Raw genomic sequence first — 71,849 nt, forward strand, 5'->3', positions numbered from 1 at the left:
AAAGAGTAGAAAAGATCATTCTACCCCATTCTGTCACCCAAGGCCAGGGCACTCTTGTGCTTCCATCAGGAGACGATGCCACTTCTCCAGGAGCTGAAGACAGTCTTTATGGAGAAACTGTATCTTTCATGGCATAGGTTTTTTATTTGCATCTCAGCATTAATGCCTCATGAATACCTGAGTTTAGAAAAAGAAAAAAGTCCTGCATTTTATCCCCACTGATTACAAACTAGAAAAACAGGAAAAAATAAAAATAAGAAGTGTCTTTTTTTTTCATGAGAAATATCTACTAGTTTACCAAAGTATTGCTGCATTGAAATCATCTCCCAGTATAGACAAGGCACCTACAGTGGTGAAAAATTCAGGCAGTTTTCATCCAGGGATGCCAGACCATGAACAGTTAAAGGAAAGAATTTGATGTGACATCAAAGAGAGGTGCCTATAGGAGATAGTTTGAACACCTTCCATGATATGTAAAGGAATTCAAAGGTAGCAATAAAAACCTTTCTGTACTTAGCACATTATAATTATCATCAAACATGAGAGTAGGAGAACTGCCTTCATAATTATTACTGCCCTGACCAGGAGCTGAGGATGAGACAGTACATGAACGCATACAAAAAATTGATCCTAGGGAGTTTGCAATGTACATAAGAATGAGTTATAGCAAAGGCAACAAAAGCATGGTACATATGGAAATAGGAATGGTGAAAGAAGGAGATGGAAGGAAGGAAGAGTCTTGCAACCTTGTGTGTTGCAAGATGACAGCTCTTCATAGGTGTAGTGACATGCTCCCAGGTAAGGTGTTAGAAAAACAGGGTCTAAGCTGGAAGCTTCAGGGTTACAGATTCAGTTGGGTTTAGAGGCCAGGAGAAATAAAGGTGTTTTCCTTTCCAAAACACAGAAAATGTTCAGGTTTTTTTACTTCTTTAGTGGAAATATTTTGGTCCACAAGAAGAATGTTTTCATTCTGAATTCTGTTATTGTGTGTCATAGGAATTTAGTTAGAGATAGTACGCGCTTTTCCATTCAGTGGATTTCCTGAAGCTTCCAAGATGCACCATAACCACTTTATGTGGTGCAGAAAGGTGTTGGCTCCAACCCCAATGTCTCTGGCAGTAGTGTTCAAGGAAGATATGGTCCTGTGGATAAACCTGGTTGACAGAAAGAATGAGGATATGAGGGAATCTTATCTATAGTTTCCATGAGGCATTATGACAGGTTGGCTGAATCAAAACATTTCAGATGTTGCACCTCAGTTTCCTAGAGCAGAAAACATAGCTTTTCTTTAGAAAATACTTATTTCTTTTTGGTTGAAAAAGTGGTTCTGTATCAAATATGTTTGACAATTTTCTATGGCAACAAGAAACGCTGGCTCACCACCTGCTGCTCATGGAGGGTTTTATCATTTAGAAAGGCAGGAAAATGATGGTTGAAACTGGTTTGAAAAGGTCATTCCAGACGCTGGTGGTAACATGGGAGAAGATGTCAGCATGCCTACAGAAGCAGATCAGTGAGTGGAGGAGGTAGGATAGACCTCAGACTCACCACGACAGCAATCTGGGGCAGGAAAAACCCTGTGCAGACAGACAGCCTGAGAAGAAGGGGCTGGTTACAGCGAGGTGGGTAGAAGATAGGTTGGTATATGGTGAGAGGTGGGTGTGGGACTGGGGGTGGTTAGTACATTCCTGCCTACTGCAGAAGGGTGAAGGTTTAAGCTAGAGATTCACCTGTGTTTAGGTCTAGCACATTGTACAGGAGTACTCTTCAGTTCTCTTGAAGCTTTGACTCTTTCCTTGGCTTCGTTAGCATCATTGCTGGGCATGAGGATTCATGCTTACACACCTCACCAGAACAGCTAAGACAAGAGCGTCCTTGTTCCTTGCTCCTTGTAAGAAAGAAAGACACTTCCAGAAAATGTGCCTGGGACAGAGTTAGCGAATTACCTCCTGTTAGGTCATATTTGAGGCATAAGACCTTTCTGCCTGTTGCTTCTTCATGGAGAGGAGGCCTTATTGCCCCAGAACCAGAGCAGACCCACTCAGACTCTGCAATAATGCAAGTGTGCCTTTTCCTCAAACTCCCAGTTTATGGGCAGTATGGAGCCACTGTTTATTTTCAGGGTGGAAAGTGAGGTCTCCAGAGATCCGGGTGAACTTAGTGAACCCAAATGTTCATGTTATGTAGCACAAACCAAGTCCCAGTCCAAACTAAAGCAATGATGCCTGGTCATGTTCCCTCAGTGACATTTCTTTTCCTTGCTGGACCATCTTTGGTGTTAAGCAAAGGACTGGGACCTGCTGCCTGCTCTTTCCATCCAGGCAGGATACACAGCTCCACCTGATAGCTGGTGTAAGCCACTGGATGTGCTCCTGAGAGCAAGCGTGGCCCATTCTTTATTGTGTGTCTGGAGTTACTGGCTATGCCAATAAAATAACAGGGCTGAGCACTGTGCTGCAGTCAGCAAGAACATTTAAGCATCGGCACAGTCCCAGGTCTGGTTGTGGCCCGTTTGAGCAGCGCTCTGGCAGGCACACTTTGAGTGGTAGCGTATGATAGGGACAGTTCCCTGTAGGCAGGATGGACAAGGATCTTTCAAGGAAGGGAGATGTACCCAAGGGATGGATGTACTTTTGTTCTTGGGACCAGAGAAGGTACCTTGGTCCACTCAATGTGGGACATGTGTGTCCATGCACTGCTGATGCCAACAGTGTTGGCTTCATTTCACAAGATCAGACTGCCTCGTTTGGGTTTAGTGGGACCTTGGTGACCGTCAGAGGACAGAAAGGAGATACGCCCTTCCCCTTAGGAAGGGATGTAGCCAAAAAGGGGTAATGAACCTAATGAATTGTCCTTGCGTGCTGCATATAGCAAGTTTGGGACCTCAGCAGAGAAGGTGAGAAGAAATGGCTGTCCTGGTCACCAGCATGGACCTGCTCCTCACTGCCATGTCTGGGCCAAGTGTTGTGGACTAAATCACAGCCCTAAAAAGTTGTCTCTGAGGGCATAGACTCCTCTGGACTCCTCTGTTTCTTACCTTGCTAAGTATGAGGCATTTGAAAGTTCCAGTAACAGTACAGCAGACAACTTATTATCCAAACAAATAGCTCTAAGTCAAACACAGATTCCTTTTCTGTCATCACGCCTGGATATTTCATTGCAGAGCAGCCACCCGCCCAGGCCAGGAAGTGCAGTTCCTCCCTCACGTGTCATGACACCACATGTTTTCTGGAAAAACAAATAAACCAGTCCATCCCAATAAGCAGCAGGGCTGTAGCACCACTGTAAACGCATGCATTTGCTGAGACCGTGGATTTAATGCAGCTCATCTCAGGGACGCAGGGATCAAGGGTGAAAGAGGATGTATTCTCAAAGCAGACTGGCTGGAGGGCTTTGGCTGACTTGTCATTTTCTGAAGTTATTCTGGTTTTTTGTGGGAGAAGAACCCCTCTAACAAATGTACTCGTAACTTTGGACTGGCTTTAAGGTTTTTCTTGGGTTTGGTAGGTGTATACTTCGTCCTTGTCTGCCCTCTTTGATGCAGTAACTCAACACTATGGACCCAGTTCCGTCCTTGGGACCAAACACGCAGCAGCAGTAGACTCACTGTGAGCTAAAAGTCTTACTCTGAGAGGCCAAATTTAACCTGTAGCCTAAATAAACTGCCTAGGTATGTCCCCTTAATTTTATTTTTTAATTTAAAAAAAAAAAAAAGAGAGAGACAAATGCTAGTGGCAGCAGGATTATCTGCAAACACACACATGTAGGGCTGGAGTAACTTTCCTGAAACATGCAGGTTTCTTGCAGCTTTGCCTTGGCACGAGTGAAGTCCTAATTCAGCTTGGTCTTTTAATGACCCCGTGATTTTGTAAATAGCAGATAACAATCTACAGGGATACTCAGGGTTGCCACAGCCAGCAACAGGACGGCTGTCACATTAACGAAGAGGCCAAGCTTTGGGGTCATGTAGCACCATAAATCCCCATGAGCCTTGCTCCAGACTTCTGCGACTGCATTGGGAGCAGAAACTTAACTTCTATTTTGTTTCAAAACTAAACTTGCATATGATTAATTTTTCACTTGGATCCAAGCCTTTTCTTCTGAGAAGGTTTTTGATGTGGTCATTTGATTTTGCTGTGGAGTTTCTATGTGCTGGTGAACCTGCTCCTCTTCTGATGTAAATCAGCAGTACAAGTCAGGAATAGCTGCAGTGGGGGAAGAATCAGTCTGAGTGAAAGAGGAGGCATTTTGGGTCTGATGTGCTGAGAACAGAAAGAGCAGCTGAGGCTTATAGAGATTTGTTCTGGCTTGTGAATGGGATTTAGACAAGGTCGCACCCTACTTATCCACGGAAACCAGGGAGACAAATGCTGATGTGGGAGTCACTGTTATTTGTCTTGAAGGACTATGCACGTGTTGAGAGCTGAATTTACCCAGATTTTCCCCTCCCACCCTTGCAGTAACACTTGCTATTTATGTTTTGATTTATAACTTTGGTGAAATAGAAAAGAACGTGCATCCTCCAGCTTCAGTTTTCAGCTCTCCTGTCCCCTCCTCCCCCTCGTACAAGGGCAGGCTGTTTGTAAGGACAACTACAGATATTGGTATTAAAACATTGGAGCAAATTAGATAAAGAAGTGTCTTGAAAACAGCTCTGCTTCTCCCTGTCCTCCCCTCGTCAAAGCAAGGTGGGTCTTTGTAATATATTTTCTAGTGAAATTGGAAAGGATGGTGCTTTTACCAAATGTCATCTTTAGAAAATATGGTTATACAGCTTATGTCAGTTTTTCCAGTTCCTAGTTATTAGCGTTGCCCTTATGCCTTATTTATAGATTGGTTTCAAACACCATAGAAAGTTAAATAGTTTTCAGTGAGTTTTGGTTCAGAGTCTGTTGCACTTAGCAAAGCTGCAGACCATCTTTGTGCCCTCAGCTTATTCATGTCTCTCTGCACTACATGTGTTAGTTCATTTGGGTTTCGGTGCAGACAAACACCCATAAGCTGATCTCTGAATCTGCTTAACTGCTGGCTGGTGAAACACCACGGCTGGGAGCCAGCCCCTCTCATCTCAGAAACCTAAATGTCGGACAGACAGCTCCACCTGAACGAGCTGCCTGGTCTCTGTTTGTTGGCTGGAGGGAGAAAGAGGCATTTGAGGTCACCAGGCATTTGACCCGTTTTAGTCAGCTGCATGGGGATAACGGAAATCGAAAACCCAGCAGGTCCCTTTCTGTCATTTATGAAGAGAGCCTGGGGTGAATAGTCCATATGCAGATGTATACAGAGTAGGTAGTAGAGTGAATTTCTAAAGTTAGGTGTCAGGAATCCCAGCCGTATATTGGTTTGTTTGGGCAAAGAGGGGAGGGAAGGGGACCTCCAGTGTGTCACGATCAATAGAAAGACCCATATCAATGTGGAAGGGATGGACATAAGCTGGTTCCTGGGGACTGGGGGCCCTTTTGGGCAGAGGATCCCAGTAGTGGAAGCATCACCAGCTACAGCCCCATCTGCTCACGGAGCTCTCCTGCTAATCCCACAGAGGAAGACCGTGGTGGTGGATGAGGAGTGAGCAGAGGGCAGTGGCATGGCAGACAAGCAGGATTTGGTGTTAATTGAATGAGCTTTGGACCACGGAACTGATGTGAGCACCTGAATTCAATCCTTTCAGGGAACGCCATACGTGCTTGCTGAAGTCCTAGCAGTCGCCAATATGCCTCTTCGTGGTACAGCTCCTACTTGCACAGCCCCCCGGAAAAATCAGGTTCTGCAGTTCTGTGTTAGGCAACAGCTGTGCCATCACTTCAGAAAAAGGAGAGTGATGCTGAGGTGAACCCTGTGTGGTTTCTGGGGATTGTGAGCCATGGTAATACCGAGATCGCTAGTGTAGGATGGACTGAACATTAGTTTGCTTTGTGTGAGGCTCTGTGCTACCTCCTGAGCTCAGGGACAGCCTGAGCCAGGGCTACTTAGTAGGAAAACCAGCATGAGTTTTGGGGAGAAAGGAGGCAGATATTGTCTGCGTGATCATGACTTAGCTCTTCACACAGTGTGAAGATGAACCCATGAAGGTTCTCTTAAGCAGCCAGGAGGTGATATGAAAAAAAAAAAACAACCACCCCAAAACCAAACCAACCAAACAAAAAGACCCCAACCAACCAACCACCCCCCCCCCCCCCCAAACAAAACAAAACAAAAAACTGATTCTCTGGGCTAAAATGAATTTTGACTGTGTTTTGCATTACATTCTTCCACCCACTGTGTGTCCTGTAACCACCCAGTCAGGGAGATAACTAAGGGCAGAAGCACAGAAAGAAACTGGTGGACAAATGACCTCTCAGAGACTTAGCTAAATGGTAAGTGGGGTGGAAAAGTATGAAGAGACAGAGATGGACGGTCTCTCAGGAGCCCACCTGAGGCTCTGATGCTGAGAACAGGACACTAAACTATAAGTGGGAAGAGGGCTTTCAGCCTAGCTGGAGCCAGAGCTTCCTTATTTAAATAGAAGTATAGTTTTAAATTGAGCTTTGGTCTGACTGAGGAAGAGGGAACGATATGTCAGATTTTATTTAAGGAAGTGGCTGGAGTGTGAAGGCATTGGGAGTGGGAAAACATAGAGGTTGGTGTTGCGATGGTGTTGACAAGAGAGAGCACAGGTATGCCATCTGCAGAAGGGAGCCCTGAGATTGATGGAAATAAAAAAACCCCTCCTGACGGTCATTTTGGTGAAGCTGTGGAAGCAAAGACTGATGGCGCAGAGAATGAAGGCAGAAGTTGCAGGTCAGCCAGCTTCTGCCGTGCAAAAAAAGTATTTCTGCTTTTAAGGTGTTTAAGAATAAACATGAAACTGCAAGGGTGTGGAGAAGGCTGAATTATCTGAAATCTTCGTGGTGGTGTTCCTTGTAAAGTGTGAGCTGGGCCAGGTGCTCAGGGGGGTGGAGATTCCTGCAGACTTACTGGGAGGACTGCAGGGCAAAGGGAAGGCAGCTGAGGGCTGGGGACCAGAGCTGGGTTCATGCTGTTGGCATGCCTAAAATGAAGTTATCTGGCAGTCAGGCATCTTTTTGCAGTTCCTATCTGCTAAGCCTGATAGGAAATGTCCAGTGCTGCAGAGGAGTGGGGAGAAAACACTAATTCTGCTTAAATAATATTGCAAGCTCTGGAGAAACACAGGACAACCCTAGATCAAAATGAGTTTCCTAAAATACATCTCCAAAGTCCTTTGTGTCACACAGAAGTAAGGTGTGGATGTCCAATGTAGACTCCAGTTACAATCTGAGGCTCCTCTGTGACAAATTTGGACACATTTTGGGGGAGTACGTGGTAACACCAAGCACACATGAAGCTTTGCTCCTGACAGATGGCTAGATAGATACATCAAGGATGATGTAGATAGTCTGCCAGGAGGCAGAGAGATGAGCAAAATGCTCTTTTCCAGCCCAACATTTCCGTGGTTCAGCGTCCAAATACCTTTAGCAGATTTCTGGATTAAATAAAGACATTAAATACCTCTACTGCTGAATGAGGTTAACCATAGGCATGAAACTGCCTGCAGAAGGAAGGATGTTAATATGTCCCATTATGGTCCTGCCCCCCTCCTTGGGACTTCTTCTTTGTGTTTTTTTTAAGGGAAAGAAAATAAAAAAATAGGTGCAGATGCTGGCACTGGCAGGAAGTTCAGTGCATTAACGACCATCCTGATACAAGATGATGAAGTATTTGAGATGCACTCCACCTGTGTCATTAAAAAAAAAAAACACCGAAAGCTAAACAAAAAGATCATAGCAAGAGGTCTGTGAACCGGTGTGAAAATCTTACAGAAATACAGGAACTGCTGGGCTAACGAACAAGAGGCCAAAGGAAAGGAGATATTGTAGCTACATCTCAGTTCAAGATATTCTTATTTCCCTCGTTACATTAAAAAGCTCTTTGAAAGAATTTTGTGTGCAGTGTTTGAAAAACAGGGTGCTGTCACTTCAAGTTTAGCACTGTGTTTGTTAGAAGACAACTAAAACCTGAAAAAAGAGGTTAGGAATAAAAATTATAAATAAGTACAATGGGGATAATTATTTTGAAAACATTTATTTTGAGTTTGTGTGGCCCAAGTGTTGCAGAAATGCAGTGGCACAGGAAATTAAATTAACCAGAAAAGCTCCCCAGGAAAATAAGAAAGCAAAACTGACAAGTTGCTTTTAATAATCTGGACCCCCGAAAATGCACAAAAAAAGAAAAGATTTACAAAGGAGAGTAAACTGGATAGTTGTGCATCTTTCCAATGGGACAGGTGAGGATGCAAGTCTGCTTTGTTTCAGGACCACACCTGACAAACGTTCATTAAATGTGAGGAAAAAAAGGGTTATGACTTAGCTTCAGGGACAGGACCTTGAGGGGTTTATTCCAAATAGGGATTTGGTGGGTCTGCTCTTCTTCTCTTTCCCATTTGCAGAAATAACAAGGGTTTTAGCTTTAAAAGTCTTGCCTCTCCAGAGGGAGATAAATTCACATTGCCTACTGGAAAACAAAAGGCACATGTGAAAGAGATTGTCCTTTTGGGGTAAGACTTTGGCTGCTTCTATATGAGCAAATTAAGAAGTGCTGAGGAGTGTTCCCGGGCACCGGACCCTCTTTCCATTTCTAGAGTGACCTTCAGAGCGGATGGTTTTGGCTCTGGCCTGGCAGGATCTGTGGGGTCCCCACCCACACCTTTTCAAGCTATCGTAACTGTTAGACATGAATGCGTCTGCTCCTGGAGCAAACCCTACAATCTGGGTCCTTTTCACTGGACACCAGAACATCAGTGGTAGGACTGATCTTGGCCATCTTTGGGGTAGATGTAATCATAGTGGGGAAAGAGCAATTCCCAGATGGGATTGACTTAACGTATTTTAAACGTCTTCTTTAGGATGGGGTGATGCACCGCTACAAGTACTTATATCTCTTTACTGGATATGATGGGAGCTGGGGTGGTAGCCCATACATGCGCTGCAGTTGTCTGCGTATATTCACGTGAATGCACCCTTAATCTCTTCACCAGCAGTGAGGCTACGATTTCCCAGTCTCTTTATCCCAGCCAAAATGCAGTTGCTGCATACCATCCCCCATGTCATCATTCCTGCTTAGTGCAGGCCCCCGCGTCCGTGCTGGGTCAGTCAGATCAGGGAATGGATGCAGCTGCAAGCTGGCTTGTCAAGTAAAGAAAAGAAGAACGGTTGCTTTTAGAGAAATCTGTTCCCTGATCCCAAACCCTACACAGATACTGGGGTGTGCTGGAAAAGGTTGGGAACCTGCAGTGTGAGACGGGGTGGAGAGCTGAACCATGTCTTTGGACATAGCCTGCATTTAGGTCAGGTTTAAGCAATTGTTATGCGGAGACCTAAGGATAGCAAAGCACAAATTCAGTTTTTGAGACCCAGCTATACATGTACCTGGTAGAATGGTTGTAGATTCCGTCCTAGAGTCTGTTGTTGTATGCAATGACCACTGGCATTCCCAACAGCAATTTTCTGTAATTGCCCCAGTGGTACAAATACCAACCCTTTCACAGCTGTAAGTCTGTTCACCTGCGTTAACTCCACTGTAGCTAAATCACGTATAAGATCTGAAATAGACCTGAGGCTCCGGTTTTGCCTTGCACACAACAAATGCAACAGGAAGAAACCACGTGAACTCAGCAGAGTCCAAACAACCATGTTTGTAGGCTATATATGGGAGACCAGGTCCCGTTACCGATACACGCAACTTGCTCTAAACACAGCATCACAAGCTGTCCCAGAGACTTTTAAAGAGAAATGCCCATTCCCGTGCCTGCCATTGGCCCTAGAAAAGCCTGCAAGCCTCATTTCCATATGGCAGAAGAAATGCTTTGCCTGGGTCCTCTGTGTCTGCAAGCCATGGGGAAGGGTTTGCGTGGAGACCATCGCCTATGTTTTGACATTCCATGAAGTTTTGGGAGATTCTTTAGTTGCATGGAGTCTGGTATTGTTCCAATGCCATCAGAGGCCGCTGGTCCTGCTTTCCTTGCCCTCTCCCTCAGCCACCTTTGTGAAATGCTCCAGACGGGGTGGCTGACTATGAAAAGAGGGAAAATTAAATGGCTTTGCAAGTTCCCCTCCTTTTCCTCCTCCTCCTCTGATCCACACCCTTGTAAAACGAAAAGTGTGAGAAATGTTGGGTGGCACCCAGAGGGGTTCTGAACTTCCTCCTTTATAAACAGGCTGGTTTGAGCTCCATTGAAATAACAGGTCATAGGGGCACCCAAAATGAAAGCCGCTCAGGGGAGTTATTTAGATCCCTGTTCCCTACTGTAGGCAGACGTCTGTGGGATATGAGGAGTCCGGGGACAGAGACAGGGACTCCAGCCATCGCTGTTGGTGCTCGGTGTTGCTCTTGAAATCAGCAGGAAGACCCTGAGGTGTGTTGAGTTATGCTCATGTGCAGGTCTCCACCAGCTATATAAACAGATCACTGCAGGGTCAGGAGCTGTGTTTTTGGCTGGGAGATGCCTTTCAGGGGGTGAAGGAAAGTTCATACCCTTCAGCTATAACTCCTGGTTCCTTTCTCTCTTGGTGATGCTGATCCTCAGATTATGAACTCATTTTGCATGCACAGTTTTGCCTCAAAAAGGGGGGGAGAGCTGGAAATATTCCCTCTGACCTCTAGAAAATGGGAGTTTTATGACATTAGGGAAGCAGCATCTCAAATCCAGAAATACTTCCCCTCCTCTCTCAGTTGGCTCTCATTCAGTAAATTGCCATCTTCACTGCATCGTGCATGCATCCATTTTCATTCAGTGAAACACAAAAGCATAAATCCCACTAAAGGCAGCTGTCCTCAATGCAGTTCCTCCTCTGACTATGAGCAGGAACTCATTTCTTCGTCTCTCTAACCACAATTGAGTAAGGACATTAAGGAGTTTATTACTTCCTAATATCATCTGGGAATGATTTCCATGTTGCATTATTCTCAAGAGTGGGCAAACCTCCTCTGCACCAGCGAAGCAGGGAGCAGTATTGCTGAACCCCAATTACCCTGTATTTAGTGTTTTATTGGAGGAGAGGTTGCAGGTGGCCCTTTATAGAAAGATGCATTTCATCCTTAGTTTTCAGATACCTTATAGTATCCTTTCCACTGGGAAATTAAGCAGACACTCTCCATATCCATTGCAGCTGCTTCTAGTGTTAAATTAAACTGCTGCTATTACAGTGAGCTGTTGCTGGAACTGAGTTGTGTTGTTACTTAATTGTTTATGGCTGTGGATGCGAGCCAAGTAGCAGTCCTGTAGTGGCAAAAGCTGGAGATATGACCTGGAAAACAGATGTTTGGGCCAAAGCCAAGGTGGTTTCAGGAAAGACAGTGAGAGAGAAGCAGGAAACCAGTTATCTGTCTGATTTATTGGACAGGGTGAAGAAATTTACCCCAGGACAGAGTGCTCACACGAGACTGGTACAACAGTAAACTCCAATTTTAGCTAGCTTTTAGCCAGCCTTTGCAAAGCTTACATGGGCAGCTGTTGATCTGTTAGTGGTAACACTAGGTGTGCCAAACCTACAAGCTTTGCAGCTGGGTAGAAAATTCTCGCCTGTTTGCTGGTGGCTGCAGAACATCTCATGCAATAGACTGGTTTATGTGAAGGCCCAGCATAAGTCTTTTACATCTAATACAATGCAGGGGATTTTTTGAAATTTAATGGCTTGAGGAATGTGAGCAAAACCAGCTGTGTACTGTGGAGGTGCTCCCTGTGAACATCCCCAGGCATTCCCCTTTGCTCTCAAAGGAGAGAAATGGGTTCATCACATGCTAATAGAGGGGTCTAAAATCCATCCAGCTGATGATCTTAGGGTGCCAGTTTTTCTGTTTCTCTCTCAGGAGCCCAGGTAATCGCCTCATGTGGAGACACAGATGCTGTAGATGTCTAGGATTAGGTGAGATCTGTCCCGCCCATGTTTTCACAGAATGACAGGCTGGCTGAGCTTGAAAGGCACCTCTGGAGATCATCTTGTCCAACTCTCCTGCTCAAGCAGGGCCACCTGGAGCCAGTAGGACCATGTCCAGATGGCTTTTGAATATCTCCAAGGATGGAGACTCCACAACCTCTCTGTGAAACCTGTTCATGAAGTGCTTGATTGTACAGAGCCAAAATGAAGTATTGCACTGAAGAGGAGGGAGGGGGTGTCCAGGATTTAAGACTAAGAAAAGTTTTAAATGTCACTGTTTAGGGAGCAGATCCACAGATCTGAACAGGTATCTTGTAGCACATCCAACCAGTGATTTTTGGAGCTGTGATGTATTTAGCAGGACAAGATGCTTTCCCAGTTTTAACTGTGTTGTAACTACATTGATTTCATTGAAATGTGATGAGCGCCAGGCTCAAACTTTTAGCCCTAATTTTGTTTCTTTAGTACTTAAGCCAATAGCATTACCACGGTTTAGTACCAAGGAGTCATCAAATAAACTTCAGCTTCCTTTGGCAACACTCATGTTCTTAGATGCCCAACATGTTGACTAGTAATTCTGGTTAGCATTCTGAGGTTTTAAAGGTGAGTTTTGAAAGTCCTGGTAAGGGGGTGCTTACAGCCCTCTCTGCACTTCCCCTTGCTCCCATTCATGGAACAAGCGGTTGTTAAAGCCAAAGGTGTGGGAATTGGGGATTTGGAAGAGGATACATAATCTTCTCTTGCCCAGCAGTCACCAGAAGTATTAGTGGACTATGGTAGAGGCAGAGAGAATACTTCTCTGTTCACACACAGAGCAGACAGAACATGCAGCTACTTGGATTTCCTTTCTGCTGCCAGAGACACTTTGATTTGGTTTTCCTTTTTTCTTTAGGCTAAGTAGGCTTCTTATTTTTTGAAACAAACAGCTAAATAATTGCATGGAACAGAGAGGGGAAATACATATACATATATTTCTTACTGTTAAAGGGATTTTTTCCCTACTTAATTTGATTGGATTTCTCTGCTTCTGTCAGTCCATGCAGAAATTTTAGACATTTTGTGCCATGGACCACCCATAAACCATTCACTGTACTATTGTGCAGTGCCACAAATGCTCCTCCTTACAGAGCTACCTGTGCTTGAATATCTAAATGCAAGTGGCTTTCCAGAGCAAGTTTATCCAGGCACTTGGCTAATGTGTTTCTGAAACACCCTTCAGAGAGATGCTGCCCTCATCCAGAGGAGAATAAGATCGTCCTAATCTCCTGCATCCAGTCCCAGGCGGTGTTTGCCTTTCCCACTAGCTTCTGTAAAATTGCAAAAGTGTTGGTGTTTTCCTAGTTGAGGGCAATGCCACATGCAGAGGTCCTTGGGCAGTCTTCAGAGGAGGTCTGATAGCTGCTGGTGGCCCACAGTCTGTGCATACCTAGGGATACGCAGTAGACATGAGTTACAGGACTTTTTTCTCTCTTTCTGTCCTATCCTGTCTTCCCCAGGAACCTGACGGTTTTGTTCTCTTTTAAGCGCAATATCCAAGAGGGTTTATGAGTCTTCGCCGTTTTCCTGAAAACTCAGCCCATTTTGTTAGCTAACCTACCCAGGAGCTCAAATGGGAAGGAGAGGAGAGTCTTCCTGTGCTGTCCGTTGTATAAATTGCCCTTATGTAGGGGAATAAATTTAGGCAAACCTCCTGGGAAGCCTCCCCTGCCGAAATGCCCGTCAGAGAATAGCTGCAGTTGGCTGCATGGGTCATCTGTTTGCCAAAATGTCAGAAAGTGTTGCAGCATGAGTGTTCGGTATTTGTGAATATTTGGGCCAGAATAGTTGGTGTTTCAGTCCCAGTGCTAACTGTAGCTGTTTGTCTTCATTTTACAAAACAGGAAGAAGGAGAAGATCTCACCATATCCAGGACACAAGCAAAACAACGACCTGCTGCGACCTGGCCACACACTAACAGAAAGTTGTTCTGAGTTTTGCAGTCGCCTAGACTTTTGCACAGGGGGCTGATGGAAACTCATCGCTCCACACTGCTGGGTAAGAGAAAAGACACTCAAGTAAAGGGCTATGTCTTGGTTTCTCATGTTTTCTTCTCTCTTTGATGGTCTTGCCTGCTGTCTCCTTGAACAGAGAGTCCAAGTTTTAAAGTCAGCCCAGCCAGAGGAGCAGTTATCCTCATTCTTTCAGCTGAGAAAATCCTTTCCATGTTGTGCACAACTGTAATGAAAAGAGAAGACCCTCTTGCCAGAGACTGAACTTGTCTGTCAGGAAAATACTATTTACAGGTAAGAAAATGCCATTCCCAGGAAAGAATCTGGATCTTCTGCTATGTGAGGCTAGAGAAGCTGCCCTTAGGATAGGACATTTTATGTGTAAAAAGGAGAAGAGACTTGGGCTGCATCCCACACCAGAAGTCCTTCAACTTTTTGCTGTTGTAGTTGAACAATGTATTGTCAATATATTTGACAGGTAACAGCTGGTGACAAGACTCGTGTCTTTTAACTTTGGTGGTCCAAGACATAGACATCTGCAGCTGGGATCAAAGAGCTTCTTGCTCCCCATTGACTAGAAGGGGAGCCAGGAGTGACAAGCCCTGAAGTTGACACAGGAGTTGGGTGGTAAATCCCAGTCATTGGGCCCAGGCGGCACAACAATGGCCACCAGCTACAGCAGTTAATAATTTTTGGTTTCACTACATATTCTCTCTAGAAGCTCTGGAAGAGCCTACAGAGGAGACCAACCCAAAGGCTTTGTTGTGTTTCCTGGCATCTTGATTTTATATGGCTCTGTTTTAAGCTGCTTAAAATTATCCTGAGATCGTTTTTTTTTATTCTTCTCCATTTTCTACACAGCGTGGTTCATATAAGCTGAACTTTCTCTTTATAGCTTGACTTATGAATGTGGGTCAGCACTCAGGCAGCTGAGTGCCCGAGATCATTTCCATGCTGTATATAAATAGTACACAGTTATTTCACAGTTTCATGTTCAGCTCACAGGCTTCCAACATCCTTGTATTCCCGAAACCCTTTCTATTCTCATAGCGTTCGGGTGCTTGAACGCATGACTCAACACGAATTACAGCAGAGGTTACCCCAGCCAAGAAAGTCCCCATTTGGCTTCTGTGTATTGTCATTCTCGTTCCTGATGGCTGGCATCAAGTCACTAATACTCAAAGCTGCTGTCGCGGGTCTTTCCAGCCCCGCGATGAGTTCAGCTATGCGGTTAAGCCGACAGCTGAGTTACGTTACCTTACGCACGTTAAGCAGCACTCGGTTAGTCCATCGTCTTGCTCGACAGTGGAGGAAGTCGGAGAGTCTCCAGCTGGATGGATAACTAACGGCCGGCGTAACCCTGTCGAACGGAGATAAGAGGCTGGTTAAAACCAAGGGAATTTTTAGACTCTTCCCAAATATCGCCTGTCTTTTGTTTGACACAGGACTTGTCATGTCTCCCTTTCTGCGTATTGGTTTATCCAACTATGACAGCGGCCCTTACCTGCCATCCCAGGGGGAGGTGATTAACCCTTACTGTGCCGTGATGGTTAAAGAAGCCGTGGAGTCAGGTAAGTGGGGAGATGTTAAATATGCATATGAGTTTTTACAAGACTTGTGTGCACCTTACTGTGTCATTTCTGGTGTGTAAGAAGCACATTGGTTAATCTTTATAAGGGTTTGTAAAGTGCTTTTTGTGTCTCAGCACAGTGCAAGTTTGGGTTTGGCGTGGCCTGCAAGACAATCTGATTTTAAGATGGTGCCCAACAAATCTATGTCTTCAATTTGAGGTTATTATCAACTGAATTACAGTTCTGCATGTGACAGAGCAGATGAGCTGAGCTATATTCGGTTTCACTTTTCTATGAGCAGTTGCTGGTTTGTCAGTGGGACTCCAAGCAGGTGAAGTCTGGGTGTCCTAGAAATATCCTGTTTATCTTTGTTTATCACATTTTTTTGAGGAACTGACAGGTCCAGCAACTTCAATCATTTTAAAAAAAAATAGCTCTCAAACAGCCCCAGCCTTTGCAGAGAGAGTTAATTTCTCTACGTAATTGTTGTACTATGTAAAATGTTTGAAAATGAAACCTCCCGCTAAGCTGTTGTCTATGTCTGGATACATGGATCATTGCACACTTTCCTTGATTGAACAAGACTGATGAGTCCTCATTGGGAAAACACTTCTTAAACATGTCTTATACACAAAAATAGTCCCAGTGAGGGGATGAAAAGTTCTTCCATTCTGCTTTTCAAGAACCATGAAGATCAAGAATTTCAGTGTTAGGGAATTCCTCATATTGGCTGTTGTTTATCTTAAATCTTTGATAAATTCCTAACTTGACTGCTGTGATTCTTGAAAAAAATTAAATCAATTCAGAAATCCCTTTTTATACCTTGAGAATCCCTGTGACTTCAATCTCCAGAGGATGTTAAAGTAGTTTAAAAAAAAAAGATTTTAGAATTTTAAAACAATTCAGTATTTCCCTGGGCATTTTTGTTTGTTTATTTGTTTACTTTTTTGTTTGTTTGTTTTTTAAGAGTCTGCATTTATCACATTGAACTTTAGCTTGGCTTAAATGACACTTTAAATGATTCTCAAAGATGTGGTGACTGGTAAATTCAAAAGGAAAGAAAATACTGCATGACAAGTTATCCCTAAGATCTCACTTTTTACTGAAAAGATGTTCTATTTCATTGCTGTGCAGAGCTTGGCAGTTTGCTTTAATGAGGCCTTTGAAAGCCGTAACTCAAATTGAAGTTTCTGTCAGTTCAAAAGTAAATAAAATCAATTTGGTCAGAACAGACCTATATTTATTTGTCTTACACACAGCAAAAAGCTTTTTCTGGCACCTAACAAACACAAATGTACTAAGGGATATAATTTTTGTGGTCCTGAGAGTCAATAATAATAATAATAATAATAGTAATAGTACCTCTACCAAAAAGAAATAAACAAGTGTGGTTTGGGGAACTTTCCTCCAATAGCGAGGATTGAATATAGGAAAAAATGATGTCCTTCTAATAGAAGATATACGTTTGCTGGGGTTTAATTGCACTGGTCTAGCCGTTGCTCAGAGCATGTGGGGCAGCCAGGGGCACTTCTCGTCATGTCAGGGATTGCAGCAGGAACCTCCTGAGATTGATTCATCTCAGACTCCCCTCTTGGGGGGTTGAACCACCCTTGGGAGGTGTTAATCTGCTGCTGGTGGAGGGTGTCTAAATGTGTAGATAGCTAACCTTACCTTAAGGTGACTAAGCCAAGATGAGGCCACGGTGGGATCCATCTCCCCTATAATTCCAGTCTTCTGCACGGACGTTGATATCGGAGCAACTCAGCTACCCTTGCATTAGAACCCAAGGGAACAAACAGGGATTTCTGTGGCGGGATTCATCTCGTCTTGAGGAAGACATCCATACGGGGTACTGATGAATCACACCCAGAAAAGCCCAGTGCTCTCCGCTGACTCCAAGGCCAGTTTAGACAGTCCGCTCAGAGGTAAATGTCTGATGTTCAGTGAGGGGAGCCTGACTCTAAATGCCAGAAATGCTCTCAACATGACCGTCCTGAGGAGCTGTCATGCTCAAACAGGCTCAGAGAAGGCAAAAGGCAATGAAGGTCTCAGGACAAACATCAGCTGAGTGTATTTGAAATAGCTGCATCCCTGCTTTGTGATTTTTTTGATCACGGTTTGCTCTCTGGCTTCCTGATTTCACGAAGCACTTGCTAGTCAATGGTAATAGGATTCAAAAAAAAAATTATATTGGTGCCCTGATATGCAAATTTTGGCTAAAGTGGCATGTCCAAGGTGCAGGAGTGGATCAGCTGCACAGCTGGTAAGAGATGCAAATAATCCTGTGCTCTGACACACGGCCACTAAGATTTCTTCAGGACAAATGATTGCTATATAGCGGTGAGTGCAGAATGCAGGGCAGGACATGCCTAAACCCAGAGCCGAATCCAGGATAGATCCAGTCCCAAATCCCTGCAAGCTCTGTGCTGCAACTGGTTTGGTAGATGACTCTGCTCTGACTTTTGCAATGTCCTATTACAGATCGGATATATACCATGTTTAGCATTAGCAAAGTGTGAGGCGTTTTTGTTTGTTTGTTTTTTACAGACAGAGCTATCATCTATAGTGGTAGATGATAAATGTATTTGGTTCCCAAAAAAAGGGAGTTTGACTCTGACTTTGGGTTCATGCCAAAGGCCATCCCTTGTCAACTAGCTGTGATGAATAAGTCCCACAGGTCCCCAGGGGTCTGGGAGTAGTGCACATCACCTGTGGACACAGGGGTGTCACAACAAGGCCACCCCAAAGAATTTCAGAAGCTCAGGAAAGATCTCAGGCAGCCTTTTTGTTTCTTCCACTTGCTTATTTTGTAAAAGGAACCCTGGTATTTTATGATATAGTCTTTAAAAAACAAACAAAAAAACCCATACCTCCATACAGTTAGAAGTGTTATTTATTACTGATGACAAAACATTTCAGAGATCATAGGGGCCTCTGAGGTATAAAAAACCATGCCCTTTAAAAATGACTTCTGCCTTCAGAAGCCACCCGGCCCGGTGCCATTTTACCACCTGTCCTGGTGACATTTGCTTCGTGAAAGATCCTGCTCCATGTTTGAACTCAACAGGCCTCCAGGAAAAGTGCTCCCAGCTACAGTGGAGGCTGCTGCCTGGGAAAGACAGAAGCTATTTTATTTTTCAGGAACCCAGGGTTAGATTAATCCCTGGCAGAATTCCACAGACGTCAGCGGGGATGCGCCGGGGGTGACTGTCTGATCCCATATATTGGCCAGTTCATTCACATTCCAGGGTTTGTTTATTTAAGCCATATGTTTCGGAGTGCAATGCAAACGAAAGCACTTGTTTTGCAAGTGCTGTGTTTCACATCCGTGGAGTTTCACTGATGTAGCAAAGAAATAATGGTCCTTACTGAGATTTCTGTTCTCCGTGGTGCTTGGAAGTTTATGTCCCATTTTTTATGGCTCATTTTGTTTGCTTTTGTTGAAAGAGTGCGCCAAATGTATATTTGCAAGCTTGATGGGAATGAATTAAGCCTGCAGACAATGAGCTCAGTATATGATTGCCTAAATCTGCATATGTGAAAAGTCAACCTCACTTAACTGATAGAGATGAATTCCCCTTAGACTGGGTTGCTCCAAACTTTGGGGAAACTGAATTTGAACCTAAGATTTAGCTGCACAACCGCTTGTCATACCAGGCAGGACAAGTGTGAGAAGTGATCGTATGCTGCAGGAATGATCTCTGCTCAGTTCTGCGATGCAGACCAGTGCTGATGGTCAGAGCGGACTGCAGCTCAAATCGAGTTTATGTGATCAAAACAAGTGCAAAAGCACTTTGTGAGAGCCAGGTGTTGGGCTGTGGAGTGAAATTTCAGCAAGTCAGTATTGGTTGCAGGATCCTGAGTGCCTCTTCTCAGGAAGCCACTTTCTCAACCTAAATCTCTCTAGTGAGTATAGTTTACATCAGTGGCTCTGGCAGTTCTTTCTCCTTCCATAGGAAACCAGTGTACAGGGTGATAAAGAGAGAGTTTTGTTATAATCTCACAGCCCTGATATTTGTTCTCTCCCAAAAAAACGTTCTCTCATTTCCTGACATGAATATTACACAATCAGGAGTCACCATTTCCTTTTTTTTTTCTCCTTCGCTCCTGCCTCCATAACTTTGGAGCTTGTTTACCAATTTTAATCCATCCTGAAGGTGTGGTACAAGCCTCAGAAATCCCCCAGTTCCTGCCTGTGTAGATCAAAGCTGAGCAGAGGGAAGAAACCCAAATTAGTCCTGCCATCTAGGGAAAGATTTTCTCCAGCACGTGTCACATTCCAGGCTATCAGCTGGATGTGCTTTTCCAGCTGGGTGGGATGAAGGAAAGGCTGGGATTATTGGAAATAGGAGAAGGATCTTTAGGAGACAGGAGTCGCAGGTTTGCTGCTCACACAACTGCTTTTTGTTCTGTTATGCCTCCAGCTTCAGCATTTGTTGGGTTGAAAATTTGGAGAGGGTAACTGTGAAACAGAATTTACCTTGAGTAAGTGTCCAAGCCTTTTACAGGGCTGTATGAAATGAATAAAGCTGGCTGATACTCTTTTCAGAGAGAATTAACTAGAGATAACTGTCTGCAAGCTAATGATAAGCCTCAGAGATACCCTTCACCATTTTAAGATGAGTCTACTAGGAAGGAAGAGGAATTAATGCATGAGGAAGAGGTGCAGGAAAAGTTTGCTAGGTTGAAAACTTTACACCACTGTGGATGTGGTTGCAGGTCTGCAAGACAGTTCATATATTAACATCCCTGAGTTAGCCAAGATGTAGCAACTGACTGGACATGTGCTCCAGCTGAACCTTAATCCCAAAGTGCAGCCAGCTTTTGGGGAGATCGAAGCAAACCTGTTTGATTTTGCATTGCCGTGGGACAAATGATACCTGTAGCTGGTTATCTATGATGAGATTCACCTGATTAGAAGTGTGTACCTATGTTGTCAGAGTCTACGTTTGAGGTCTACTCAATAGAGTTAATGGAGTCAAGGGTGGAAATTATCTTTTCTAAGGTAGATGTATGTATTTAGTCAAATGAACACACCCTGACTCCATTGATTTATATTGATTACATTCTCTTCACTGGCTCTGAATGGAGCCAATGTTCAGACAGCTCAGATATGGGCATACACATTGTAGACACCTAAAGTTAAGTGAGAAGAATCCCGTCCTAGGTTTCACTTCACATAGTAACCTCCTAAGACACTCCAAAGTGGTCCTTCGCACACCGTGCCAGGAGAGAGACCTTAAAGTGGGTAAATAACACAGATCTGTCGCAGGGACTGTAGAGTGGTGGCCTTAGTGCAGATGAGTCCAGTCAATCCAAACCACCTCTTGTTGACAGAAAATGGCCAAGTGTACGTGCAGAAGAAGCCCACCATGTACCCACCCTGGAACAGCACTTTCGACGCCCATATCAACAACGGCAGGGTCATGCACATCATCGTCAAGGACAAAAGTGCCGAAATGGTTTCAGAGACCACGGTGGAACTCAAGGTGCTGGCGGAGAGGTGCAAAAAGAGCAATGGGAAAACAGAGATATGGGTGAGCATCGTTATCTCCTCTGGCAGGATGGGATGGGGTGCTGCTGTAGGGTATGAGAACGCCTTGTATCCGTGCCAGGCTGTGACGGTAACCAGGAGGGCAGCAGGAACTGGCTGCCAACCGAGGAATAATGTTTTGAGTATACTTGGGTATGACTTGAAGGAAAGACTTCCATGCATGTCAGAAAAAAAAGAGCATGGCACATTTATATTACCTGCTGCTGTTATATTGAAACATGTGCCTTCTCTTAGCAAGGACTCTGGTTCAGGTGAGCCGTGCCCACATATTAATCTTCGCTTAGGAAACCCATTGGGGACAAATGGTAATGTGAGTGGCTAAGTGTGAATTATTTTATGTGCTCTGGGGAAACAGCTTTAAAAATTTAATCTAATATCATGTAACTGATTCACAGCTGCCCGACTTCAGAGTTATGTCAGAGGAACTCCTTTAAAATCACTGGAGTTATAGTGGAGTAAATTTGAAGTAACAGTCTTCATAAGGATGCTAAATGTAAGGTTGTGTTCCCTGGTAGTCCAACCAAGAAAGTTCTTGATAATAGTCTTTAACATGTAGTATTCGGTAGCCATACCATGAATAACAATAAAGCAGAAAGACATTTGGAGAGAAACTGATTTCCTGGATTTTTTGTTTGTTTGGTTTATTTCTCATGCCAGTTCTCAGACAAAGCTGCTTGCGTTAAGCAGAGAGTAGAAAAGCCAAAAAGGCCTTGGTCACTTAACACACCTAAGAGCAAGATTTGGTAGAGATTTGCACATTTAACACATAACTTGGAAGGAATTGAGAAACTTAGGGAAAGAATTGAAAACTGAAAGGCTCTGCTCAGCATGACTCCAGCCCCAGGCTCCAAAGCCATGGGAGGCAGCAGCCTGGTGAGGAGGAGAGGGGGGACGTAATCTGGGGTGCTGCTTGCTTGCAGCAAGGGTAACAGACCTGAGGTCAAGTGGAGTTGGGAGACCCTCGTTCTGTTGTGTCCCAGCCTCGTACCAGCTCCTGACATCTTCTCTCCACTCACTCCGCGATACAGGTTACAACCTGGGGAGAGTGGTCTCAGATATCTCATCCCACAAGGGTCATGAGGAGAGAGAATAGCATTTTTCTCACTTTTCTGTGCAAGGGCACGGTTTCACCTGGAAGGTAGAGAGGTCACCTTGCGCAGGCTGTGCTGGAGGTGGGTGGGGAAGGGACTGTTGTGGTTCTCAGGCTGAAGAAATCCTTGAAGGTAGGTCTTCTTATTCCTAGGCAAGTGGATCCAGATTTACAAAGGCACCTATGGACGGAGGTTCAGATAGGTGGGAATGTCCAGGTCCAGTGGGAAGGCCCCAAAAATGCCTGAGTAAGCTTGTGGCATCAAGGACTGTAATGGAAGTTAGACTTGTAGAACCAAGTGTCTAAAAGATTTCAACATCTTTTAAGTACCTGCCTGAAGTTGGCTGGGTTTTCTGAGGTGCTCCCACTTCACCCCCACAGGATCTACTGGGAATCATGAGATTTCTCTATAGATAGTGCTGGTCCTGAGCTGGAGTCTAAAACCTGCCTACAGCTTCTGTGGTTTTTCTCTTCTATCATGCTGCTCCAAGTGTTTGATAAGAGGTGATCTAGCCTCCTCTCTCTATAATTGCTCCTACCCTGCCTTGTTGCCCCACACGGGTATGAGCAACCCAAAAATTAGCATTCATTGGCATTCACCAGTTCCCTCTGGGAAAAGGAGATAGCTTGAGTCATCTGAAATTATTGTTGCTTCTTTGAATGACTGTTTAATGATTGCACTGGTCTTTTTTTCTTATTTTTCACTTATCTCAACCAGCTAGAACTGAAACCTCAAGGCCGAATGCTGATGAATGCAAGATACTTCCTGGAAATAAGTGGTAAGTGATTTCGTTTGTTAATAGATAGATGTGATTTCTGGTTATGTGGGGCAGACATGAAAATGAAATGCTCCAAAAAAGTGATTTTTATTGTATGGTGGGGATGAAGATTGACTGTTCCTCTGTGATTTGCAAGGCAGATTTTTGGCCATTTTGCCACTAAAATGATAGATTTTCTCATTATGTTAAGTAAGGCAGAATAGATACATAAGGAGCCAGCTCCCTCTGAAATCATTCTACTTGTATGTATGCACCTAACATGTGCCTTGGTGTGCGTTATAGTGCAGATGTAAAGGATGGGATACAATTTATGGTTGACAACACCTAAGTATACATGTTAGTCGGGCTTTTAAGATCAAGAACAATCTAGGCAAAACAGGAAAAGAACCTAGAAAGTGATTCAGCTGATCAAATGTAGGTTTCTGCTGCAAGGTGAGCTGAGTCATTCACTGGGCTCCATTGCCTGGTCCAGCTAGACCTCCAGGGATGTGGCAGTGGCTTAGTCAACCTGGACAGGTGATGCCATCATTTACATGTCTTCACTGGGAACCAAAGCCCACCGGCAGAGTTCGATGTCCACGTGAAATGCATTTTGCTTTGTTGAAGAAAATGGGTTACAATCCAAATGCTCAGTTTTATTCTCCCGTCTTTGATGCCAAAATTCTGCCACATTCAGATGTGGGGTGAAGCTGTGAAGTATAGGTATCTAGAAGGACCTCCCATTTATAGAAGCATAGAAGTACTGAAGGCGGCTAATAGCTTGTCCATACTGATATTTTCTTCATTCATTCCTACCTTTAATATAGAACAGACTATTATTGCCTCCTTGTATGTTATAAGATATCAGAGGCCAAAGCATAGAAAATGCAAGTTGTGTTTGTATTACAAAAAGCAAGATCAGCATCAGATCACACAGGGGGCCAGTTACCACAGAATATCTATGTAACTTGCTGTGTAATGGATGAGTAAAACAAAACAGAGATTGAGAGTGAGGTACTGTGTGCATATCTAGATTTGTGGACACAAGCACATATATAAGTGCACAAGTATATATGCACGTGTAGTCAGAATTGGTTTGTTTGCTGTTCTAAAAAGTTTAAATGTGAACCGTGAATAATGGCATGGACACAGCAAACAGCAAAGCAATTGTTGGCATGGAAAAATAACAAGAAAAAGAATATCCTAGGAACATACATACATGCTTATCACACACATTACATGCACACATAAAGTATTCAGTTAAATACCCACATATATATATACACACGTGTGTGTGTGTGTGCGCATATATAGATAACAATTAATTTTTATGTAATTTAAGCTTTTTTAGGGCATGGCTCTTCAGTGCTATACAAAGTTAGAATTTTATGTTTAACTGAAAATTATCTCTCCTTGGGAAATTTCTGCTCTACCTTTCAAAAGTAGCATTATGTATATTCAAGGGAGCTCAGACTCCCAAGTTTAATGTCATTTTAGTGTCCTTGTAGGAACAGTAGATAAAAAAACCATCAAACAAGTCTTGTGTGGGTTTCAAAAAGCAGTAGTTCTTAAAAATTTTTATTCCCATGAGTGAATTATGAGCCTCAGTCACTTAGTATTTTGGCAGCTGCATTTTCTCAAGGCGCCTGATCAGGACAGGGTACCCTAATAAATCTTCTGTTTCCTTTGCCCCCAGATGCAAAGGACCTGGCTGACTGTGAGACTGAAGGCTTCTTCTCCTTGCACCAGCGCAGGGGAGCCATCAAACAGGCCAAAATCCATAATGTCAAGTGTCACGAGTTCACGGCCACCTTCTTCCCACAACCCACCTTCTGCTCTGTCTGTCATGAGTTTGTATGGTAAAGGAAAAGAGATTTCTGCTTTTTCTCCTTTTAGTGGTGGACATGGCAGCGTTAGGTTTACGGTTGGACTCAGTGATCTTAAAAGTCTCTTCCAACCTAAATGATTCTATGATTCTATGATTCCCTGGTGAATATCTGTGCTCCTGCTGTCAGTAAAGGCAGCAGGATGAGACCCTTGACATCTTACGTGTAGAGTTACTGCATCACTTCAGGGATGTGGTTCACAGTTTTAATTCCAACTGTGAAAATTCCCTTCATTTTTTAGTTTATTTTTTATAAATATTTCTGGTTTTGTCCAAATGCACAGACATTTCTCATCATCCCAGTTCGCTATTTGGATATTGTGAAATTCAGAATGTGAATATGTGCTGTGAAAACCACAGAGAATGACTCCACAGTTAGATTGAATGAAGATATTTACATTAGAGAAGCTCTATAAAGACTGATAAAAAGCAAAGCTGTTTTATTCTCTTTCTTTCATAAATGTTGCTGTCCTTTCTTCTGTCGAGGCTTTCAGACAATTCAGAATTAATCATTTCTCTGTTTATTTCAGGGGTCTGAATAAACAAGGCTATCAGTGCAGACGTAAGAAATTTTTTTTATTTTGTTACTATCATTATTTGCTTGATACTTTCTTGAAGAATTTTTTTATTAACACCATAACACACTTGTTCTTTCAGAATGTAATGCTGCCATTCATAAGAAGTGCATTGATAAAGTAATAGCCAAGTGTACAGGATCAGCAATCAATAGCAGAGAAACAATGGTATGTATTATTCTTTGGCTGTTTTTAAAACAACTTTAGTGGCGTTCAGATCTCTCCTACATCACTGTAAAACAACTTCTAATGAAACAAAACATGCTACTGAACTAAAAAAGGCTGTGTGATCTGATCTGTGCCCTTTGTTTTTCACGTTCCCAATGGTTTCATTACCTCCTACTTGTGATTTACTCAAATGCAGCCGCTGAATAAGTAGTTGCTGAATCAGGACTGACATTTTTCAAATGTGTGAAGTATAGCTCAGAGGAAGATCATGGACATGAGGTGGAGATTTACTGGAGGAAGTTTTTCACTCTCCGATGTTAGGCAGGACATTACACTGAATTTTCAGAGCAGTACTTTAACATCCCACTCTGTGTTATCTGAGATTTCCAAGCAGTCAATGGAATATCTAACATCTCCACTATTATTTGTTTTATTTTTCTCATATCAGTTTATTATAAACCTTTTTTGGTAGGCAAAAGTGAAACTTTAACTCTTGATAGGACTGTTCCCTTTTCCTTAATCGTTTTCCACAGCTTCTGTTTGCTTCCAATCCTACCCTGGTTCCTGTTCTCCTTCTAGAGTCTTTAGAGATGAGATTCGTCTCGCTCATCTTCTGACATCTCCAGGGTAGATGCATCCAACTTTGTCATCACCTTTGACTCCCTATGTACTAAAAGAAGAAAAATAGGCTTTTCCAAGGAGTGATTCATGACAAAAAATATTGACGTGTAGCTGAGATGCAAGCAGCTCTCTGGTCAGATAAATCAAGCCAGGGAAGAAATTACCCAGTTCCCACCGAATTGCAGTTATTATGTATAAAAATTTGGCTTTGTATATCTGAATGATAGTTATAGATAGTTTCTTCTTGATGGTCATACCCAAGGATAAAAGGGCAGTAGACATCCCATCTTCTGTGGTACAAGTTTGGTTTTCCATGAAGAGTTGAGGTGGAGAGGAGTGAGTTGCCAACAGGGCTTTTCTCTTGCAGTTCCATAAAGAGCGGTTCAAGATTGACATGCCTCACCGCTTCAAAGTCTACAACTACAAGAGTCCAACTTTCTGTGAGCACTGCGGCACGCTCCTCTGGGGCCTTGCACGGCAAGGATTGAAGTGTGATGGTGAGTCCCTGATGTGTGTGGCATGAGCTGAGCATGGGAGTGGGATGTTGCCTTTAGAGAGTTGCAATCTAAAAAGCCAAATCTCATTTATCACATTTCTCTGAGACCTGTATGTGATGGCATCCAGGGTGGTGAAGGAGTGGTAAAGAGGACCATCCTTCAAGGAGAATCATTCTTCAAGGAGGAGGACCACTGTCAGCATATAGAAAGATATGTAGTCCACGAGGCTGAAGAATCACTTCTCAGAGAAGCAAAGAACATCTCAGTGACACCGCTGATCTTCCAAAACCACTCCTACTATCAACTTTCATGCTCTATTTCCACTGTCAGACAGACCCAAGACACTCCACCATCTTCATAATCCTATACCAATGGGGAAATCCTGTTCTATGATTACGGTTTATCTAAGAGCTGATAGATGTGGAGTTTTGGTAGCCTGTAGCTGCAAAGGCTGGTGGATGTGGAAATGCAACCTTTTGCCCAGAAGACAATATAAAAAAACTTTTTCTCCACAGAGAGCCAAAAAATGACCTGAGTGCCATCTCATGAGATGTAATAGGTGCCCAGGCTTTGAGCTGTTTACGTGGCTGGTCTCTGCCCTCGGCCAACAGCAGCTCATGTTCCTGCCCAACCTAATGCCAAACCTTTTACAGCCTCGCTATCCTTTGTTGTCCTGACACCTCTTGTTCTTTCTTTCAGCATGTGGCATGAACGTCCATCACAAGTGCCAGACAAAAGTAGCAAATCTTTGTGGAGTTAACCAGAAACTAATGGCTGAAGCTCTGGCAATGATAGAGAGCACCCAGCAGGTAAATACTTTTAAGCTGTGAGTGACCCAGAGAAAGGAGAATCAATTATTCAACGTTTGTTTCAGTGCAAGAAATAAGGGCATTGAGTGGAGTACTGTGGGTAACAAGTTCAAAGCAAAGAATAGGAAATGGATTCTTCATGGAATAGGTAATTAAACTCATTGCAGCAATTTCTGGAGGCTAAAAGTTTTCACAGGTTCAAGGGGCAATCTCCAGAGTTCATGGAAGAGAAATCCATTCAGGATTAATAGAATAATTAATTTTGTTAATGGAAAAGCACTGCCTTTGAATCAGGAAATCTCTGAGGAAATCTTTCTCCCTGAGACAGGGAGAATATTCTGAGGAGGTGACTTTGTGTGCCTCTACTCTTCTTATATCTTTACCTGGTATGTACCTGACTTCTGCTGTAGACAGGATAGGACCTGGACGGACTCTTTCCCTGATTCGGTACAGCTGTAGTTACATTATATTTGTAACTGAGATTGTGTAACAGGGTCCAAGGAACTTGGTTTGGGTCCTTTTGCTGTCACTGCCTTGCTCCATGGTTGTCACTTAGCAGTTGCTCCTGTGATTCTCTGATGTGTTTGGAATGAAGCTCCCCAGATCAGGGACTCTCATGAAGAGAGATGGGCCCTGGGGAGAGGATCTAGATACTACTGTCATACAAATAGTGTATGAACACAGAAAATTGAATTAAAAAGAAGGAAATTTAGCTTGTCACAAGCCCAAAACCATAAAAGTATTTAGAGATAGTAGTTCAGGGTTGTTAGGACACCTCTCAGCTCTTGAGTAACCTCAGAGAGGGACAAAATCCATAGGTACCCAGCCCTCCATATTTAGGTTCCTCAAGTATCCCAATGCAACATCTTCATCCATACAGCAGGTGTTTTTCCATCTATACGATCCTGAGGGCCTCTCTACCAGGTTTAGCTCTGCATATTTCTCACCTTTATGCAATAGGTAGTGCTGCCAAACCTCCAAAGAGGAGTTTTTCCTGCTCTTGCTTCTCTATTTCCTACCTGCTCTCTCTCTCCAGCTCCATGCACTGCATACTTTGGGTCACCATTGAGTTGTGCAGAGGGCAAACACTACATACTTTCCCCAAAATACTCTTTTAATCTCCAGAAATTTAGGCTTTGGGGACTTCTTGAGTCATAGATGGAGTCTTAGTGTTTAGTAGCCCTCAGAGGATTTGTCTTTCATGCTTTTGTCTCACCACCCTTGAATCTAGACAAACTCTTGCCTTCTGCAACATCCTGGGACAAGGAGTTCTTCAGAGTGACATCCAGACACTGTACAGGGGTGAGGCTACAACATGATCCAGATTTTTGTTGGTATTTTTCCAGATTTCTCTTCGAAGAGAACTATTAGAAAGGATGTTGTTAATTAAAATGCCCTCTGCGTGGATGGTCAGAGACTCAGACCCCTGTGCAAAATAGGGGATCTCTATTTTGGCAGTACAAATACCTGTTAACATCCACGCACATCTCATAAGAAACCTTGCTGAAGGCTGTGGGTTCCACTAGGTTACCAAACCCCTAAAAGTTAGGTACAGAGATGCTCTTTTCATAAGCAAAGACCTCTTCTAGATCTTGGCTTGTGTGACAGTCACACTTAAGAAGCCGGAGCGTCCATAAACTCAGAACATGATATTTGGCTCAAAAGTCATTTGCTGTTTTCTGTAATCCAGGCTCGCTCTCAGCGTGACACTGAACAGATCTCCAGGGATGGACCTCTTGAAATTGGCTTCCCAGTTCCAGCGAAGGAGGTAACACCGCTTCAGGCATTGCCAGCATCTACAACAGGAAAAAAAGGTAGTTTCCCCTAGTGAGATGGTGTGGCAGGCTTTGTTAATTTTTTGGTTTGTACGTGGTTAGGTGACGAGGGTGGAGAATTTATTAGCCAGTGAATCTTTCATGCATCTTTCCAGCCTAGAGCAAGACATACGTTTTCTCATCCCAGGATATCAACAACTCTTCCCAGCCACATCACTTGGACGTGGCAGATACCCTGGATCCCAACCTGGTTCCTTTCTTCTCTATAAACCTGCATTTCCCCCCTGCCATTCCAACCGCTGGTGACGTGAGACACCAACTGCCACTCATTCAGCTAACCCTTAAACTCTCTTTCTGACTCCATACTTGAGCATATCTCATACCTTCACTGGCAATAATATGTTTATTCCCTTCTTGGGACTCATAGACTGTAAAATGTGAGAACTTTAAAGAGAAACCAAGATCAGAACAGGAGATTGGGAGTCCTTCTGATCACTATGACTAATTCTGTTTCCGATTTCGTATTTTTGGGTGGGGGTTGACATCCAGTACCTTTGAAAATCATTGACACATCCCCACTTCATTCACCCAGGAGCTGATCTAGGTGTCACAGCCCTCTGTGCTACAAGGGCAGGAATTTAGGAGGGTGAATGAGAGATCAGGGAGCACTGTTGATTAACAGACCTTGGACAAAGCTACCAGGGGCTCAGTGACCTAAAACAAAAATTAGTCTCCTGGGGAGATGCCTTGTTTGTCTGCTTTGTGCTTGAGTCACAGAACTCTGGATATTAGGAGCAAAAACATCACCATCTTTCTTTAGACCCATGTGGCCCACGTAAAAGATCATTTCAGGATCATGGTGCCCCTCCAAGCACTGTACTGTAACTGCAGCAGGCCTATGATGGCACTGACACAATGGTGTTTTGCCTTCCATGAGCTTTAAGATGCATCTACCAGAAAGGGAAGGGAGAAAAAGAAGAGTACAAGTGAATCAGTACTTAAACCTCGCAAGGACTGAGACAGTGGGTCCTCAGCTCCAGCCCTAACCAAAGGTTAAGCTGAGAGCCCAGGCCCACCATCATCTACTTTCTCAATGCAAGTTAATACTGCTCTGTGTGGGGATAATATCCTGGAAATGGACCTAGAGCAAAATGTCAGAAGGCACCAGTTAAAGCACATCAGAGACACGTTATACCAGTGCTCTGGGTTTGATACTGTGCAGCACCAGGTTACTGCGCCTCAAAGGCTGGTTTTGGTACCATCTGAGCTAAGGTGACAGTGCCCTTTGGCCCCCAAAGGGAAATAAATGATGTCCCCATTTGTGCTTATTTTCTTTCTTTTCTACAAGTAGAACTGGCTATGCTGATGTGAATCAGTAAAGCCTCAAATGGTTTCAAATCTGGTTTACCCGTGAGTCTGTTTGTCAGCTGAGTAGTGTTCTTGCTGTTCAGCAATTTAGGACAGTACAGCAAATGTACACTTGAGTACATGGGATAAATCCAGTAAGGGACAGAATCTCTTAATCTCACATACATCCAGGTGAATGGACTATTGAAGACACTCTGAGTAGTTCCACTCCAGAGCAGCTGGAGTGCGTGATCAGAGCTTCCCATCCGGAGCAGGCACCCAATATGAAAATGCTGTCCCATCTTTTCACATGCTAGCTTTGCCAAGGGTCTTGAGAAGGCCTCAAAAAAATGGGATCACATCATAACGGCAACCAGCAAGAAGGAATGAAGAATGCAAGTGGCCAGAAATTAAGGGTTTGGTCACGCTTTGTTGCCATAAAACAGAAAGACAGATGAAGGAGTTTATAAAGTGGGAGTAATGCCACTGAAGAAGGTGGAGTTATACTGGAGTAAAATTTCCTCTGGCGAGAAAGCAATGCGGGAGCAGAACGAATCTACGTAGTAGATGTGGCCACTACATTTCCATTTATTTGAAATACCCTTCTAAAACTCTAAACACGATACCTGTAAGTGTTCTGGGCATTTTCTGCTCATTCCCAGGGGTTTATTTGAATCCTTTGATGTGTGTTGCAGAGCCACAGGGCATCTCCTGGGAGACTCCGGTGGAGGGCACAGTGAAGGGGGAGGCTCTAATAGAGTCGGACTTGGGAGACCAACCCCAGGAGCGGGAAGAGCACCAAGTGCAGCTAAAACTAACCATCGAAGATTTTGTCCTGCACAAGATGCTGGGGAAGGGCAGTTTTGGCAAGGTAAGCATCAGGGGACTAGACACCACTGCATAGGTCTGCTTATTGCTTATTGTGGCACCAAATAGCGTGTGGTTTGAAGGCCACTTAGGAAAAACATCTCCAAGCCCTCAAAGAAGCCTTGCTCTGGCGTGGCTGAGTCTTGAAGTTGGTCTTCTCCTTGCCTAAGACAAAGATCTTCCTTGCTCTTCCCTCTGCCCCGTTAGTTTGCTGTCTCATGAGTGCCCATGACAGGAGAGGAAAGCAGCCAAGTAAAGCTGCAATTTCCCCTTCTGTGCAGGTTGACGGGGCCTGGGTGTCCACAGAGAGCTGGTGGGAAAGATCTCTGTGCTGTTCCCCTTCGTGGAGCTACTCCTGCCAACTTAGCTGAGCAAGCTCGGAGGGAGGCAGAAGCATTAGCTGAAAAGTTGAGTGTGGATCACCTCCCCTCTCCAGAGCAGCAGGTCCCCAGCTGGGAACACTAACTGCTCTTTCCCAGCTCCTATCTGTGCTGGAGCGTAAAGCAAATTTTGCAACAGCCAAGAATTTGTGCTTTTGAAACAAGAACCACCTGTTTTCAGTGGATTCATTAATCTTGATGAATTGTGGATTGTTCCTCCTTCTTGCAGATGTCCCCTGGAACATGGGGGACTCATGTTACTCGGTGCCAGCGCAGAGCTGCATGAAGGAATTTCAGAGGAACTCACCATTGTATTTTCACAGCCAATAAGGAGAATGAGTATCGTTATGCATAGCATTGCTCAGATCCCACATCTTTCCAAGGTGGAAACTGTGGCTTAAAGAAGGGCTGCTTTTTGCCTGCTAAGTGAGCTGAAGCAATTGCTGCAGCCAATTCTTAAACTGGTGAAATATTTGCTGTGTTGGCTTTCCATGCTTGAAAATACTTGGCATGTCTACAGTTTGCATGGGAAGCAGAGCTGAGACATCTGAGTTAGAGCTAAGCCGGAATAACCCAAATGCCACAGCCCAGACTAACCCGGACTTAAGTGCATAGATGTCACAGAAACATTTATGTTGGAAGGAAGGGACCTCTGGAGGTCATCTAATCCAACCTGCTGCTCAAAACAGGTCTAATCAAATGAGGTTGCTCAGGGGTTTGTCTACTCAAGTCTTGAACACCTCCATTGAAGCAGACTCTGTCCCGTGCTTCAGCCATCTGTGTTAACACGGACTCTCCAAGCCTACAAGCGTCTGCATCTCTGTGGTGCACCACGTGGGTGTGGAGAGGATGGGCTATTTCATGCCCTTCTGCGACAAACATCACCCACAAGTTTCCTGTGTAGGTGTTGCTCCTGGTGCCCTTACTTATTTGGAGCGAGATTCACTTCCCCATAGAGGGGACGGGGTGTGCAGATCTCAGTGCCTGAGGGGTCTCTCCAGCTCTGCATGGACCAGGGAGGTTGAGGGCCAAACCCATGAGGAAGCCCCCTCTACATGATGTCTAACATTGCCTACCTGCACCTTGGAAGTCACAGCACAAGTCACAAATGTACTGCGTTCCCCAGTTTCCCCAAAAGAACAGTGCCCTGCACAAAAACGGGGGTAAAAAGGGTGCCTGCAGCATCAGCACTGTTAGCATTTCTGGTCATTCACTGCAGAGACAGAGGGAGGCTCTAGGCTCTACTCTCTGTCTAGTGCTACAAAGTGAAATGCAGCAGTAGCCAAAAGGGTAAATAAAACTTTTGTCAGGGCTAAAACATGTCTGAGCTTACTCAGTAAATAGTGTCTGGTAGAGAACTTCAAAGACCTCTTTGATGAATCTTACGTGTTTATTCAGTCTATGGGAAACACTGTCGACAGGCTGTTAGCGTAAAGGTCGGGACTGGCAGTGCCTTCCAGCGGAGACTTCTTTGCTCTGTGGTCTCTAGAAAACCCTTCTCTGCTGCTCCGTGTCTCATTTTCCCTGCCCATAAAAATAGATAGAGGTCCTAACTCCTCTGGGATGTGTTTTGCTATTCTCAAAGAAGTCCTGCAGAAGCACAGGGGACCCAGCCTGTTTGCTCAGGCCTCCCGCTAACTGGGAGGAAGGGGAGAAAGTCACATCTGATATAGATCAGTCTGACTTCTGGTGGACATGGTCTTACACCTGCTGAGGATCTGGTGCAGGGCATTTGCATTTCACATGTTGACAAAGCAATATGCTATGTTTTGTTATTTGAAGTCAGAAAACAGGAAATGTATCTCATGAGCATTTGCATAAAGATGGTTTCTGTTACCCGAAGTATTTGGCTCTCTGACATGTCCTGTCCACACAGGCAAGTAGCCCCTGCTCTTGTAAGCATCAAGACCTTCTCATCCTTCCCCGGGGTTCATAAAACTATTCTGGTGGTGGGGAACAAACTTGAAGTCTACAAAGTCTTAACGGCAGAATTGGGCCTTAAACATCAGCTTTTTCAAGGTCTACCCTAGTGAATTCCCCAGAGCTCATCTCCCATCCTCATGTGGCTGTGTTGCCAGCTCTGAGAGAAGAGCACCCCTCTTTCTGAGCAGCTGTTTCCACTTTAGGTGTTCCTCGCCGAGCTGAAGAGCACAGACCAGTATTTCGCTGTGAAAGCCCTGAAGAAGGATGTGGTGCTGATGGATGATGACGTTGAATGTACGATGGTGGAGAAGAGAGTCCTCTCCTTAGCTTGGGAGCACCCATTCCTGACTCACGTCTTCTGTACGTTCCAGACCAAGGTAAGACAAGGATCTGTCACCTTCCTCCAGGGGCTGAGCAGGCTTTGCTGAGATATGGATACTTGGTGAAGTACTTAAGCCTGCTAGATGTTAGGGAATAGCTTGGACATGGGGTAGTGCTAAGGGAAGGGATCTTCACGTTAACCACTTGGGAAGTGGCTCTAGAAACTTCATCTACCTTCCCCACATTAACCTGGGGGGTGCATTTGAGGATTATGGTATCCAAGACTGATTGTGGTGGCTATGCAGAGACCCGCTATTAAAATCTGTGTCCTGGTACCCTGGGCTGAGGGTGTGCAAAGGCCACATCCACAGCCAGGGTGCAGATGTGCCCACAGTGGTGTTATCTGAACCTCTTGGACTATGAAGCAGTACCTTTATGCTGCAGTGACTAGCCTAGATCAGAGCTAACTCAGAAAAACTCTATAAAGAATAAACATGCTCTCGTTTACTTTAGGAATCTTCTTTTCCCCCCAGATACTGTTAAATTGCATCACTCTTCCTAATTCATGCAGGACCACTGGTGGTGAAGGCTGCAGTTCAGAGGCGCAGCACAAAGCATCTTCACCTGAAACCCTGCTTAGGACTCCAGTCCAAAACTGAAGTGACATTTAAGTAATGTATAAATCTTCAAGGACCTACATGGCAACTAATCACCAACTGATTAGCTTTCCAGAGCCTTTTCTACAGCCACAGCCAATTGTCTTAACACTAAAGCACACACAAGGCATAGAAAAAAAAATGATGGAAGGAAATTTGAGAGATTGTCTTGTCTGTCCGACCTACTCAAACCACTCCTGAGAGATTCTTGCTATCCCTGAGCTCAAATTCAGAGCAACATCACTCTCTCAAGGCTGCCTGTTCAGGGTTTTGTTAGGATGCTCCCAGTCCCTGCTCAGTCCCAGATTTTAATGACACAAAACACTGCTGGGTGTGAGGTTAGGGCCTGCTCAGCAAGAGGCTCACTGCTTCTGCAGGGTCAGGAGAAACAAATATAACCTCTGCGGTATATCCCAGTCACCCGTGGGATGTAGCACCTGTTTAAAGACAGATTAAATTTATAACAGGGAACATTTGGGAACTGCCATAGGCAATGTGACACTGAGCCCAGGCATTCATGTTTAACCCCTTCGGGACTGTCAGTTAGGACAGCGCGTCCTGGGGATGGATCCTTGCCTGGAGAGGAAAAGATTAATTCTCTTTTTGGGGGGGGGCTAGTTTTCAGAGGAAAATATAAGTGACCCAACTCCAGAAGCAAAGAAAATCAAGACTTAATTAAAATGACAAAATTTTCACAACAGTCAGCTCTACGAGGGAGCTTATACTTCAGGGAGAGCTGCTTGTGCTGTCTGTAAGTCCAGGTGCCCAAGGGCACGTTGACTGATGCCAGCGGTTGACTTGCATACAGCAGCAGAACCGTCTTGTCCATGGTCCAGCCTGGTCCAACCCTGGTCTAGGTCAGATTCAGGATGGATCCAGTGGCCGTCTGCAGCTTTGGTTGCAGGCAGTGCACGCATACAAGTGTTTGCTTCCCTCATGAGATGACAACAAAAAGATGAACAGACCAAATGGAGTCATGTCAGGAGCCAGATTGGATTTACTGGTCATTTAGTGGGGGGACTGTGCTTCCAGCTGTGGCTGAAGCATGGAAAACCTGCAGGATGGAAAAGCAATGAGTGCCTGAAAATAACATGGGTGCCATGCTCAAAAATCCAAGTGATCTATTCCTACACTCTCTTATAGGCGGCATCATAGTATTGTCCTCCTGATGTATAGAAAGCATCTCCATCCATCTCATCCCAAGTCAACATTGCCACTTTAATGTTATTTGGTCTCTCCATTTTGCCCTCAAGTTCCCAGATAGAGAAGCCGGAATGTGGCTGCCCAGGCCAAAGCCGCTCTGGGCGGTGATTGATTTCTAGCTTATGTTTTTCTCTTCTGACCTTTGGAAGCCAAACAGCGATCACGCAACACGTGAAAGTCATTCAGAGCAGGAGAGCTGTGACTTGCCTTGGGCAGTCTTTCACAGCTCAAAGGACAGCATGGTTCAGTCACAATATCTTTTGGAGCAATCATTTTAGAAGCCAGGGCACTGCTGTGTAGTCCCTCTCTGGACTTTAATATTGACAATTTTAATTTTCAATTGAAAAATTGAATTTTTTTTTTTTTGAGGTTTCACTGGATAGATAAGTAGTTTCAAACAGAAATGCGTGTGTCGATATGTTCTGAATCCCTGATGCTTTGAATCCTGAGGTTTCTGAGCTGCTTCAGGTACTGAGTGCCTCTGCAGAGGACAGTAAAACCAGGAATATTCCTACACTGAAACAAGAACCTCACTAGTCCCCATGTCTCCAGAGGGAAAAAAAAGTCATATAATCTGTTGACAGTTCTCTGAGCTCTGGGATGAGTTTCTTCCTGGCCTCAACCCAGGTAATCAGTGAATGCTGAAATACATAAAGCTTGACAGCCCTTCAGACAGGTTTTTGTAGGCGCCAGGCCCCTAATGCTCCTTTTTATTCCTGCGGAGGCTGAACAATCAGTGCTTTCGGAACTCAGAATACTTGTCATGTGTTGCTACATGATCACAAATTCAAGCACATGGGGTTTTTTTCCCAATCTGTTTTTGAACTTGACTGTTTTATTTTACTGCAGTAATCTTTGTATCCAGATATTCAGCTGACATAATTATATGGTGTGAATTTTAACAACAAGCTCAGAGAGCTATTCTGTTGTATTATGTTTAAGGGACACTGTTATGTTTAAGAGAAGGAAAAACATGTTTATAATTCCATGAAAACCCAAAATCAGTAATGCCAAAACAGTGACTAGCATCCGAGTGCTTATGTTTTATTCTTCTTTTTGCATTTCACTGATCTTCTGTGATAAAAATAGACTTTGCCTTTTCGAAAGTCATTTTTGTTTCTAACTGTTTCTTTGCTTCATTGGCCAAGTTTTTATTCACACCTTTTACCTAAATTCAAATTAAGTCTTGAGGCATTTTGGCTTGTAGCACAAAATAGCAACACAGAAGACTATCTCAACTCAAAAGAGAAGTAATCTTTATTGCAATTTAAAAGCAAATGTTACAGTAACTTTTTTTTCTGCTTTACTAATGTATTATATCTTTTCAAAGTCCTGGTGGTGAGCCATTTTCACATGCTCTGTTATTTTAATGTGCTTAATACTGACTTCAAAAATCTCTTACATTGGCAGGAAGGAAAAAAGGATTGTAAATAAGGAGTGTGATCCTAATTGAAAAATTCTTAGGCTCTGAGGTGTTTTCCATGAGTATTTTCAGGAAATTTCTCATTAAAATATCTCCTCCAAGGAAACTGCAATTCCTGCAAAATTTTTTGAAGGGCAATTTCAGTTTTCATGTATCTTTGCCTTGCTGTCAGAGGGACAGGGCTGAAATATTTGACCTGAATCAGAGCGTGTGGGTTGGCACATGTGCGTCTCACACCCGTTTGACGTTCGGCTCCACTGCCTGGTTGTGCCAAGGACCTTCTGAGCAGCCCTGGATCAGGCCCACATGCCCTCCCCAGGCAATGCAGGATCTTCTCTGACCACAGCACGGCTGCAGGGTGCCCATGCATTGCAGGAGAAGTCATCCTGCAGGGCGGCGAGGTTGCAAGCCTTGACTTCCAGCACTGCTGAACCACCGAAGCACAACAAAGTATTGGGCGGACTAAACCAAACACAGTGCGCTGGTCACAAAATGAGCATCCGAATTTTGGCGTTGATCAGGAAGGAAAGCTAAAGAAGACAGTACAGGGCAATGTAGTGATTTTTCCCTTGTATAAACCATCTTTTTCTCTTGTACAAACCATCCCATGCCTTAGTGTTCAGCCATTTGGGAAACACAATCTTGAAGCTACAAGGTTTTTAAGTCTCCATCCTCCTAGTATTTTTTGGGGGGAATACATCAGCTTGGAAACATCTGATTCAAGGCTACTTGGCCAAATTTGAACCAGCTGATGGGAAAGTTGGGGAAGAATTGGGAAGTTTAGGGAGGCTTTGAGGATTTTGCCTCTTGCAACCAGCAGGCAGGAAAACTGGCAAGGTCTTATTCAGTCCTGGCCAAAATTGCAACATGGTTCAGTAGAAATAGCAGCGTCTCAGAAGAGCTTTGGGATTTCAACAAGGTTCTGCCAGAGAAGGTGTGAGCAGCTGTAATTATAACATCAAAAATATGAAGTCTTTACAAGACATTTCTAGGTGGTGTCAGCCCATGTGGTGTGAACAGGTGGAGGGTATTGGCAAGGAAAATAGAGGCCCAGCTCACAAGCATGGGTTTTTAAATGATAGATGATCGACATATTCAATACACATATTCTAATTTGCTTTTTTGTTGTCCAGCTCTGAGAAAGATCAACTCATAATGCACTCAGCTTTTCCTGGGATTTCTAGAAGTCTGCAGTGTAGCTGCTCGGTTCTTTGGCCTGAAAAAAGTTGACTTCTTAAAATAAAAACATCAGGCTTTCCCCTATTTTTCAGCTGATACAATATTTAGGCTTCATAAAGTTGACCACTTCTTGTTTAGTTTTTGGTCTGGCAATTTTTTTTATCCTCTAATATTTACAGAAGTTTTTAATCCAGCCTTGAGAAAATTAGTCTCTTTCCAAGATCCCACCCAATAGTGGTAGGGGAAGCCACTTTCTGGGGCTGACAGCAACTCAGTTTACCGCTGTGAGTTACCACTCCGCCTGCTCTGAGCTGTGAGGAAGGGTCCTAGGACATCAGAACTCAAGTGAAATGAGCTATTGGCAGCCATGTCTGCACTTTTATGTATACATATGTATTTTTATACTTGTGTATAAAAATATTCATACGCTTAGTACCAAGTAGATGGGCACACAAAGCTAAGCATCCCAAATGAGCAGTTCAACGTGCAGTCAAAAATGCTGACAGTGCAAAGATTAGAATGAAAAATAAAGCATGAGATCAGGGACTGGACTGAATTATTTGACAGCTGTAAGAAATGCTGCCATCTCCAGAAGATAAACCGATATTACACAAGAGGGGAAAAAAAAAAAAGTCTTCAAACCAGAGAACAAAATTAAAGCTGGGCTTGCTTTAATCTGTAACAAACAGGCTTTGCTCATCCCCAGATGGTGCAAATAGCAACGTTAATACCTCGTATGGTCCCCTACTAGCAAGGAGTGATCCTGCATTAGCTGTTCCTCGTGGGAGCAGACACAGTGAGGAGTGTGTGTGTTCATTGCTTTCCCGCTGGATGGGATGCTCTGATGGGGCTGCAACACTCAGAGGGTGGTGTGGTGGAGAAGGGCTGAGAGGACTTTGGCCCCATCTATCCCATGAAATAAAATAGATCTGAAGCACGGATGAGCACTCAGACTGGACCGAGTTTTGTCTCACATTTTGTGAGACAAGAATCAGCTGCAGGAATTGCACGGTGTTAAACCTTTCACTTGGCAAGGGCCAACCTAATTCGATGGGTGTGCAGTAGGGTTAGGTCACTTAATCTGCATTGAGGAGCCTTCTCCACCTGCAGATATTTTTTAGGGTAATTGCTCTAAATAAGGGTAAAGCCATACTATCCTGCAGCATTAATTATTCTGATATTCATCCTCCTGGAAGCCCTGGGAAGAAGAATTTTTGCTCTTCAGTAAATGGTGTTAAATTGTGTATTTGTATGTATGCAAGTGCTTTCAAATGCGAAGAAAACAAAATCTGAAAATCTCTGCAGAAAAGTGCTCTGGAGGGCTTCCAGCTGGTTTGAGAATTTTAAGAGCCTGTTATAGGATGTACCTTCAAAAGATCAATTTAAATACTGCCTGCTTTATACTCATTGTTTATAAAGTTGAAAGCATCTCTGATAGTGACTATTCATTCTCACAGCAGTTGCAGGCAGAACAGAAGCAGGTTGGTTTAACCCCATCCCTGCCATGTCCTGGAGAGGCAGAGGGAGCAGGTGCCTCTGCAGAGAGGAGCCCAGGCACTGAGGGACTGATGGGGCAAGAAATCGAGTTCTTGCAGTAATGGGGATTGACCCGACTAGGGTTGTACAACGTCATGTTTATACTTCTGTCTGCTGTAGGAGCAGCATTTCATCCTCCCGCAGAGGGGTTTGTCACGTTCCCTCTGCTGCAATGGAGAAAGCCTCTGGAAGATGATCTGGAAGTAGGGAATGGCTATTATATGGATGTCCTCAAGACAACTAGTGCCAACTATCCTGGGGCAGTGTCCATCGCTGAGTGCAGGAAATGCCTTTACAGTCCTCCTTGAGCTCTGTGGTTGTAAAAGATGGCCCCACACTCTGCCATGAGACCAGACTTGTTCTGTTCCGTTGTGTGAGTCTGGACCCGTGACCAGAAGTTTGGCTGAGGATTTACTACCCGAGGATGCTCTCACATGCGGTCAGCAAGTCGTCTGTCATCTGTCTGCAAGGCAGACAGGTAGGGTGAAGGTGAGGGGCTCTTCCCAAGCCTCCTTCAGAGCTCTGTAGGTCTCGACACCGAGGAACAGCATTCCTGGATTTTTGCTTAACATCCCTGAGCTAGGACCATTGCAGGGGATAAAGGCATGGCAAAGTCATGCCATCCCAGCTGCCATGTCTTCAGAAACACCCGCTTAACCTACTCTCACCTGCTCCAGGTACTGACAGACTTCAGAGCCTGGTAGTAGCAGACAGGAGCCATCAGATAACTTTTCCAGGACAAGAGGAAGAGTAGGTTGGAGCCTGTCTGCAAACATGCCCTCCGTGACATTCTAACCTTTTAATGTCTAGCACACTGTTGAATTTTTGGTGATTTCAAGCACAGGTTTTGCCACTTCTCATTTTTAATGGGTTCTGTGGCTGTGTAGATCTCAGGCTTGGAAGCTGTCTCCAATAATTCATTGCAGCTTGCACTGCTTAGTTACATCTTGCTACTCATAATTATGTACTTAGGGCTGATCTCAAGCAATTTTTCTCCATGGGCTGTTCCAGACAACTGACCTTTGTAAGAAGCAAGGGGAACTTCCAAGTCTTGGAGCAGAAAACTCAGAGTGATGCCATCTTTCTTTTCAACAGTATTTCTGTACCACTCTGTCGCACCTGGTAGACAATGAACTTCAGTATTAATCATGCCTAAGTCAAGTTTGTAGTCTTCAGCTTCATAGCTTTAGACAGTTGAGGAACTGAGTGCATATAATGATCTTTGGATGCCAATTAATCTGAGGGGTTGTCCACCTTTTCTTTCCTCAGATGGCAGAAGGATGCTGCCAAAGTCCCCAGTTTCAAGTTAGAGTCCCCAGTTCAATTAAACAGGTCCATCAGATGGTTGCTCAAATCCACGAGCAAGCAGAGCACGACAGCTAAATAAATGTGGACTTCAAGTTATGCTTAAAGGTGTGTGATAAGGTGTAGCCCAACTCAGTGGACTTTTCAGGGAAACCCAGGGGTTTTCTCCTTCCCAGTCCACTGAAGCTGAGTCTGGCCCATGTGAAAACCCAGGAGTTTTCTTCTGTCGCTGTGTGATACATGCGGCTGCGGGTCTGTTGTTAACTAAACCTCATCACATCCCTGTGCACCTTCACAAAGAGCATCTGTTCAAGTGTTTTCCTGAACGGGCTCCTGAGCTCACATTGCTTCCAAGATCTATGCATTTCTATACTGAATTGCCCATCTCCATTTGGCCGCCTTACTTGCTTAAACTGACTGATGCGCACAGATGTCTACAGATGCAAGGCCTTCAAAAACTGAAAACCCGCACCCATTTGGTTTATTGGCAAAATTTGTATTCTTTCCCTGGGAGGCCAGATCTGGCCCGGTGCTTGTTGCATGACAGGTGGGCTTTCCAGCCAGACATCCATTTAAATAAGACTACTGTAATTAAAAGGATCTGGCTAAAGAAATTGCACAAATTAGAGCAGACAGCTGTTATCTGAAAGGAACAAACACTGTTGTTTTTTTAAATAGTCAGATCTTGGCTTGCTGCCAGAGATGCTTACATTAGATCTTATGGATAAAAATCTGCCTTTGACTGTTAAAAATATAAGTGAAAAGAACTCTATTTCCCCTCCCCCAAAAAACTGATGGGCAATATGCAACAAAGGGAAGATATTCATAAACTTTAACATAGCCTGGAGGTGACTAACTTCAGATGTGTACAGAACAGAGAGAGGCTTTTGAGAAAAAAAAGTACTGCATCCATCTTATTTTATCCATGCATTTATCTACAAAAGCCGAGATTCCTGAAACAGAAGTTTAAACTGGGAGCATAACTTATTGCACAGATGATACTCTTCTTGCAGAAAAAGGCATCCGTCCTGCTTTGTAGGTGCAATTCAGTGTGGAAGGAATTGGTCTGAATCAGCCTCTAGCTTCTGGGGGGGCCTGGTGGTATATCAAGGATTGGAAAGGAAACTTTGATGATCTGTTCTGCTCTTTATTCAATACAGAGATTCCCCCCATCTTCCTGCGTACCAGGAGGAGAGTTTTCCACTGCCTTCATAGAATGGCTGATGGTTGCATGCAACTGGGGACAAAGACTGGATCTTTTTTCCAGTCTTCTCTGACATGCAAGCACTCAGTGGGCATCCAGAAATATGACTAATTTATGAATCTTCCCCCTAGCAAGTTACATCCTACCTTATTTAATAGAGCAGCTCCTAGGCTTAATATCAAGCATGTGCTTAGAAGAGGTTGCAGCATCTGGCCAGTGTCTCTGATAACTTGAAAAGATCGGACCCATGTGCGTCCACAAAAGATGTGCAGCAATGCAGGTAACACCAGCTTGAGATCACTCCACTGGATGGATAATACACTGGGAACCAGAGGAGACCTGGGATTTACTTCTGCCTCTTCCACTAGTCTCCCAGGAAGCTTGTCCATCTGTCCTTCTGTTATGCAGGCACTGTAGAATTACTCATCCCCTTCTACTGAGCCTTGAGGTCTGCTGGTAAAAATCAATTGCACCAGCTGGTTATTAAGTGGATTTGCAATGTTTGCTAATGCTGTTTGTATAAATCAGGGCAGAGGGGCTGAGTATGGACTTGGAAAACAAAGAGGAGAAATGAGGAATCTGAAAAAGAAACTGCTTTCTTTCCAAAATCCTCACTGTAATCTTTTCCTTCCTCTTTTTGAGTGCTTTCTGGGCTGGTTTTTGGTTTGGGTTTTGTTTTTTTTTACTTTTATCTAACCCTTCCCCACCCCTTATTGTCACCTTGTCTCATTTTCTAGGAAAACCTCTTTTTTGTGATGGAATACCTCAATGGAGGAGACCTCATGTTCCATATACAGAGTTGTCATAAGTTCGACCTTCCCAGAGCAACGTAAGATGTTCTTATTACTTTTTGGCTTGCAGATCGCACACATGGTAGAAGCAAAGGCAGCAGCTGCAGACGCCAGAGATCTTGATTTTATTCCCACCTCTTCTACTGTCCTGTAGAGGAAACCCTGGGCAAATCATTTGACCTCTCTGCACCTTACCCAACTGCAAAGTGGGGATAATGCCTGTGCTGGAAGCAGAATCACTCTCTAGCCCAGCTCTCTCCAAACTGAACAAAACAGACATCAGCCCAACTCAACGATGGACTTGAAGCAAGTCACTTCCTCTCCCTGTCCTCTTTCCCCTCCCACAGAAGGCTTTTTAAAGCCCATCCACACAGCTGATTTCAGTCAGACGTGACCTTGCTTTGCATTCTTGGTCAACCAGGGAAGCTATTTCTGTCTGGAAGCATTACAGATGCTTCTACACCCTCGTCAGCATTGCCTCTGCCTACAGGCTTATCCTTTAGCCTGCAAACCAGGGACCTCCTTCTAGCCTGTGACCTGGCTCCCGTATTTTGCGCTAGCCTCAGCATAGTCCCACAAACATTTGTTCAGAGCCGAGAGCTGAGCTGGATAGAAGCTGTCCCTTAAGCTGCCCTGCTTGCTGAATTAGTCCCCTTCCCAGGACTGAAGTCCCTGAAACAGAGAGAGGCTCCAGAGGGACCATTCAACCCAGCTGAGACCCTTCCTCTGGAAGTGCCTCCACTGTCTATAAACAGCCCCAAGCACGCCTAAGATCTTATTTACATGGCCCATGCATGAGGGTCATGTTAAAGCAACCTACAGGTGTCTGCTGTGGATTACAGCAGCCCTGGGGTTGCTCTTTGTTGCACTCATTGAGTTCTTGCTCAGCCCGTAATTGGAGGCCCCAATAACGACATCGTGGACCCAACCTCCACCCCAGATTTACCGCCTTCAAAGAAATCCCACGGATGCATTTTCAGCCATCTGTGGAACCAAATATCTTGTTCTTTACAACACTGAGTGGCCTGTAGCCAAGCTGCAGGACGTGCACAAGCTGAGGTTCCCGGTCCAGTGATCAGAGGTGAAGCTGTTGTTTGTTAGAAGTAATGAGATTTTCCCTTTTTCCTTTTAAGGTTCGGGGGGTGGGGGGGAAGAGAGAAAACCTATCAAAAGTGCAAAAGGTAAATTTAAATAAAAAATTAATACACCATCAGGGAGTTAAAAATTTATTTCACTTTGATTAAAGTAAATAGATGAATTAGAATAAATGAAAGGTGCTTCTAATCCTTCTGTGAGTAAAAGGTATTTTAAAAGTCAATATTGAAACTACTATCGGAATTAATTTTTACTTAATAATTAAAAAAAAACCCAGCAAACCCTCATTTATATCAGTGTTTAATTTGATGATTTATTCGAAAGCATTTAAATGTTCAGAATTAAGGGCCAATGCATTGAAGACTGAGGGAGCAGAGCTGTGCAACACCGGAGGGGCTTACGATCCTGCAGTTACTTTCTCTTCTGGGAGAGCACTCTCATTGTGAATGGTGCTTCAGCCTTATGCTGCCTCTTTCCAGCAGAACGTGGTGGTGTCCTTTAGGCAGCACTGTGTTGAGAGCAAAGATCTCAAACTCGAAAAGGCTCCAGAGAAAGGCCACTGAGCTGCTAGCTAGTTCATACCTTGGGGAAAATTTCAAAAGCAAGGCATAAATCCGAGCAGTGGTCTGTTTGACAAGCCAAGGAGACTGTCTGTGGTCCCCAAACCCCGATGCCCACCTGCCTGTCCCCTTGCCGGGACGGCTCCACTCTTTGTGCAGCAGCTACCGAACATGGCAAATTATAGCTGCTCTTTTGAGGTCTGAGGCATTAACTGTAATTTGCAGTTTGCAGTCTGGCGCCTCACTGTAAATTATTGATTTGCTTTAAATATGTAAATAAGGGAGAGGCACGGATACCAGCCGGTCTGCCTTCTTTGCGACAGGGACCATATCTTGAGGTGAGGCAGGGTAGGCAGTAGGAGCTGGGTGGTGGTTTTTTTGCTCCACAGCTGATCTGGAGACATCCTTGGGCACTGAAGGACATGTCCTCAGAGTCAGTCACATATTAAAAAAAAAAAAATGCAGCTAGCCATGCAGCGTGGCTTCTAAATCCCTGAAGATGAGTAGGCTCCAAATCCCTACCGTTTTGCAAAGCGGGAGTTGGGCTGCTAGCCATGTGGCTTGCTTTTTGGGAATCTCACATCATCCATCAGTTACCTGTAAGACTCAGTTACCCCAAGCCTTCTGGGAACTTAAGGAAATTCTGGCCTCTGTGGAGACAAAGTTTCCATCTTTTGGGGTCTAGTTGAAAGCGCCGTTCTAACTTGCATCCGTTCTAACTTGCACCTTCTGTCACTCAGGTTTTATGCTGCTGAAATCATATGCGGGCTCCAGTTCCTCCATTCCAAGGGCATAATATACAGGTAATTTTACTGTACAGTATCTAATATGCTAAACCTTTTCTGCTTTCCCTGCAAGCACTAATGGTAACCGAGAGACTGTTGCTTGGATATACTTACTGGTATTGCATTTCAATGCAGATTTCCTTTTTACAGAGTCTGGCTGTTTTATTTGGAAGAGATAGTGTAGAAAAGGCAGTTTTGAGACCTTTTTGAGAATCCAGTCCTATTTCAGTTAACATTAAAACAAGCCCTTTGATGCATTACACTCAGTCGTTCATACAGCACCCAGCATAGGCACCCAGTTTAAGCTTTCCATGTATGAGGGTATATTGTGCTTTAGACCTATATAAAAGGACAGAGACAAGATGGGAGCAAGAAGGGCTGTAGAAATCAGGCCACAGTCTGCTTTCCCATGACCAAAAGGAGGAACTGAATTTCTGGGGAGCTCTAGTCCAGCTCATTTTCATGGCAAAGTTAGTTACTACATTGCAGCTTTCTGTAAAAGCAGGAAGCAAATAGCTTGTCACAAACAAATGAGAAAGCTCACTAAAGCAACAGTGTTTGCTGAAACCAAAATGAGCTTATTTCAATGTTTGCCATGCAGTGTGAACATTAGAACAAATGCTAAAAGTGAATGGCTTGTTTACAATCCACTCTTCCATTAAAATGCAAGCTTTGGTTCATATAAACTCTCCTTATTATTAATTACTAGTACTCTTGTGGGAGCCATTTATAGTCTTTATTGACCAAAGACGGTGACTGCGTAAACATGGGATCAATATCAATGACATAAAGCTAAGATGATCTCTGGGGTCTCAGCAAGTTTCTGGCTCTAATTATTGTTCTGGATGACTGAAAGGAAACATTTTCTGAAGTGCCCATATCACTTAGCCATGTCTTCATTTTTACTCAGACTTCTCAGAAAAGCTGATTAAAAATATCTGCAGGATATTGTGACTTTGTGGCAGGACTGTTAATGGTGACATTTTGTTTATAATTTATATTTTTATTTGGAATTTCTACACCAGTGGTGTGTCAGGTTTTGGGACCTGCTTCCTTATGAAAGGAAAGAGAGGTTTAGAATCTGGAGCCTTGGGAGATGTAGGCAAATTGAGATAGCTAGACATCGGGGACAGGAAGAAATAGCTCATTCCCAGGAGTCTGTGCAGCATTTCTTTGGATACCAAGCTTGGAGAGAAAAGATTTAACCAGTCCTACCCCTTTTTCCTTTTTTTATTGAAGACAATGACAACGAGGTCAGTTGAGAACGCACAGCCATCAGCATCTCAGTCAGAGCTAACTAAGCATTTAGGAAAGTGAATAGAAATCATTTTTGAAACTACATCACTTGTGATGTAGTAAGAATAATGAATCCAGCTGTTCTGTCTCATGCACCCACGTTTGGAAATGTTGGCTTAAATTTTAATGAATGAGCAGAGGCGTTTTTGGCAGAAACTCCAATCCCTGAAGCCAATGAGTTTGAGACTCATCAAAATAATGAAAGCGAACTGTAGGTGATGGGCTTTTTGTTTTGCTTCGATCTACCAGATGAATAAAAGCGGTGCTGGCAGCCAGAGATTGATCTCAATGGTGTAACTAAAATAAGTCATTCCAGCTGGAAATTGTGACAACATGAGTGTCTGCCACTTGGAAGGCAAATGTCTCGGTTGTCTCTATATTTCTTTTTGATTGATGACTCCCACTTTTTCTTGGGCCATATTCTAGCAGCAATGAACAATTTCCCCATGACAACAATTTAGCATGTAGACACTGGGAGGTCCCCCCACCCTGACTGGGACCTGGCCGAACCAAGACAAGGAGCTTTGCATAGAGGGAGGCTGAACAGCCATCTTTCCTGCAATTGTCGGCGATTATCTCGGGAACATCATGCATTAGAAATACCTTCTTTGAGGGAGTCAGAGCCATTTCTGAAAAAACCACATTGTAAAAGAGTTGTCACTGGGAGGGTAGCTATATTGCAGCCTCATGGTTAGGACTTTTGCCTGAGATGTGGAAAAAATATGTAGGCTGTGAAGCAGTAGAGGTTGGAAAAGACCAATTTTATCCTCAGCTGTGGACACAAGAAAATGTTGTGTCTGGGTGCTTTGGGAGCCCTGAGAAGGAACAGTGAATGATAGCACAGGATAGGCAGTGCAGGAACATGGGTGCTCTGAGACCAGGTAACCCAAATTCTACCTACATCCCAGGTGAAGTGCAGCATCACTGATCCAAACATCTCCCTGAGTCATTATTTCAATGAAAAGCAAAAGCTTTAGGTAAGATATTAAAAAAATTAACAAAGAAGCCATGCCAGCCTTTCTTTCTTTCCTTTTTCTTTCCTTCTCTATATATTTTCCTCTACTTTCAGACGTTGTTCCCACGTGAAGACTTCATTGTTCTCCATCAATGGCCATGATTCATCAGCTCACTCGCTTTTATTTCCTTCTCTATGCATTTCCTTTTATTCTCTCTCTGGGCTCTTTCCTTCCCATAGTAGCTCAGAGCCTGAAACCTCTGACAACATCTTGGCAGCTGTGTGTGAAGGGCTTTGTAAATCCCCAGGGCTCAAACAGTGCAGCCCAGCAGTGAAAAAGTGGTGGGTGTTCTGCTGATGTCTGGGATTATTCTGACCCTCTGCAAGCCATGCAGGGATTGCGGGTCCTTACATCTTCCAACATTTGTAGAGCCTGCACTGGGAGGGACATCTGGCAGAAGCTTCAGAGAGAGTACTGAGACTCCTAGAGAAGGAAAAAGTGAGCATTAGTTGGTCCCTTCTTGCTCACCTGCTCCAGGCTGTGTTAGGGCAGGAGTGAAGCCCTTTCTAGCTTCACTATTCTGCATCCTCGAAGGAGGCAGCTTTTAGAAGATGCCTTGGATAAATTCTTCTCCAGCAAATGAATCAGTGCTGGGACAGGAGGAATGAAGAAGAGGGATATTGAAGTCTAAGAGAGCAGCTCCTCATTTGGCCCTCAACTTTCCTTTGTAATTGCAACATGTAGGCACTACACAGAGGCAGCTAGCAAGTTAATAAGTGTAACCTGCTGAAATAACTTTTGTGGCTCTTCAACACTTTAAAGAAGGGGTTTCCTTCTCTTCCTCCACAGAGACTTGAAGCTAGACAACGTCCTCTTGGACAATGAGGGGCATATCAAAATTGCTGACTTTGGGATGTGCAAGGAGAACATGTTTGGGGATGCGAAGACAAGTACTTTCTGTGGGACTCCTGACTATATCGCTCCTGAGGTAGGTGTGGAGTCCAGGGAGTTCAGCATGCTTCTGTTGGAGAGAAAACATGTCTTAAGACATGACTGTCAGTCAGTGGTGGAGAGTGCAAAGAGTAATAACCTGCTTTTGAATAGTTCCAGGCTAGAAACTGGATTTCAGTTTGACTCAGAGTCGGCGTTGCTGTCTGGCATTGCCTATTTTTGTGGCTAACTCATTTTTTTGTGCAAATGGGCCTGGGAAGAAAGTGGTGCTTGGCTTAACCAAGTAACAGAATGCCTACTGAAAATCCAGTTTGAGCCATGGCAGAAGAAGCACCAAGAGGTAGGTCTGCAATTCAGGGACAGAAACAGCACGAGGAATGGGAAGCATGTTCCCTAGCTAGCTAACAGTAGGCTTCTATGGCTGTACAGGCTCCTTCATAGCTGGTAGGGAGCTATGGGCGCTTCTAAGTGATGATGTTCATCACAACCTGAGTGAGAAAATAGAGAAATGTGAGACAAAATGCCCACCTGGAGGTGATTCTCCCTCCTCATTGATTAACCACCCTTTAGATAGAGAAGAGAGGCTGGATCCACTATAAAGCAGAGATGGGGGTTTACCTTCCCTCTGGGATAAGCTCTGATGCTTGAATAGGGATGGCACCCATAAACTTGGACTTCTCCCTTACTCAGACAGGTTCTTAGCTGGCTGCAAACACAGCCTGCATCATGAGCATCCTCCCAGAGCTGAATAAGGCACTATATGCTCTGAAAAGGCTCTGCCATCAGAGGCATAACCTTAAAACTGAGCACAGGCTTGAAGGTCTGTAAAGATAAAAAACAACCAATAGCTGCTTGTAAAAGGGGTGGAGATGCTTGGAGACATAAACAAGAGAGCGGTCATACATCCTGATTTTCACCCTCGAAATGCCAGCAGTCAGAGGAGAGGTGTTGCTCTCTGGAGGACAACTGGGACCTGACCTGCTAACTAGGCTCTGGACTACCTGCTTCTCTGCTTTGGCTGTGCAAGGTGCCAGAGCATCTCACGTCACTGCATGAATCCCATCCCTGGAGGACATGCCTCCAAGGAGGCTCTAAAACTAGAGACGATGGAGTTGTATCAGGGCCAGGATTTGCTTGAGCTGACAAGGGCAAGGCAGAGATTGTAGCTCATGCTGAGGTCCTGCTCTGTCCCCTTGACTCAGGAAGGCTGGGGCTTGCATGGAGGCAGTCTCCAAGCTCCATGCAAAAATATATCAACAGTTCCTCTTCTCCTTCTGCAGTTGATATCTGCTGATACTTGGTGGAGAAAAGCTGAACCTGGCCTCTATGTGCCCATGCAATAAAACTGGGTCATCACAGACCCCAGACTCCAGCTTGCCCATAGCGAGATCCTTAGCCCTTCCCCTTATTTCTTTCCATTTTTTCCCCAGACAGAAACTTGTGGGGGGATTTGGGTTTGGGGGTTTTTTGGTAAATTTAGATATTTTGGACCAGATATCTCCAGAAAAGAGAAAGCTCCCTTAACCTGGTGACTTCACACAATGAGAGATCTTACTATGGAGACGCTTTGACTAATTAGGTGGCAAATTGAGGCCAAAGAAAACATTTTTCAGCTCAGAGAAGAACCTACGAGTCATCCATGCATCATGTCCAACATCACTCTAAAATCCATTTATTTGCCTTTCAAGATCCCATTTCCTGATTTTAGTGTTTCCATGATGGATATTGGTACTTTCCAAATAGCTTTTAAAGCTTTTGGTTTTTTCCCCTCCACTATAATTCATTGATCTTTTACTGTGCACCAAGGGCTCAATTCTGATCTAGGTTACACCACTGCTGACACAAGGGCTGGTCTCTTCAAATCAATTGGATTTGTATTGCCTAAAAGCAGGTGTAAGTGTGCTCTGCAATCAAGCCACAATTGTCTTTTATTCCACTTCAATATGCTTTTACTTAAAAAAAAAAAAAGCTATTTTCTGATCCTAAAAAAAGAGCCAAGTAATAATCCATTATCTGTGATTTTACTTCATAGAAAAGAGAAAGACTAAAATAGCTCAGAGTTTTATTTCTGCACCATCATTTATTTTAGAGATTCAATGAGTGCATATAAAGCATTTTACCTCTAAATTGAAAGCACTGCTAGAGTTTATGGATCATCTCTCCTGCCAGAGGCAGGAGCACTGGACTTTTTGTCAGTATTTCAATGCAGCTTCTAGCACTGTAATTTGTTACAGACCCAGAACCTTGGCTACAGCTGTGTAAATAAGGGGGCTTTGGGTCAGCAGACAAGCAATTTTTTTATTTTGAAAAATATTTGACAAAAAAAAAAAAATCCTTAACCTGAAATGAAATTGCTGAGTTTATTTATTTTTTCCAGAGAATTGCAAAGCTAATAAATCTTTTCTTTGACTGTCATAAAACATTTAATTTTAATTTCCAGACATTTTGTACTTTAAGAGGTAAAGCCTTATAAAAATAATGTGTCTTTTCAGAAGGAAAGGTTGGGATGATTTTGTTTATAAGTGATCCAGAAGAAATATATTACAAAGTCTTGCTGATTCCTTTTTTTTTTTTTTGCTCTGAGTGTATATATTGCATCTTATATTCAAATAGCTTTTTTGTCCTTTTTTTACCTCCTCTTTTGGCATTTTTGGAGACAAGGGTGTTACTCATAAGCATTCTACATCAGCTTGGGTTTAGACTTCTGATATTAAGGTCCTGCTTTGCTAGATGCCACAGGTACATCAGAGGAGAATTAATCTAAAAATGAGGCATTAGATGGCACTTTATAGTGTTGTAGAAAGACAAGCATCCCAGAAGACAAGTCATCCCTTCCTATCTTAGGTGTGTAAGTCAGTTAAATTGCCATTTTCCCTCCATCGACGATGGAAAGACGCTGGATAACTAAATTAATAAGACACATAACTTTTAGGCAATAAGATGAATCTGGGCCCAAGGGACAATTTACAAGCAATGAAGCCAAGGTATGAAAACAGTCAAGAAATTACTCACCTACTTCCACTGTACCTCAGAGCCAGCAGTAAAGATCACCTCTCCAAATCATAATGTTTCAACTATCGTAGTTTCATATGTACTGATCCTGATAGCTGTTTTCACTGGTATTAAGCCATCTCCAGTGCTTGTCATTGATACCTACACCATGGCTATAGTATAAGGGATCACACTGCAACCAAGCTGTGGGCTCAAGCGTGAAGATTGTGCCTTAAAATGAACTATTCCCCTCTCCAGCTCTAAAATTCTGATAAGGATCCTGGACATCATAGTCATCACATGTACCTTTAGACATCTGCAATGTAAATATCTGTGTGTGAGCAAGTTGTCTAGACTCCTTGATATCCAAAGGAGACAAATAGGGGGGTTGTATTTTACAGCAGGCAGATATTTAGCTGGATGTCTAAAATTGGACTGATTCTCTTCCTTGACTATAAAAGGTGGTAATGATAACTGGTTCAGCTCTGTGTATCTCCATAACAGATATCTAAAGGCAGGTGAGATTAATTTTGCTTCCCCAGAGGGGAAGTTTGAGAACTTGGTGGTGTCTGGCCACCAGGAAAGGCCACATCCCTTCTTAGGGGAGGTCATCTCTCCTGGTGAGCCCCCCGGCCACAACACACTGGATATAGCCTTCACTTTGTTGCTGACACAGAAAGGCACAAACCAATGGACTGACTGAGGGACAAATGCCCATTTGTCTACCTATAACTCAGTTGGTCTCAAGAGGACAGATCAGCAACCGCTTTCTCATGTTTTTCCTGGGGCAGATTTTGCTGGGATAGATTCCCACCATTTCTACTGACTGAGAGTCCTAAAGTACCCCTACACTGCCACACTTGTAATTTTAAAATACAAGCTTGTGTGAGTTAAATCAGTCCCAAAATGCTAATGCCTGACCATTTGTCTTCTTGGACTTCACAAGCCTGATTTGAACCCTTTGGATAACTTGGAGAGCAGGCAGAAGATGACTTGCCTCACTTTTTATGTTAGAGATCTCTCTGGTAGGCAAAGATTTGTTCGAGTAACTTAAGAGTTACATGCAACCTGTTATCTGTAGTGTGAAGGACTGTTTTGGCACCCAGGTGAGGCTGAGACTTGGAGCCCCTCGAACCCCAGCCTCTGCACCCCTGGCAGATGCTCTGGTTCGTGCTGCAGGCAGGGGGAAGCATCTCTGCTATCCCACTCAGTGCCAAGCGGTTGTTGGAAGGTCAGGGTCTGGCCAACCTTTCTGAAGTTGAAATAATCACGTCAGACATTTTGCATCTGTCTTTTGTCACTCCTCTCTTTGGGCAGATCTTGCTGGGGCAGAAGTACAACACCTCCGTTGACTGGTGGTCCTTTGGTGTCCTCCTGTATGAGATGCTTATTGGCCAGTCTCCTTTCCATGGCCAAGATGAAGAGGAGCTTTTCCAGTCTATCCGTATGGATAACCCATTCTACCCTCGCTGGCTTGACAAGGATGCCAAGGACATTTTGGTGAAGGTAAGAAATACCACACATCGAAATAAAGTCTTTTTGCCAGAACTGTCATCTTTGATTTGTTCGCCTTCAGCTGTTGTTCAGAGAAACAAACTTAGTGTGACAGGACCAGAGAGAGTCACTTTCTTGTCTGTGGACCTCAAAGCATGCCTGACCTAAGTCATAAGGCCATCTTTGTGTCTTCTTTCTCCTGAGTTGTGATGATGGCTCCTCACATCCACAAGCAGTATCACAGGGTATCAGATACCAGCAGAGATAAGTTTCTTTGCAGAGCAATCCCTAAGGTGCAAGGCAAGTTAACTCCTGAAAAAGATACTCTGCCAGGCTTCAAACTAAGGGTTACAGTGACATCCTCAATAATTATGGCATTGAAGAAGTTCTTGTGCCTCAGAGATACGAGGACATCTAGGGTATATTGCTTTGGTGTTCAGCTTGATTTTTGGTAGAGAATATTTTGCATCTTTGCACTGAGCTAAAGAGCAGGAAAACAAAGCCTGTGTCCTGAAGTGGCAGAGCTACTCAAGCTAGTAGCACCAAGTCATCTGGATTTTTGGCCCTTTGAATCTCCTACATAGGAATGCATATTGTCCTTCCTGAGTGGAGCACACTTCTGTTTCCCCCTAATGGGCATCCTCCTCATCTTTTAGGTTCCTGTCCATTAATACACTGATTTTTTCATTGCCTCCTTCTCAGCCCCATGCCATTTATCATTGTAGCCTTTCTGGCTTGGGATGCAAATTATTCTGGAGTTGCAAGATAAAAATGCAATCAAATCGCGACTAGTCTAACAAGTTACCTCCCCTCAGTTGGGCTTTGGACTGTTGAACATGATCTGTAAGCTAAGGCATTTTAACTCGAGATGGAGCATGGTAAGTGAGCATGTACAGAGGCTTATAATGGCTCAGCTGATGTGAGGTAACTTCTTCATCACAAGATTTTGGTCATATTTGACCTACAGTCCCTACCTTGACTTTTGCATTTACTAAGCAAGAGGACAACACACAGCGTTCCACTACCAAAAAAAAAAAAGGAGAACAGGAGATAATTTTAGCATCTGTGCTGTGCACAGCAGGGCTCAGATGTTTAGGTATCACTATAAAATGATAATAATGAAAACAATCAAAAGCAGTTGTTCAGGAAGACATACCGTAGCAGACTGAGATTTTGAACTTCTATTTCTGGGACATACACTGCCATCTTTCTGCACAAACCTGTACTTCTGTCAGGATTAGAGGTAGTAATCTTCTTTATACCAATCAATAAACTTCCTTGCTTAGTAAAAAACCCATTTTCTCCATTATGAGCTACTGTCATTACCACTGACTCTGGATAATTACTTATTCCACCCTGCTTACCGCCTGTATTATCAGCACAGAATTTAATGTACAGAGTCTGCACTGCTGAGTAATCAGTTGCCTGTAGGACACTTCAGTTTTGGTGAGGCTTTGCCCACAGTGTTCACCAAAACTCAATGCCTGGGGTTTTTTCAAACAGGCCCTCAATGGTCCATACATCTGATTATTTTGCTGCCACTTTTGGCATTAGATATTTCTATTAGTTCTTTGCTGAATGGTATCTATTGTATGCTCTGGATAACTGAATTAATAGTTTGCTGTTGGCCAAATAGCATAGCAAGAAACTTCTACCATATGTAACCCAAGTCCATTTTGAGGTGACCTTCAACAATAAAGTGCTTTTGAAATTTTGCCCTTACCTCTGGAGTAGGAAATACTGGCTGTATTCAGGTCACCTTCTATCAAGTGTTGCCACTATTCCTCTCCGTCGACGTTAGAGGGATCTAGGATCTGGTTCTTTATGGGCCAGCTGGCCTGGAGGCCCCAGACATTTTGCTGCAGATATAAAGATGAGTTTTAAACTATTCACACACAGCAATACTTCAGCAGTACCTCCTGCTCACAAACCATGAGAGGAGCTCTGAAGCATTTAGCGCTCCTGAAACTCTCCCCCAGGAATACTTCAGCTGCTTCCAGAGCCAAATGGCTCCTGCATCACCATAAAAACATCTATTACAGAACAGGTTGTGTTTACACTAAACTGAAGAGTGGGCTTAGACCTGCATGTAGGTGATGGTGAAAAATTATGCCACCACTTCTGTCTTCAGCAGAATTAGTCATCCGCAGGACTTGTAGCCTGCAGTGTGCAGCAAACACAAGCTATCTGAATGGGGAGTCGTCTTTTGACAAAGTAGATGGTTGTCAGCATCTGAGCTAGTGAGTGGAGAGAAGCGAGCACTTCCAGAGTGTCTTTTATCTCATCTTTAAGTGTGTAAAGGAGGTCAGGTTATTTGCACCTAAGATGACTGTTTTTCTCTATTAATTATAAAGGGTCAAATACTGACACTCCAAGTGTCCAAAAGTATAGGAGATGAATGCAACTCCATATAGTCTAGGCTAGTATTTTCACAAATTATGCTTATATTTCAACCATAAAAATTTTCTGATAAGAAGAAATTGTCCAGACAAAAGCTTACAAGTGCAATCCAGATATTTCACCTGTGTAGTTGCATATTTGCATGCTCAGACACATATGTTGTTGTCACTGTAGCAAATTGTCCTCTCTCTCCTGCAAAGGAAAAATGTGGCCAAGGTCTCCCAGTTTTGGCATGTTAGGCTAAGAACCCAAACTGGTTCCCCAATCAGAAATTTAGTAAGGTAGAACGTTCTTCACACTCTCACCAACCATGCTTGAGTTTGAAGTCTGAACCCCTACCTGGTAGGACAGTTCTAATGAACACAATGTTATTGATAAAAGACTAAGGTATTTCTCTTTCTTCAACATTCTAGCTTTTTGTGAGAGAACCTGAGAGAAGACTGGGAGCAAGAGGGAACATCCGCCAGCATGCCTTTTTCCGGGAAATAAACTGGGAAGCTTTAGAAGAAAGAAGGATGGAACCTCCTTTCAAACCAAGAGTGGTAAGGATGCATCTTCTTTCAGTTCTACCATCTCATGTCTTTCTTTCCCAAATCATTCATTCCGCAAATATTTAAACCCTCCAGCACATGCTAGCAATAAACCAAAGCCAGGACCTGCAGTAATGTTATAAACCCATTTATTTAGGGGCACAGTCCAAACTCTTCAGACATGGGTCTTTTTAATGTCAGAGACCTCAAATCCTGTTTAGATTCACAGAGTCAGCCTTTTAAAGGTGGGTAAATGTCTGCTTCACACTGGAATTAACAGTTTTAGGCACCAAGTGAAGGCTTTCAAAATGCCTTCAAATTTTCAGGATTATATCTTCTGGAGTTGCTCTGCACATGCAGTCTCTCTGACTAAAAGTAGATGGAGGACGTTGGTCTTGGGCCATCAGAATGGAAAGTGTTGACTCTTACTTAAATGTCCAAATGCAGATTAAATTGTTCACAGGCTGTCTGGTATGTTGTGTACACCAGATACAAGCAGCTGAAACCAACTACAGTTTGGATCTACCACAGCCTCACTCATTGTACAGTCGTTAGAAAGATAATTGTGAAGTACGTAAGTCTATTGGCTAGGCTGCCTGACCTGATCATCATGACTACTACTTTCTGATGGCTATAAGCCCAGGTCTGGCATGCCCACACCTGAGAAACCATAAATTATTCATCACTTTCTCAGTTACCATAGCAGGGGTCTGGATGCCACTTAAAACACCTTCCCTTAACCACATCAGTGCAACCCATTCTGTAAGGATTACCTTTCAGTGCACTGCAGAAGGTAAAGAAGGAAAAGCAGTTCAGGTAACCAAGTGGTCGGCTAAGTCAGGATAGTCCTGACTATTGATAACAGTCCTATTAAACTATTGAAGTCCTATTAATTACAATAATACAATTTAATTTGACAAGTGCATCATACTTTCATTTTACAGTCCTTCACAAGTGTTATTTAATTCATGGGTCCAGTCCGCTGTGTTATAAAGCTGTAACATCCCTGCCTGGCTGAATTAATGGATCACAGGCTCAGAGCCTCCTATATCATATTTATTCCCTTTACTACTTCAATAGGATGGTAATAAGCAAGTGATTAGCACTGGCTGCTGGATATTAAGAGCTCAGACAGAAGTTCACTGCAGCTTGACATGTTACTATACATCGTTTGAGCTGGAGTAACTAATCATAGTGCAAAAGGCCAAGAGCAAATGCATTGTGGGATCCCTGGCTGAGCTGAGCTTGCTCTCAACTAGTTGAGCTGAGCCCATAGGAAGCAGCCTGATAGGGCCAGTACCATTGTAATGAATATCTGAATATTAGTGGTTTGACATCAATTTTTTTCTTCCTTTTCTTGAAGAAATCTCCGAGTGACTGTAGCAACTTTGACAAGGAATTTCTAAATGAAAAACCTAGACTGTCCTGTGCTGACAGAGCGCTGATTAACAGCATGGACCAAAATATGTTCAGCAACTTTTCTTTCGTGAACCCTAAAATGGAGAAAATATTTTCCTGAGATCTGCCTTTCTGAAGGGATTCTCTGTAATGGTTTGAGTAACACTTTGTCAACTGAATACTATGCATGGTTATTTTTATCAAGAACCCACCAGAAAAACACCTCAGTGAAAGTTTGTACCATGCCTGGAGGCTTCCAGCTTATTCCAGTCTGTAGCAGATGCCAGCCACTCTTCACTAATGATGAAGTTTCTTTGTGGTATCTTCTGGTCTCTCTTCTCTCTTTTCCCAATGTTCTTGAAGTTGAGAGCATCTGAAAATGAGCAAGTGAAAAAACACGTTCCCCACTACTTGAACACACAGTCAATGGGTTTCTCTGTAAGAAAAAACAAGTATATTTGAACTTCTGGTGATAACAGTGCCCATTTCTTCAATTCTCACCTCGGCCCACCTCCTTCTGAAGGACAAGTGGTTTGCTCAAGGCCTGAGGGCATCTGGGAAGACTTCAGGCTGGGTGCTTTGGTAACCTCCACTTGTACATGTGCAGAATTGTGCATGTGTACACAGAAGTTTTGAAGAAGCAGTTTTACTTCCTAGACACTTTAAGAGTAATGTTCACAGGCGTTAGGATTCAATTTTGCTCCAGGAGGACAAAGAGACTTTGCAGGTGCCCATTCCAGCATTCTTAAATCTCAACCAGAGGCCCTGGAGCTGAGGACTCAACACCAAAGGAGGATCATTGGCATGGCAAGTGTCAAGATCAACACAGAAAACCAGTGGTTTACACTTAGTACTTGGTCAGGAAGGTTGGGAAGTTGCAGTCCAGCGGAAAACCTCAAGAACCCCTGTTCTAAAGCTTTAACTGTCCTCACACACGCCAGGCTCAGAGCAAAATCTGGACTTGGCTTTCTTGAGTTTTATCCTAAAACCTCATGAGAAAGGTGGAAGAGGTTTCCTCAAACCATTGTTTGGTCATAAAACTGGCCTTCCAGTCACGGCATTGGCATATTTTACTTGAAAGGTAGTAATCAGTCCTTGCAAAGGCTGATATACTTTCTATCGGTCTAAATGATGTCCCAACACTTTGGCACACGTGGTGGACATACATCAACAAGCTGCACCCAACAGTCACGGGGCAGGACAGCACATCAGGAGAGGGTGGTCCTCTCCTTCACCTTGTGACATTTTGCTGTTTGTTCTATCCCTTTGCAGTCCGTGGAAATGGAGATGGGTTTAAAAAAGTCTTTTCTGTGATCCTTTCATCATGGGTTCCTTTTAAATAAAGTTGCACTGTTTTCTAAGGTTGGAGAGATGTAGAACCTCCCAGTTACTGCTTGTCACTGAGAAACCAGTTAAAAACTCGGTCAAAATTAAGTCAAAGCCCAAAGAGAGGATTCTGTAATAGCTTAGACTTAGGCAGTCACCCAAGTTGGTGTTAGGGTCTATTTGAAGTGTATACATTTGGAGCTTCGTTGCATCAACCCCTCCAGTCCATGGAGAAGAGAAGCCCTAGAAGGTGAGTCATTCCAAAATCAGATTCCCTTCAGAGGTGCCTTTCTGGCTCTGCTGGACCAGGCTGTCAACTGGGACCTCCCAGCAGGATGAATGCAGCCTTGCAGGCGGTGCTGGGATATCGCTGGCAGTGACTGCAGGCACCAAATCCTGCAGGACCAAGAGCAGAAGTGCCTAACGTCGACAAGAAAAGCAGAGTGCCCTGAAAAAGGTTTCAGTCCAGTGATTCTTATGAAATCCTTGTTTGTGCTGTATGAAATGCAGGGGGCATCTGTGCTCACAGTTTGTGCAGCTGGTCATCATGTTTAACTAGAACGGTTAACAGGAATTTTTTAAATGCCAGTGCTGTTTGTACAGTTTAATAAAATGTTGTGTACAATTGGAAAATGGGCACTGAAGTGATTAAATAGGGACAAAGGACAAAGGTGCTTAGAAAAGCTGTTAAAATGGCTCTGTGCTTTCTGGGAGATGTTCCCCAGCGCAGTTTCAACCCATAAATACACAAGATGAGCAAGCATTTGAACAACTGTAACTACTCCACAGATCAGTATCTAAAACAAGGATTTGGCACTGTGCAACGGTATCCAAGAAGAGAGTAAAATGTTCCTCTGAATCACTGGAAGGTGGCATGGCTGTAAATGGGGTCTGCTATCTCAAAGGGGTTGCAGAGCCAGATGTGCAGAGGTCGTTACTATTAGAGGGCAATCACCATTTCCCTTTGACATCTGCATGAGGCTGCATCAGCCAAGACCTGGGAGGACCTGACTCTGTTCACATACTGTGGATGGAGTCTGGGTGGCCTGATCCAGACCAGAGACTGCATTTCTTAGCATTTGAAGATTGGCGGTATCCCACTCTAGATGACTGCTAGGGATGTTTTCTTTGGAACAGCACACTGGTTTGTGCTTGACACCAATGCAGGGACACCCCAAGAGTGTAGACTAAGGAGGAAGGGTGCTGAATCACCTTTTGTGGTTAAGTAACTGAAAAGCAACAGGGTTTAACACCTCTCTGACCAGAGACAGGGCTCTCTGCACTACAGCTGTGGTCCCAGATAGCTAAAGCAGCCAAACATGAGAGTGGCTCATAAAGGAACACGTTGAGTAACTGCTCTAGCAGATACAGTGTTAGGCTTACTGTAGGGCTTTTGATGCAAACCACAAGATGAAGCGCCTGCTTCTCTCTGCAAGGTGTCTTCAGCTTAAAAACCAAATAAACCCATTGAGGATGGGGGAAGGGAGATGGGGGAGGTGGGTACGAGCCGCCACGAACGTGCGTACTGTGTGTCTCACCGGTGCCACAGCCTGAAAACCCTCCCAACTCTGTCTGTGGTGTGCGAAGAGTGACGTGGTAAGCAGCAAGCGTTTTCCTGTGGTGGCAACGATTGCGAGATAGGAGCTGGTGAGGGCTGAAAGCCAAACACCCGCACGGAAATGAGCAGGAGCCAGCATACTCACAGAGATGCTCCTTTGTCTTGGCTCCACCTGGCACCTCCATACCCATCTTGACTTTTCTTCTTTCTTTTTTGGTTTTTTTTTCCCCTCCTCCATAAAATGTTCATTTTCTGGCATAGTAAATGGGGCTTGCCTGGTTTGGTTATTCATTCGCTGAAGGCCCAATCCTGTTCTGGAGCCCCATGGGATCATAGCACTGCTGTAGCAGCATGGCACCTGCAAACGTCAGGGTCTGACCTCCAACACCACCTGCCTCAGCTCAAGTTTTGGGAGTCCTCGCCACCCAGCTGTTCCTTCCCCAGTCTTGCAGCTCCACTCGACGGATGCACAAATTCCTACTTGTTGGCATTCACCAAACCAAACCTCAGGCCGATAAACAGGTCGGGATGAGTGGCGGTCAGCAGTGAATGACAGCCCTGATTTCAGCCCTCCTGCAAACACCTCCGAGTTGCTTTCCAGAGGAGGTTGGCTGGTCTCACAGCTCCTCAACATGCAGCCCAGGGGTATGGTTGCTTCTCCCGCAGGGAAGACCAAGCTCCATCCTGCACCCCCCCATGATTTTTGCTGCCAATGCAGAAAGGAAAGTCAACTTTGCCCAGTTATTACCAGGCACATCTTGCAGTGGTGAGGTATCACCAAAAGTCCCCGTCTGCCAGTACAGCTCTGAATAGTGGGTACTGCAAGTAGGTATGCTCCTCCCTTTACTATTGTATTTGTACTTTAGACACTTCAAACACAAGTGAGAAATCACAGCTGGGACCTAAACTGCTCTCTCACTCCAAGAGATGCCAGCTCACCTAGCGTATCACCTACGGCAGCCAGTGGAGGTCTCAGCACAGACCACAGGAAGCTCTTCTACCTTCCTTGCTTACAAAGAAATTTTATCTTTGCTGTATCACAGCAGCTAAGACAGCGCAGGCAGAGCTGGTGCAGCACAGGAATTAATGTATTTCTGGCTCTTCTGTAACTGGCACTGGTTGCAAGCCAGTGGTCCTGTACAGCTCAGTGGCTGTACCTGACATGATGGGGTCCATTCTACTGTTTGGTAACAGGCGCAGTGGAGTCCTTTATCCCCTATATTACCTTAATGTTTATATACACAAGGGTATGAAGTAATTGAAAAATAAAAGGAAAGTGAAACAAAGAAAAAACATCATTGAGTTGTGGAAGATGAAACAAGCACAGAAAAGAAAAGGAGGGATGCAGGTTGGTATAACCTTATGCAACGTTTCTTTCAATGGTTTCAATTACAACTCTGCTGTTTTTCTTCAAAGCCATCAGTACCATCCTAGAGTTGCTTTTGTAGCTGAAAGCACAGGAATTTTGGACATTTCAGAGGATGGGACAGCCTGAGGCTAGAACAGATGAATGGCTCTATCTAATCTGACCTCCTGGGCAACACAGAGCAGCCACCCCTACCCTGACATCTCCCCCAGAATTCCAAGTATTTCTGTCCCGAATCTGGATTCAGGTCCCAATTCAAATAATTGAATTCAGCTGCCTATGGCATAGGAATGCAGTTTAACTGCTCACCTTTCATCATCTAGCATCGCTGAGACACGCTGGGGTATCCCGGAGGACCTCCACTGAACATGGGTCTTTCCTACAACCTGTGGCATATCCCACAGCCTTATTGCCCCAAAGCACCCCCAATAGCAGTGGACACCTCTGCATAAGCAGCTGGATCAAGCCTCGTGATTGAGTTCACCCTACAACAGGCATCTGCACTCAACCAGCCGAGTCGCTCCTTGTGATGGGGACAACAAGTCACAGCTCGACACATACGATCGTTTTGGTTTTTGGGTTTTTTTTGCTTTTGCCACTGGGTTGCAAAAATACCATCTCTTTGAATTCTGTCCTGAAAAGCACCAGAAACAAATAGCCTTTGCCATGGTGCTCACCAGCCTCCCAGCCAGAGAAAATCTGCAGATGCTGGCAGCAAAGAGCATGAGCCCTTGGTAGGCAGACTGGATCTACATGCATGCGGTAGCTGCTTGTGGGACATTTATTGGCACTGAGCTACTGAAACAGCCCAAACTAGAGGCTGGTAATGTCGTCATGTTTTGACCTTGTCAGGGAAAACCCTTGTAAGAAGAAACGTCAAAAATTAGTCATCAACGTGTTTTCTGTAGTTGCTAAAGAAACTTCATGAAGGATATTCTCCATCCTCCTGGTATATCCTCATTAAGGTGGGGCAGAGAACACTGCATTTCCATTTCCATTGACAAGCATCTCCCCTTCTCCCATACTAAAGCAGTGATAACCAGAGAGGCACAAAGCTCGGTATTTATGGTCTTTTGAGAACTGTCTTTGCTTTCTGTCTCCACAAGGACATTCACTTTCATTTTGAATTGGTGAATCTGGTGAGTCAAAAATTAAAAGCAAAGCTCTACCAGAAATCTTTGTCCACCTCCCTGAAAATGGTGCAGAAGCTCATTGCAAACCCTTAACGCCTTTTGAGATTTCCTCAAAAGGTCGACAAAGCCTAGCTGATCTCTTGGTGGGGTTAAGTTGGAGCAAAACTGAACCAACAATATTCAACACAACTTTGCAGAGACATGTCTTAGGGGAAAGATGATCCTGTGGTCAAGGTGCTACTGAGTCTTTGTAGACCTAGATTTCCAAGTTCTGCTATACATATCTCCTGTGGCCTAGAGCAAGCTATATTGCTAAGCTTTGCTGTTTCTTCCTCTGAATGGACATAGTTCATGCTCTGTTGCTCTAAGTTGTTCAGAAAAGAGGTTCATGGAATGGAAGTCAAGCTCAGCTAACCAGAGTTGCATGAAAGTATGTAATATTTAAAGTTCATCAAAATTTAACTAGCTGCATCCAAAGTAATAATCTACATTTCCTCTATTATCAGTGGAGAGTCTGAGTATGATTCATCCTATTCTAAGATAACCAGAGTTGTCCACTGAACTTTCTTTCCCTCCACTTTCTAGAAAAGTAGGCAAGTGCTGCCGTGTGCATTTGTGCATCACCTTCTGCATCACTTTGGGGTTCAATGGGGCCTTTCTCTCAGGTACATACAGTACTGCCATTGTATAAATAAGGAGAATATAAAAATGCCTCAGCTGGCTGTGAATGAGGTTCGGTTCTCCCAAGACTGGTGCTGAATGACTATGCTGTGAGTGTCATGCTACTCAGGTCTCAGTTGTGGCACCCTGGTTTGGTAACTGGAGTGAGGACCAGTCAAGGGGTTGATCCATCTCCCTGTCCACCTAGCTAGTCTAGACTTCATCAGTTTGTCTATAAGACTGTTATGGACTGTCTTGAAAGCTTTGCTAAACAGCATCAACTGCTCTCCCCTCTTTCACCAAGCTAATAATTTCATTGTAGAAGGCTTTTATGCAGGTTGGTTAGACATGATTACCCCTTCATAAATCCATGCTGACTACCCCTAATCACCTTCTTGCCCATAACAAGTTTGGAAATTGCTTCCCAGAGGATTTTCTCCATCAGCTTTTCAGGGATGGAGGTGAGGCTTACTAGGCTGTAGACCCCTTAGCCTCCTTCTTGCTCTCCTTGAAGGTAGGAGTGACATCTGCTTTCTTCTATTATACACTAGAGTTGAAGACCAGTGTCATGATATAGGTCTTAATCACTTCAAAACAAAAAGCTCCTGCATGTCTATGTGGCTGGATATAACCCGGTTGTAGTTTGCCTGCAGCTTAGCTTAGCCCCAGCTACTAAGCCACAGACATTTCCCACAGTCTGTTGCCATAAAGAAGCTGAAGCCCTTTTAGGAGTATTTGGTAAGGTCCTGGGACAGCCACTGGTGGGTCGGGATCTAGCAAAACTCTGCCCATATGTGCCTTGCCTGACCAGAGCCTGGGTCCATGCAGACATGGTGGGTGTGCTTGGGCTCTCCAGCTTCAGTGCAGCTCAACCTGCAACGGCACCCAAGGGTGACTGTGGGTCGTGTGTGATGCACTGGTCTTTAAAGCCATGCAGGACCCCATTGTAAGCAGTATGTTACACCCCGGACTTCGCCTGAGATTTCTCATCAAAGCAATGATGTTGCCTCCAAAGCTGAAGTGGGTTGAAAGCTTGGCGAAATAACTTGAATATCATAGGAGATGCTCAGTTAAGATGAACCTACAGGAATGCTTATGGGCACAGGCTCTTTCTTGTTCTACATTTTCACATGTTAAATTAAAAAAACCCTAATCTCTCTTCCAAGAGGCAACAGGATTCTGTCTGTCTGAGATCCGGCTATCACTCAACCCATGCTGCTCCACTGCCTAAACAAAAACCTGCCAGTATACAGCAGCTAAAGAGGTGAATCATTATTTTAATAATCACCTAGAGGAAAACATGCTGTTTGAGCAGAGAGAAAATAAGAATTAAGCATCACATTTAATTTATGATGTGGACCTTTATTTTAAAGGAACATAAACTGAAAATATTCAGACATCAAAGGAAAAATCTCAGCTTTCACTTCTAAATTCTTTTTGATTATTGTTGTTAGCCTCCCAGTAGCAAAGGAAATGAGTTCTCTGGTAATTATTTCCATTTAATTTTCAGCTCCTTTCTGTTGATAGCATTGTGTATAACCTTTTTTCTAACAGTTACTTTAAATTGTGTACTTTGATATTCCATTCAGCTGGCGGGGAAAGAAAAATTGGTTCTAAAAAAGCCATTTTATCTCTGCTGTACATGAGCTCGGCAGGGTAATGTGATATCTCAGAGAGTATATTTATTTTAAACCATTGGTATTTTCCACCAGGGTGAAATTTTTCAAGATATAACCTCTCATTCCCTCCCTCCTTCCCCCCAAAATGTCATGGGGCCAAAGTAGTGGAGAAAAGGGGACAAAATAGCAACCCTAATTCAAAAGAAACAATAATCCACCCAGCAAATCAGCTCAGTTCTGGTTATACTATGCATAATGAAAAGAGTAAAAAAACCTGACAAAATGGGGAAAATGGACCACATTGTTATCATAAGGATAATAAATCCCAGACCATAGTGGCATTTTTGAGATAGTGAGGTAGGAGTCAGCAGTGACACAAAGTGACCTTTCTTGGAAAAGATGATGTTAAAACTTAATAATGCATTTTAGTTCTTCAGGAGGAATTCAGATGGGAAGAGGAACGTTAGCTGTTTCTTTATGCTGGGCTCTCTCCACACCAAATCATACACTTGCTTCTCTTTCTTTGGGTGGACTGAAAAGAAAGGAATAAATAGAAAGTCTCCACAAAAGACCACAGCATACTTGGCTGAAAAACAGCCATCTTTGTGCCAAAAGCAGGGCTTAAACCTGCTAAAATCAGCTATTGCCTTAAGATTTCAACTAAATGCCTTGTCTGAAAATTAGCAACACTTTCACACACTTATGTGGACTAACTGCTAAAGGGAGACGGCTGTATCAGCTCAAGCCACTATTTTTAGCAGCAGCAACCACCTTGAAGCACTTCCCATATTCCAAATGGAGGGTCTTCGATGGACCTCTTGGGAACTGTGATGTGGGTCTTTATCAGCAGAGGACTATATGGCAGAATAAGACCTGCACCCAAAGTCTGCCAAAATTTTGGGTCTAGACATAGCTGAGAAGGTGACTAGGAAAGTTCAAGTTACAGGCTGGGGCTGCAAAGGACCACTGCAAGAGAAAAGATGCATTTGTTCTTGGTATAAAGAAATAATAAATTCTGTTTGCTATGGTGTAGCTCTCTGAAATACACATTTCTTCCTTGTTGTCAGAGCTCAACCAAACACTGACACTGAATAGTGGTGAAACTATGATTAAGCTCTTCATTTTTGGATGGAGGCAGCTTTCTACCATGTCTTACCACAGGTATAACTCTTAGTGTCCCTAGTGTGATGCCCGATTTACACCAGGGAATCATACCCAAACATCTGCCTGTTCCTTTGATTAGAAATTTTGGATTAATCTTGTGCTTCTTCAATTGAGACTGCTGCTACAGAGTGACCTTGGCCAGACACTGAAACAGAATGGTGGAAGAGCAGTTTGGAAAGTGTTTTTATGTAAGTGTGGCTCTGCAGGCGATGCAAACCTCGCTTAATATGGTGGAGATCCCTTTTCTTCAGGGTTTGTAGACCTAAGTTTAATGTTAAGTCCTTGGAATCCCTTTTCCATGACAACACAAGCCATATTTCTCTTACCTGACTTTAGCTATTGGGATGTTAGGGTCTAGTCTAGCAAGTCAGGTAGGTTGCCCGCGCGGTCAGTGGAGGCACATGCAGAGGGAGGTTTATCCCATCCCACATGGGGAATCGAAAAACAAGTTGAATGAAACACTCTCCAGATGCCTGTAAGACTAACAGATGCTAAAAAACTATCAAACACCAAGACTTGGGCAATACTGTCTGTGTCTGTGACACACTTGCAGTCCAGGTAACATGAAAATAAGTGTCATAGAAATCAGATCTGTGATTTATATGTGTACTAAAGTATGTAGTATAGATGTTTGTACCTGAACAAGTACAACCTCGGTTCCCTCTGTAGTCACTAAGGACTAATTATTACTGTCAGAGAAACTTATAACACAAGTCAATTCACCTTTAAGTAGATACATACCTAATTTGTACTCTAAACTTCGTCAGCTGTTTTGATGAGGTCTCCATTGACTATCACAGGACCAGGAGAGCTGTCTCCCACGTCAGGGCCTAAAGTCAAATCACTTCAAGTTAGGAGAGATGAGTCCCCTTCCACGTGAGACCAGAACAAGAAGATCACAACCTGCACTAATTAAACTGTAAGCTGTAGAGGCAGCAGAGTGACTGCATGGACTTTGTAGTCCATGTGGGCTGACTAAACACCCCCCCAACAGTGCTAAGTATTTATTAGCTAGATAGCAAGCACCAAAAATGCTGTGAAGTAAACTCAGCTGCTGTGATCTCTGTGCTATCTCTGGCTGTTTCTGGTGGTAACGCCAACAGGCTGAAAGATACTACCTGGGCCTGCGATCTCTGAAAAAGGAGAAATCAGCCCATCCTGAAGTGACCTCATCCAAAAACTTCAGCGTTGTTATTCCAGATTTACACTGCTGTAAGTTAAGTCAGAATCCTCTGGTCCCCATCACTTTGGGTATCTCCTGAGGCCTTGACAATGTCAGGGCAGCAATGGACTGGGACCTCTTCTGTTTGTATCACCCATCTGCACTTCTGCATCCTTCTGCACATGCAGATGTTCATCCTCCTCTCACCTTTCATCATACAGAGGGGTGATTTCATCTAGCCAAAACACTTTCAGATGTTACTTTGTGCCAGCTATGCAGCAGAGGGGCTGGAAATGCCCAGGTGAAGTCCCTTGGTCTCCTCCAAGGCAAAGCCAAAAAACCTCCAGAAGTCTCAATAAATTAATTCAAAAGAAAACTCATTCAAGCAGCATTAGTGGCTATCAAAATATTCTTCTTGTCCAGGATAGAAGTCACTGTAATCTACACCCAAGCATAGCATCTTCCTTCAATGCTCTCAGCAATGTCCTCAGCAAGTTTAGGACTTGGAGCCACAATTCCTGAATGCATGGCCATCTCTGATCACGGAGATTTAGTTCATATCAGTCTTTCTTGGGCTGTTTTTCTCTCATTCACTCACTGTGTTTGAATTATTCCTTCCTTTTTACTCAGTCAGCGGAGAATTGAAATTTGATGATGTCAGGATCTCTGAACAGATGGGAGAGCAGTATTGATTATGCAGTTGAGAATAGGACATAAATAGCTTGTTAAAAGTAAATAATAATAGTTTAAATGCTGTGTACAAACCTTTATAAAACCTAGTGAAGCAAATCAAATAATCCTTCCAGAAATCTATCTGAGTTTTTAACAAGGTGATGAAATTCAAGAGCCTTTTTCACTTACTTATGTTAGTGCTGATATAAGAACTGATTGAATTAACAGTCTGGAACTGCTAGAGATGAGCCTGCCTTCAACATCCCAGCCAAATGAGATGTTTGCAGCTGATGTGTGAAAGGGAAAAGAGAACTGATGAGGGAGAGAGAGCAGGAGGACAGGAGCTGCAGAGTGCAAGCCAGTTTCGTTTGGAGTAGAGAGGGAAATTTATTTTTTATCATAAATTCAAAGTCTGGGCCCAAGCTCACTCTGTTGCTTGAGACATTCAAATCAGGGTCTAACGCAGGGTATGGTATAAGGCCATGAATGAAATGTATCCTTATTGATTTTGGTTCAGGTTTGATATGTATGAAGTCCTCTGAACTGAGAGCATTGTGAAGTCCATGCTCAAAATCTGTCTGTTCCTGCATCCACTAACCACACAGTACCTGGCTACTCCGAACAGTCGTGACTCTGAATGGTCATGTTAGGTAGAGAGAAAGACTAAACTTTTAAGGTTAGGCAACAAAAAGGAGATTTGGAGAAAGAAAAATTATTTTGAGCTTGGGCTGCTATTACCACTGGTGTAAATGCAATGCTTTCCTGATTTATCGCTATGCTGATCAATCAGAATCAGGACAAAGTCTGCAGCAGAGACTGAGTCAGTCCATGAGAAGTGTTCAAAATGATAATGATAGCTCAAGCTGGGGAACAGGATATTTTTACAAAAAAAGGGGTCTTGCAAACGATTTGTTTGGGAGAAGACAGATTTTCCTGGGGACAGCCGAGAGATGGTTCAGCAGAACAGCCACATCCTCAGACACTCAAGCGGGCGCACAAGGACATGCACCCACGCAGATGCACCCGTGCACCCACACTGATGGCAGGGCTGGCCCTTTCCCCTGAAATTCTGGAGATGCCTCTCCCAGAAGGACTTTGCTTCCCTCGAGTGTTCATCACTGCTGCTGCAGAAGGAAATATGTTGGGATGATACTGCCTTCATCTCCCCGGAGACAACTGCCTCAGCAGAGCAGGGATTCAAAGAACACAGGGCTTCCCTAATGACTGAACAATCTGAGCCATTTGTCCTGAGCCCTGATTTTCATCCACAATGTGGGGTTGGGCACCCTGAAGCAGCTCCCTGCTTTCTACCCACCCTGGCGCAATGAGCTGGGAGGAAACTCTCCTTTCCTCCTATGACATCTTGGAAGTTTTCAACAACTGGTTTCAGAGAAGCTGAAATACCATAAACAGATTCTGTTGAGATGTTTTCAGCTGAAATTTCTTAAAGATTCAAGGTGCTTTGGAAAAATCCCCATTTAAAGTAAGAGATCCCAAAGACTGCCATTTCAAGCAGATTTACCCTTCCAGTGCAGAGGTAAATATCTGGCCCTAGGACTTTCAGCAGAAGCCATGACCTAGGAATCTGAGGTATGGACAGGCTGGAATACAGATCGGTGCAGTGAAGCAAGAATTCCTACACACTCTTATAAACAAAAAAAAAAAGACCCAAACAAACCCACAATTAAAAAATTTGAAGCAACTTTGCATGCAGTGAATCACTAACTCGTAGAACTTACTGCTGAAGGATAGTATGGAGTTTAATAGCACACCAAATGTTTCAGTCATTTTTAGTGAAAGACTTGTGGCATAGGAAAAAAAAATAATGAGAAAACTCATAGTTGGGTCAGATCAATAGCCCTCATGGTGCAGAAACATCTCTCCAACCATGGTGAGAAGTCCTTGAACAGGAAAAAAGTCTAAGAACAGAGGGATCCTCCCAATTTTTCCTCACTTTCAGCTCCAAATATAAAGTAAATAAGGAACAGAATGATCAACAGAAAAGATGGTTTTGTGACAATTACAATACAGGAGGGATTTGGGTAGAATTCCATTTTCCAGATTTGTCACAGATTTCCAGGGTGATCTTAGCAAAGGGCAAATATTACCTCTGCACACATCCTTCCCTATAAAAAAAAGCGATGATAAGTCTTTAAAAAGGAGGTGTGGTAGGTAAGTATAGAGCTATAGTGCTTTGAGGATACTCTGCTAATATGGTGATGAAAACCACAGACATTTGATGAAAAGACCAATAAAGGCAAAACTGTTTAAGTCATATTACTCCTGATTCACATCAAAAAAAGAGAAAGAAATTCCCACAATGAAAACTTCTTTTGAGCAGAAGGCTGCTGTGTAACAACATTAAGGCATCACACCAACATTAAAGGGAATTGCTGCTATAAACAAGTTATTTGATAAATTGAGAATCTTTTGTTTGTTTGCCTTAATTATTCACAAACAGGTGGTAGTTTTACTAATTTGTTCTTTATTCAAAATAGTTGGTGTAAACATATTTTTGCCTTTTTCGTAGCAGGACAGTAGCGTTCTCATTACTCCTTCCTGGGTATTTGTGCCACATGTTGGATATTAAATCACACACCAGCGATGATGACTGTGCCACTACAGCATCAGCTGTCTCAAAAAAAAAAAAAAAAAAAAGGAAAAAAAAACCCACTTTCCTTTTTTTTTTTTCTGTTGGCAAATTATCTGCAAAAAGCTCAGCATTGTTTGAATAATAAAAAAGCTTTTACAGATGGCCACAAAAGCATTTGCAGGGAGACTATTCTCATGAATATTTATTCTCACCAATTCTCCTGACAACTTAACTTTCTGCAGACATTCTTACAAGTAAACACTCAAACAGTCTCAAAAAAGCAAATAAAAAGGTTTTGCACATCAAGACAAGAACGCTCACAGATTATTTATTTTGCAGCACTGTCTAGAAATCTCATCCAGAAGAAAAGCCCTCTTGTGTTCAACTCTTTAGATGCACGGATGAAAAATTACCTCCTTCCTGAAGAGCTTGGTCTAACTACAAAAAAATGACATGTTACTGTCCTCATTTTACAGATGAGGAACTGATGTTTACCACAATGGAGAGGCTTGCCCTACATTAGATAACAAATGGCAGAATCACAGAATTAAGCTCTACTCTCTCTGAATTCTTATCCTTGCACAATGTCCAGATCTAGATACTTTTTACCAGGCAGTGATTTAGGGACTTTTTAGTGTATGGATTTTTGGCCTTAGACTCTTTCATAACTCCAAGTGCTACCCTATACGGGTTACCCTATGTAACTGCTTTATCATTAGTGTCAATACACTTCGTATCATAGTTGAGGCAAGAATTGGAATTATTCACTTTAATCAGCATGGAC

The 71,849-nt window shown here is 43.6% G+C and overlaps 1 protein-coding gene across 1 annotated transcript; it reads left to right on the plus strand.

Annotated features, from left to right (window-relative positions):
- Window positions 1-13,874: 13,874 nt before the first annotated feature.
- Window positions 13,875-58,131, plus strand: PRKCQ (protein kinase C, theta). Its single transcript, XM_010581013.1, has 19 exons — window positions 13,875-13,964; window positions 14,058-14,212; window positions 15,364-15,489; window positions 20,827-21,026; window positions 22,852-22,912; window positions 24,588-24,750; window positions 25,307-25,338; window positions 25,434-25,519; window positions 26,508-26,637; window positions 27,337-27,446; window positions 29,137-29,260; window positions 31,264-31,439; window positions 33,942-34,115; window positions 43,303-43,394; window positions 45,752-45,814; window positions 48,898-49,036; window positions 53,308-53,496; window positions 56,298-56,426; window positions 57,778-58,131. Exons 3-19 carry the CDS (start codon window positions 15,372-15,374, stop codon window positions 57,931-57,933), a joined length of 2,142 nt encoding a protein of 713 aa, XP_010579315.1. The 5' UTR covers window positions 13,875-13,964; window positions 14,058-14,212; window positions 15,364-15,371; the 3' UTR covers window positions 57,934-58,131.
- The last annotated feature ends 13,718 nt before the right edge of the window (window positions 58,132-71,849 follow it).

This window comes from Haliaeetus leucocephalus, unplaced genomic scaffold (genome assembly GCF_000737465.1).
Source record: "Haliaeetus leucocephalus isolate CR32 unplaced genomic scaffold, Haliaeetus_leucocephalus-4.0 Scaffold751, whole genome shotgun sequence".
In the NCBI taxonomy this organism is placed as follows: Eukaryota; Metazoa; Chordata; class Aves; order Accipitriformes; family Accipitridae; genus Haliaeetus; species Haliaeetus leucocephalus.

What these genes read in the sequence shown, in the direction of transcription:
- PRKCQ (XM_010581013.1), top strand. Translation starts at nt 15,372, where the DNA reads ATGTCTCCCTTTCTGCGTATTGGTTTATCCAACTATGACAGCGGCCCT. An exon ending in TCCAAGGGCATAATATACAG is followed by an intron (nt 45,815 to 48,897) that starts GTAATTTTACTG and finishes CTTCCTCCACAG; the next exon opens with AGACTTGAAGCTAGACAACG. An exon ending in CCAAGGACATTTTGGTGAAG is followed by an intron (nt 53,497 to 56,297) that starts GTAAGAAATACC and finishes TCAACATTCTAG; the next exon opens with CTTTTTGTGAGAGAACCTGA.